Genomic DNA, 60,948 nt, shown 5'->3' with positions numbered 1-60,948 from the left:
TAAATTCCACTGAGTCTATGTTTTCGTTGAAAAGTAAGTTTATAGACATTCCAACACATTTATCACTTCTAGGTGATTCACAAAGCACTTCTTCAACATTATTTAATGATGTGCATGTAGACTCAGCATCACTTGAGAGTTCACAAGGGGATGTGAAATCAGTACCGGGAAGAACGTTTGCAATAAGGTCGGCACACTGCGACGAAGCAACGAATTTTTACAATTCTCGCGAGAGTCACTGCGCGACCTTGCAAAAAAATTGCAAAATTAAATTTGCGTCCGCTGAGATTGTTTGGAATGTTGTGTTTTTCTTCATGCTGCATGGGAATAATAATTCAAATCATTATTATTATTACTGTCGCAGATCTTTGACTGTGATAAATTAACCATTTTAATTTTTTTCTACAACATTTTCCATAATATTTCAAAAGCTCAAGGGGGGGTTTAAACCCGGTAACCCCCCCCTTGCGTACGCCACTGGAACACGGTCATTATCTCAGGTTTTCTTGAGAACCAAAATTGGAAGGAAAAAAATTTGGGGGACACGATTGAGGGGGAGGGCAAAAAGGACCATATTGCCCCCTCGATAATGATTGGGAGGCCGTCCAACACACACACACTGCCCAACTATAAGAGAAAATCGCCGCTGTGAAATAAAGGGAAATTTTCAAGGTGGAAATGGGAAATTTTGTTTGTGGCAACACTACTGGCCCGACTGATTGTGTTTTTTAAGAAGTGTGCAGAGCTTTGCCAGAAAATCATCAAGAGATGTGATGTTGTGACTGTTTTCATTCGGTGTTGTAATAATCACAAGACGTGTTTAGTATATTTGTAGATACGTTGTGTGGAGAATAATTTTTAGTAAGTTTTATAAGTTTGAACATAAACAATTATTAGATATCGAGTCGTGATATGTTCTTTTTACTTGTACGAGAATATTGCGAAGGAACGTATTAATACTTCGTTCATTCACGATCAGTGTACTGTATTTAAAAAGTGCCATTACAGTTGCATATGTAGACACCTGAAATAGTTCAGCGGTTAAAACTTGCAGGTTCGATTTCCATTGTTCGACTTTCTGCTGTTGGTGGTTCAAATTGCAGGTTCATGACACGTTCGAACACCTTTGATTTTTCAGTATATTATTTTATTTTTTGTCGAATGCTTTTTCAGGAATAAATATATATTTTTGGAGCATGTTCCCATGCTTTTACTGAGATTCCCAGCAAGGTCCCATGAGATAACGAATTCAGAAAAATGAAGAAAGTAACTATTTTCACCAGGTGGTGAGAATAGCATTTAGGGCTATTTTCACCAGCAATAGTAATTACCTGGATCATACCATAACATTTTGTCTTTTATCATGGGATCGAGATTGGATTCCGATAATTTAATACATAACACAAAACAAAACTTATATCCATAGGATGTTCCTTTCTTCTGGTTTTTCAATAAAATTACGGAGTGACTATTTTCACCAGGTGTTGAGGCTAGCTTTTGAGCTATTTTCACCAGATTTTAAACTGCATGTGCATGATCTGCAACTTGACCTGACCTGCTACATGGACGTGTGTATACTTTAGTTGTTGATGTGTATGAAGCTTAAGTGGTACTAGTTTACTAGCCTTCGGACAGATTTCTTCATTTCTACAGAAGAAACTACTTACCGTAATAAGTTCCTGTATTATTGTCTAGCATCGGGAAGGTGTTGTGTGTGAAATTCAGGTACGTTTTCCATATCCTGGAAACGGATTTCTTCAAATTTAAAAGTTTGGGGCTCATTTGGGGCAGGTGACTCCGGTCAATTTCTAACATGCCTTTAACAGGGAGTCTATAGAGAAAGCCGGGGGGCCGGAGGGGAGGTGGGGCTGCGTTAGCATTTGGGGGCGGTAGGTCAATTACCCCAGGGGCGGAGCCTGGAATCGGTGGGAAATTTGGGACTCGAAAATAATTTTTTAGTTTAAATTTCCCACCAATTCCGGGATGGATAGCCCCAAAAACCATTCACGGAATGTTCGGCGAAGCAGATAGGTAAGTACGAATGTCAAAAATTGATGAAACTAAGAAGTTATAGGTGTCCGAAGGATAGTAAACTTTTACCGCTTAGCTTGGTTTGCATTTATTTTCACGCAGGATACAAGTACTTCTTTTCTGCGCATCATGGAGTTGAAAAAACACCGGAAGGTGTTCTGATGTGGACTGGTGCTGCTAATATGTCACATGACATAAGTACAAACAGGTATTACTTTCCTAAATGCTTCCGTTGTTAGGTTAGGCAGGTCAGTTTTAGCATTTTTAGCATTAAAATTACTTCGGTAAATACTTTCCAGTAACACTTTCGTATGGCGGAGACTGATTTCTTACTTTTTACAGAAGAAAGTATTTATGCAAATCATTTTCTTTAACGTTGTTGAAATTCGGGAATGTAGTTTTGATCCATTTTAATGCGAATTCATGTGTTTTTCTGCGAAAATCTCTCTCTGACATGCTATTGCTGCCGCCGTCATTTGCTTTCTGCACGAGAGCACAATGCTCCATGTGTTAGATGACCTAAACCCAGTAGTCAGTGTTTCAAACCACGCCGTGTTTTCGCTATAAGATGACGTGTCGAGTATTTTTATTTTTTTTAAAAAATTTTTTAAACAATGCTTGGCTAACCTAACTTTACAGGAAATGGTTTGTGGGACTAACGTCAATGGTTTGCGAGGTATTAGCGAGAGAAAGAGAGAGTTGTATAAAAAGGAGAGAACATTGTCCTAGAGACTTGTAAATATGTAATAATTCAATTTCAGTGTTCCTTTTGAAGTGAGTTATTACATTAATAAGATCAATGTTAAAGTAATATTTACTTAATTTTATTACCTGTAAATAACTGGTCTACAAATTCCTGCCATGGAAACACCTCAGGAAAGAAAGTTTGTACATTCACTCCACTTTAGTATGCTAGACCGTACATTGAATACTATGTCATATAATACAATATATTGACATATTTCAGAATTTTAAATTTAGTGTTCAGTACCATTTACAAGAAATAGTATTCAATGTCCCTAGTGAAGCTAATTCCATTGTTTTGCTTTATATTGGTTCTTATGAAAGTGAGAATTTTATATTGGTACTGTGTGGTGTGAACTAGTGTGTTATATATTATTTGCTGCGATCATTTCCCGAAAGTAAATTAAATTTATCATTTCAGTGAGAAGATGCGCGTGCGGTGTGTTATCTGCAGTGACCTCTTTGTGGACTCTGAGAACATGTCTACCACAGCATGTGGACATGTTTTCCATTGCACTTGTCTAGGGCAGTGGATTGAAAGGTGGGTTCATGTCAAATTGGCTGCTTCACGAGCATTTATAAATGAGAAGAAGGATACTCTCTTTGGTGTAGTAGTATTACTGATTCGTCCTTTAATGCCGAAGCAGATTTTCCCTGTGTATGCACCAATTCAGCAGGAATTTTAAAATTACACAAGGTTTTAAATATAAATTTATATCTGAAACTATATATATATATATAAATGCTAATAATAATAACAACAACTACAACCCATGGTGCAACAGCCCATTTAGGGTCTGGACCTTCCTACCACTTCCGGCCTCACTCCCATCCGATGCTACTCACTCATTCGCCCGAGGTGGGAGATCATCCGGCCTGTTACAGGGTGCTGTGTGGTAAGCACGACAAATCCCCCAGTAGTTGTAGCTTTTCATGACCGGGTTACGCTACTCATTCATAGCTTCTCAATTTCCTCACGATGGTGAGTGGCCACTGGTCCTATGCACAGGCTGAAATCTCGAGAGAAAAGTTGTTAAGCTTTCCCCAGGAGAGATTAACCTGCATGCATCCTGCAGCTGGAGCCTCAAGCATGACAACTTGGACCACATGGCCACTGTGCATTAACAAATTTTAGCTTAACTTTGTTCAGTACAGATGCTCGAAAGAACCCACCCTTCTCCTTTATGAAGTAAAAGAAGAAGAAAGTAAAAAAGTATTTTTTATGAAGTTTGAACTTGGACGGGCCCCATTTAGGCAAACTGGAACATGGAATTCGATAAAGTACCTGCATGTCAAAATATTCTAATATAAAAGCCGTGCTTGTTTTCAACAGGAAATTTTAAATCCCCACACCCCTATTAAATAGCCAGGATCAAATTAAAGTTTATTGATTACTAATGAGGTACCTTAAGGCTCATGTAGTACTCAAACCATGTATCTCTGAACGTTACATGAGTCGCAGTATGTTCCAAAAGTCATAATGCTCCATGTGTGTCACATATGGCATTTAAGATTTTTTTTTAAAAAAATGTAATGTAATTTCATCTCTTGCCTAGTAAACCTGTTGCATTTGTAGAGGAGCTCCCTTGTACAGGAGTGTGGACTACAGTGTTTTACTGTAGCAGTGTAAGAGTTTTGTTGTTGTTATTATTATTAGCATTTATATATGACTAAATGTTCCTTTTTATATATATCTGACGTGACTGTGTAGTTACACTGGCCTACTTTGGTAACCTGATGAATGGATCAGTGGAATCCTGAAACATAGTTTTCGTGAAAATCAATACTCACTAACGTAAGGACCTTTAAGTACGAGGCGTGGCAATTAAATAACGAGACGTGTCATAACTGTGATGTATTGCAAGAAAGTTACAATTGACTGTTATCCCCTTCAATATACCCCTCTCCCCTATCAATACACCACTGCATACGTGTCTTCCATTGTTCAAAGCAATTCTGTAGGTCATCAGATGTCACACTGTTCAACAACTCTGCCGTTTTTCGTTTCACCTCTTCCACGGAGTGAAAATATGTTCCCTTCAATGCACTTTTCACTTTTGGGAAGAGATAAAAGTCACAGGGGTCCAGGTCTGGGGAATGCGCTTGGCGGCTAAAAACTGCTTCACAGAAAGGGCATTATGGGCAGGCGCATTGTCCTGGTGGAGGATCCATGCATCGTTCTTCCACAAATCTGGTCTCTTCTTCCTTATTCTTTCCTTCAGTTTGCTTAGGACTTCTTTGTAGTAGGTCTGATTCACCGTTTGACCCTGAGGCACCCATTCAGTCATGATGATACCCCTGATATCGAAAAAAACGATGAGCATTGCCTTCAGTTTCGACTTGCTCATTCGTGCTTTTTTCATTCTTGGCGATGTGGGAGTCTTCCAGTGCATGGATTGACGCTTGGTCTCGGGATCATATTGGAAAATCCATGTTTCACCACATGTGATGACACGTGTTAGCAATTCTGGGTCTGCTTTGAGTCGTTCCATGATGTCACAGCAAATGGTCTTTCGATTGTCTTTTTGGTCCTGAGAGAGGTTTTTCGGAACAATTTTTGCACACACTTTTGTCATGTTTAAATTCTCATGCAAAATTTGTCTTACTGTCTCTTTGTTAATGTTCATCATGTCTGCGAGCCTCCGAATGCTCAGACGTCTGTCTTTCCGCACAAGTTCATGAATTTTTTGAACATTGTTGTCCTTTCTTGAACTCACAGGGTGGCCGGGACGTTCATCATCTTCAACCTCATCCCTCTCTTCTGAAAATCATTTGTGCCATTCGAACACTCGCGCACGTCGCACGTAACATAGCATTATCACCATACACCTCTTTTAACATTGCACAACATTCCGTCGGTGTTTTTTTTAATTTCACCAGAAATTTGATGTTAATGCTCTGCTCAACTTTATTGTCCACCATGATTCCGGCACTACTACAGAACACTGTCCTCTTCAAGCAAGCCTGCAAAGAAAAGAAAAGCTTTCAGAATCATGAAACAAACAGTGAGTGCGCATGAAGGTTCAATATCAACAACACATCAATAGCTACCTCCCCTCCACTATCCTACGCGACAGGAGGTGCGCAGTCTCATTATTTAATTGCCGCACCTCGTATCTAAATTTTATTGTATACTAACTTATTCAACGTAAGTAAGTCACCTGAGCACTAAATATGAATATATATATGTAATTAGTTTCAAAAATATAAAGTTATACGTATTTAAAACCGTGTGTAATTTTAAAATTCTTGTTGAATTAGTTATGAACTAATGAAATGTGCAAAGTTATGTTTCATTAAAATTACATGTATCTAATTATGTTCATCATGTACACTATGTCGCCAAGAGTCACCAGCCACCCAGTGATGTTCATTCCAAAGATACCAGCTGGGTAACTAATAAGATGTCGGACCCCTCTTCACTCTTATTATAGCATTTAATCTTTGGGGCAGGCTTTCTACTAAGTTCTGCTATATTGCTGTTTTTTTGTTTTTTTTTCCCACTCTTCCTGTAGCCTCGTGAATAGTTCATGGCTGGTTTTTCGCCGAGTGGGTCTGGCATGCAACTGACACTCCAGTTCATCCCAAAGATGTTCTATGGGGTTGCAGTCGGGGCTTTGAGCGAAGCAGCTAAGCTCATCCACCTGATTGTCCTTAAACCACGATGCAATGGACCCTGCTTTACGGACAGAGGTATCATCATGTTGATAAAGAAAAGGGCCCATTCCTAACTGTTGCCACGATGTGAGCAGCATGCTATTGTCTAAAATGTTCTCATAAACACCACCGTTCATGTCACCATTGACCAAAACTAATGGTCCGATCCCAAACCTGGAAAAACAGCCCCAGACCGTGACACTACCACCACGTTCACTTCGGTGTCTGGCGACTTTTGGTTACATAGTGCACGTGTATATAGCAGGGCATAGACATGTGGGAGATGCTCAGTGTTTAATTTATTAACCAATACTAAGAATAGTTTTTGTGTCTCAGTACTACGGTGTATATGTACACTATCTACCCAAAAGTATTTGGGCACCTATCTGAAATGTTTGTCCGTAGTCTGTGCTCTGTCAAAACTTGCTGGTATTAACTGTAATCACCCTCTAAGACATGCTCTCGACTAGGTTGAAACACCCTCTGGAACGTTTCCCCATTTCTCTTGCAAAATCTGTGACAGGTGGGTAAGGAATGTTGACCGCATACCCCGAGACCTCACCTGCCCATCCATCTCATCCAAAAGGTGTTTGATGCAATGAAAATTGAGGCTGTGGGCATTGGCCTAGAAATTCTGGTAGGGGAATTGAGTATTAAATTTGTGGGAACAATATATAGCTTATAAGTATCAGTGTTACATCATAGATTGTCAGAGGATTTCTCTTACAGGATTGAACTTGAAATTTTGAGGCATAGCATGTAGTGATCTGTTGTCATTTTTCTATATAATTTGGAAGCTATGTACTATCAATGGGATTTTACTTTGTCTGGATTGTTTGCTGAGTAAGAAACGGATCAGTAATTTGAGGTCCATGTTACACCTTGCTTGGCACCTAGCAGGTATTAAATAGCACACCTCTCCAATAGTTAAATTTGCTCTAATGTCCGTACTTGTATAAAATGGCATACCAAACACAATTGCTTTATGTATATATTTATTTTCCATAATTTTTACACATTTTATGTCTGATTCACAGATCTAAGTCCTGTCCCCAGTGCCGAAGCACAGTCACAAAGGAAACAACACACAGGATTTACTTACAATGTCTTGGGACAGAATCAGAGAAGGAGAGCAGCCTGGAAGACGTGCTTGAAAATTTGAAATGCCAGGTTGAGATTTTTGAAAGCGACATGAAACGTGTTGAATCAATGAACGAGAAAGTGTGTTCATTAAATGAGGACTTGAGGTAGTTATATTGTTTAATTTGTAGCGTTTCTTTTTTTCTTTTGGTAGGATATGAAGAAGAAGTATTGAGACTTCAATTTCATTTTTGCTCAATTTTTTCCTTTACAAAGTTTCTTGTATCCTTTCAATATTTCTTGTTTTATCTTAAATTGTAATTTTCATTTTTGTTTGGCTAATAGTGTCAGTTATAGTTTGTCATCAGTGGACATGATCGGGCCTGTAAAACTGAATTACAGAATCTTATAGAACAGATAATTTGTTGGAATTATAACTAAAGGTAAGGGAAAGTTCTCCATGCATATAGCACCATGCCACGAAGGCACTTTTACGGAATGTGAGTGTAGGGACGCACATATTCTCCATCTCAGTCATTTTAAAGGTGATGCGATCAGCCCTACGCTCCGACCACCTTTATCCCCCAGAGTTGCCTCCAGGTACACATTGATTTGAGGCTGGGTGAGCCCCAGGGCTGCTTTGTGTGGGGACAAGGCCAGAAAACATTCCTTAGACCACCCACTGTGGGAATCGAACCCAGGTTATCTGCATGGAAGTTAGATGCCCTACCGAATGGACCACAGTGGCTTGAATAAAAACTAAATGGAAAGTATTTCAAATATTTATTCAGTTTTGCATTGAGATTTACATTTTTATGTGAGCATATTTGAAAAATTTATAATACGTATCCTTTTTTTTTTGTATTTGTGTAAACGTTTTTGAATTGACGTGATAATGTATTGCTCCTTTTAGCAATTAGGATATTCACCATAAAAAATCAAAACTTTTACACACTTCAGGTGATACTCTTGATTTCACCTTTGCACTTAGACTTCCTGAAATCACATGTAGTTGGGAACAATGTATTTTGTAAATGATAGTCAATCCCATTGTCAACTTTAGCATCAAGCAGTAAAGTTTGCAACATAAAGTGAATACACTATCATGGACAAATTGTATCATCATCCAACTGAGGGACTAATATGTAGCTTTTATTGTTATTACTCCATCACTTTGAGTGTTACTGATTCGATATACCCAAGACAGTTGCAGCCATGGACGTTCGCAGGATTTCTTCCAGGGAGGGGGCAAGGTAGATATATTTTTTTTCCAAAGGGGGGCCAAAGAAAGCACATTTTCCCAATAAGAGTGTTGTCCCCTCGAAAAAAAAACACCCCTTTAGCTTCAAGTTATCATGTTCCTGCAACATCCTCACAATAATGAACATACATTGACATAACTCTCAAAATTCCAAAATTTCGGGAAAAAAATGGGGCCCCCCCCCTCGTCCCCAAGAAAAATGTACATGACAGTGTCGACATGCACATGGAAATGATCGCTGACATGTAAGGAACACAAAAATATTTGCATTATTATCATATGTCCAATGTAACGTGAGTTGTACCCCCAAAAGGAATGGTCGGCACGCCACTGATTCAAGCTTCAAAATGCAGCGGTACCTTGAAATGAATTTAGCTTAGAGACTATTTGCCCTGGAGATATGAACGATATACCGTTGTACGCAGAATGAATCAGATTCAGAAGATATATAATTTATGCACATTGGGCGTACATATGGAGGGGGAAAGGGGGAAATCCCCTGAAAAATACTTTCTTTTCTTTTAAAAAAAAATAGGGTTTCTCCCCCCCCCAAAAAAAAAGGATATGAAAAGTTCAAAATGCACATAGAAATTATCGCCATGTAAGAAATTATCGCCATGTAAGAAACCGAAAAATATTTGCATCATTGTCATGTGACCAATGTAACGCGAGTTGTACCCCTGAAACAAAAGGCTTGTACGCCACTGTCTCAAGCTTCGAAATTGAGCGAAATGCAGAGTTACATTGAAATGACTATCGCTAAGAAACTAAATTCAGACGATATATAATTTATGCACATGCGGCGTACATATGGAGGGGGAAAGGTCAGAAATCCCCTGAAAAATACTTTTTCTTTAAAAAAAATGGGGTTTCCCCCTGCCCCTCCCCAAAAAAAGGATGTCGAAATGCTCAAAATGCAAAATTTATGCAAATTCGATGTATATATGGAGGGGGAAGGGAGGAAACCCCCCCAAAAACACGTAGATGACAAAAAAGTCCTTGGAAGTCTGTCACTTCACTCAAAAAATATCCTCGCACTTGAGCACAAAATGACACACCTATGCACAACTTGCACGGACGAAAATCTAGAATGCAGTGAAAAATGAGTGCCGATTCTTGCAGCTGCTTGAAATTCTATTTTTAGACAATGCAGGATAACTTGTGTTGCAACTTGTGGAACACTTGTGCTCAAAATCAAAAGTTTCCTTCGGCGTGCCTCGAAATTCCATTCTCACAACACAGAATCAACAACAAGTCTTCCCCCTCCCCCCACCCCCACCACCTGCTTGCGCCCGCATGGAAAACTTTCATTTTGACATCGGATACTGATAAACAAGCTTCCCTCAAATGCAGTTACCAGGCGGGAGTGAAAAGCATTGCTTTAGAACAACTGAATGCGTTTGCTGCCCGGTAGGACCCTGATTGTCTCCCTGGAATGGATTGTATCACCATAGAGCTGAGTTCACAGCGATCTTCTTAAGGTGTAAAGAAAATGAAGGCACTTGCTAAAACTGTAACGTTATATTAATAATAAATATGTACACATAACACGTAATTACACTGTCCTGCACTCCTGCCTCAGTAAACTGTTTATATGAAATTGGAAGCCAATGTTACAATAACACGTCACTAATTCTTCACTGAATGATATCAGCACTGTAATGTTCCTGTGAAACTGAACTACATATCACTGCACTTCACTGATATGCCGAATGAAACGTAGCCACGTTAGGCTTACGTATTTGATGAATATCCGCAACACGGTGACTTTCGGCTGTTGCCGGAGTGACTTCTGCATGAACACTGGCGGAAGTAAGCTTCCGGGCAAAGATGGCGGCAACTAGGCACCGCACCCGATATGAACTGACCAATGGGAGTGTAGGTTTTTTAAAACACTGGATATACACAAAATAAGCAATTGGTTATATAAAAACAAATGCATTAGCAAAATGAGCAAGAGAAAAGTTCTGTTGTTTGCGAATACAAGAATATATAAAAAGATATATCGTGGTTAGTTTCTAGAGATAATTCTCCAACAACAACAAAGCCGGTCTTCCTTTGTCGGCAAAAAATTTCCCTTGAAAAGAGCCACAAAAGAGAAGTCCCTTTTCCCACCTTTTCCCCTCCATTTTAATGAAGAAAAAAAAGTGCAAGAAAGATTTCTGTTAAATACATGTGTTAGGAACAATATATATAAAAAAATCAAAATTCGGGTCAAAAATAGAAAAGTTATAACGTAAAAACTGTGTGGCCGCGGTGGCTCAGTCGGTAACTCGTCTGACTACCATGCTAAAGGTCCCGGGTTCGATCCCCGGCCGGTTCAAATCCGGGAACTTTTCTAACAATGGAAGCGGCCCTGGTGCCCACCCAGCGTCGAATAACATGGGTACCTGGTGGGTAAAGGTGGTCAGGGGCGTGATGCTGATCACATCACCCCCACTCACGACCGGATCAAGAAAGTGTGGGGCTTTACCCCCACACCCCCTATACGCCTTCATGGCATGGTGCTATGCACAGGGGAGCACTTTACCTTTTTTATAACGTAAAAACTACGACCTTGACACAGCGTCTCGATCGAGATGCTTGGGACGGCGATGGTTACAATTGGGTATCTCGACCAAGATGCTTGCGACCCAAAAGGTTAAATCATGATTTTGTACCAAAATTGGACTCTTCTTGAGAGAATCCTAGGCTGCCCCTGGCTACCCTGAATTTTCTTCGCTCACGCTTCGCTACTACAGTGCCTGGTTGATTCAGCATAGTGTATTCATTGGAGCAGCATGCATGCATTGTTGCAGAGTATTTTACTATCCATTCTTACACTCATGTGCAAGAGGTTTTCCAGGAAAAATATCCTGCTTCTACTGTACCTCACAAGCAACTGTTTTATGACTAGTGCGTCGAAGTGTATAGGACAAAACACGAAGTGTTCACTCATCTGTTTTAACTCGGGGTGTGCGGGACAGAATTTTTTGGGTCGGGACGGGATCGGGACAGGAATTTTTTTAAATCCCGATATTCGCAATTTCCCGACAAAGTCGGGAAATTTTCAGGATGGGAAATGTTCAAAATTTTCTGAAGATCTGGAAATCTTAAATTCTACACGTCATTTTCAATTTAAGTGATTGTTTTCGTATTTCTGGTACAAAAACTCTGCAATTTTCGATAAGTTCCAGACATTTACAATGCAGAAAATGTCAAAAGAAAACGACTTTTAAAAATGACCATTCAGTATTTCCCGACTGCTCGGGATCCCGAAAAATGGGGAATTCATTACCCTGTCCCGACGTTCCTGGATCCTGCACACTGTTAGTTTTAACCCCTGCTGCAGTGGGTGATGTGCGTACATGTCTAGAACAATCTCCAACCAAAAGTTTGAGGAAACTTGCGTCCCAAGCGGACTTGTCAATTTCCAGTGCTCATAGGGATGTGTAGAAAACTACCCTAACACCATACATGTTCGTGCTGTTCAAGGATGCGAAACCTTGATATGGATAAACGCTTGAATACTGCAGGTGATTTAAAAAAAAAAAAAAAAAAAAAAAACAACCTTGGGAGTTGGTGTACTGTGATGATATTATGAAATTGATGAATGGACACTCACAAGCATGGATACACATGCCAGGATTCAAACCCGGAACCCCTTGGTGTCATACTGCAATGTGCTAACCACTCCGCCACAATCAACAATATTAGACACCAACAAATGATCCTACATATTGTTAAGAGTTGGTATTTACTGTTGATGATCAATTCTCAGATGTTTTCAAGAAATTAACAATGTTTATAAAATATTTTAATTGCTTTTATTTCGATAAATTTAAATAATGACATAAATTTATTAACCTAGTGATAGCCTACATGATTAGTTTAGTGATTTAATCGGAACACTTAATGGCCAAATTGTAATAATAATAAGAAAGTAGACTTGTAGTAGCCGCATTTACGACTCATGTAAGAAAAGATATCCCTCCTTTCCAGTTGTTAGGAAGGTAAAAGAAACATCATCCTTGCCACCTGCCACTTCTCTCTCTCTCCAGAGCCTACTTTTTTCCTCCTCCTCTTTCTTCTTATGCCCCCCCCCCCAAACGAAGAAAGAGCGAAAGTGAAAAAGAGCTTCTTTTCTTCTGCACAGAGAGAGAGATAAAAAGAGAGAGAGCATCACTCATCCCCCTTATGGAAAAGGAGAAAGATCGGGGAAAGAAAGGAGAGAGTGCAAGAGGGGAAAGAGAAAGAGGGTGAATTTCTTTCGCCCTTCACTTCTGTAACCTTCTCTTTCTCTTTCTCCATTTCTTTCTTTCAACTCTCTCCTGACTGTGAAGAATGGAGGTGGGTCCATTATGTACACCAGGGAAGGCACTTCCATCCCACAGAGAGAGAGAGAGAGATAGAGAGAGAAAGAGAAAGTATGAAAAGAGAGAGAGAGAGAGACGAGAGAGAGAGCCGGAGAAAAAAAGTGAGTTACCAGAGTGAGATCGAGAGATGAGCAAGAAAGAAAGGTCACCACCCTCCTCCCTTTAGGGTGGTAGGGGAAGGAAGCGGGAAGAGAGAGGAGATAACAGGGAAAGGAAGGGTGTGTAGCGGCCCGGAGAGAAAAGAAGAAAAGAGAACATGTTCGTAGGGGCGGTGAGGATCTTTTTGCAGGGTAATGCATCCCCCCCTACGAGTGAAAAGAAAAGAAATGAAGAGAGAGTGATAGAAGGGAGAGAGAAAGAAGGAGAAGGGGACACTGTAGCCCCACAAACCATTCTCTCATAGCCCCACGAACCATTATTTTTCTTTCTCTTCCTCTTCTCACCTGCTTTCTTTCTTTCTTCTATGGTAGAAAAACTTTCTCTCCCCCCCTCTCTCTGGGTCCTCTCTTTCGTTCTCTCTCTGATAGGAATAGGAAGGCGAGGAGGGAAGAGAGAGGAAAGAGAGAGAGAGAGGTTGATGCACCCACCCCCTCTTTCCTCCCCAAGGAGGTCTCCAGTTTCCTCCCATACTCTTGCACACTAGGGTAGAGAGAGAGAGAGAGAGAGAGAGAGAGAGAGAGAGTGAGTGAGTGAGTGAGTGAGTGAGTGAGTGAGTGAGTGAGTGTGTGTGTTTGTGTGTGTGTGTGTGTGAGTGAGTTACCATTTCGTAACAAGCTCCCATCAGCTGTGTTGGAATTGCAGTGTTGCCAGGTGCAGATAAATTTACAGTTAATAGTCAAATTTTGGCCCAAAATTATGATTTTGATTTTTCACATATATGTATGGACAATACTTAGGCACATTTTGCATGCATCTGGTGACAAAATTTCGACATGCTAGTGTTGTCAGTTACTGAGATATGTGCCAAAAATGGCACTTTTTCACTCAACCCATAAAATCACCAGTCATAAATTCATCAAATGCTGTACATAATCATTTTTTGTTGCAAATGACAGATTGACATGGTATCACTCATTAGACATCTAATTATGACTCTCCGATGATTTCTTACATAGTTTTCTCACTCAAAAGTGCATTTCTGGAAAACTTTTAATGCTACCTTCCGCCAGTTATTAATTTATTTAATTTTCTGTATGGAATAAATTGATAATGTTAAGCATTGAAGAATATCTCAATGGATGAGGCTTTATAATGCAAAAAACCTGCTGTAAATATCTCTTACGGTTTTCATGATATAAATTTTCAAAGTTTGGGTTGCGTGACTTTTAAAACACTCTGTATAAGAAGCTGAGCATCACCGTATTCAAATCATCGTTGAATCATGTGAGAAAGTGGGAAATGGGGGAGTTCTGGAGACAAAGAGTAAGAAATTGTTACCGATTGTATGGAATCTTCACAACGTTGATAATGAAATCATTTGCTAACTTACGCTGTACTGCAATTTGAACTTAGAATCTTCAAAATTTCGTACATGCAAACTTAAAAAAAGGCAATATTACAGCAAGAGATTACAGTCGCCAGGCCAAAATTTTTAGTCGCCATGGCGACGTGGCGACTGGGATTTTTTGAGCCCTGGTTATGCCTACACTTTTGTCTGTGATTTTGTGATAGCATCATAGTCCGAGTACTAGTTTCTTGCATTAACTAGTATGTGGAAGTGGAGTGTTTTGAATAGGGATATACAGATTATCTGGATATGTGCATTGTCTGGACAGTTTTATCATTTATCTGTTTTACGGGCTGTTTCCTCATATTCTTTTATTAGTCATTTTCATATTTCACTGTACAGATTTTTTACAAATTCTTTATCAAATCTATTCTCTCCAGATATGCAAATATTCGGATTATCTGGATATCTGAATTATTCAGTCAGATATCCAAATTCTCGTGAATATCGGATGATTTGAAATCCAGATATCCATTTTCCGGACTTTGTGGAAATCCCTAATTTTGAACACCCAGAACTCAAGGTCACACTTGTGGATCACATAGAAATGATTCTGCTGTGTAGTGGCCTCAGGGTGAGTGTGGGCATCTGCAATGCCCAGCATCCAGATTTGCCACAGACATCACAAGAAGATGTGGACCAAATTCAGGGAGACCATCTTAAATAAGAAACGAGAAGTGCCATTGATATGTGGTTTTCGCACAAACGACAAGCATAATGCGGTTCACAAAAGTATCATACGTATTCGGAGTGCCGACAATTATTGGAAAGTCAAATGTCCCGAACGAAGGGACATGTTTTGAAATGGAACTGGCCAGCGTTACGTGATGCAAGTACAAGTAAGGGTGGAGATATGGATTGACATTGTAATAATGTTGAACAAAATAAAGTTCAGACTGCCCCACTTGACCACCAGTACTAGTATGATAGATGCGGGCTCGCTGCCACGTCAGTCCTACTAACATACCACTTAGACATTTCCGAAACAACCGTGGACCATGGTAGTGCAGACAAGTAAGTCGTGCTACAATGGTACACCAGAGAAGATGGTGTTCACGATCGCAGAAAAGGCAGACATGATCCTAGAGTATGGAGAATACAGGAAATATGCCATGCTATTGGGTCGTGTATGCAGAGAGATATCCAGACAGATGTCAACCGTCGCGAAGACTGTTTGACAAGCTATTCACTCAACTGAGGGAAACCGACAGTGTAACGCCTCGTAAACGTTCTCGAAACTAGACGGTGACTGGAGAAGTGGGTGAAGAAGTAGCTGCTGTTGATGTGGATTCACACATTAGCTCCCGTGCTATCGCTAGGGACAGTGGGATAAGTAAATGAAGTGTGCTACATATTCTTCGTCGCCACAAGTTCCACTCATACCATATTAAACTCCACTAAGAACTCCATGGGAATGATTTTCAGAACCGTGTGAATTTTTGTGCATTTGCGTTAAGAAACGACACACCTAATTTATCGTGTATCTTGTTTACTGACGAGGCAACCTTTGCAAATCATGGTCACGTCAACCTTAGGTGCATGCGCTATTGGTGTGTAACAAATCCACATTAGCTTCGACAGGTGGAACACCAATGTCCGTGGAGTGTGAGAGTGTGGTGTGGTATCGTGAGTGATCACTTCATAGGGTCGTTTTTCATAGACTGTACACTGAATGCCGACAAGTATGTCAACTTTTTATCACATGAAACTTCCAGCAATGTTACAGGACATTCCGTTGCAGACTAGGAGAATCATGTGGTATCAACATGATGGGTGCCCAGCTCATAGTGCAAATCGCAAGGATTGTGTGCAGAATATGTTTCCACATCGTTGGATTGGACGAGGAGGACATGTTCTGTGGCCAGCTCGCTCCCCTGACTTGACACCTTTAGATTTATTCCTCTGGGGAACCCTGAAAGAGGTTGTCTACAGGAACATACCGACCACACTGGCAGATATGAAACACCGCATTGGCGCAGCGTGTGCAGGAATTACATGAGACATGATGCAGCGTATGCAATGATCTCTGAGAGTTAGACTGCTAGCCTGTATTGCAGCTGATAACCACCATTTTGAACCTACCCTTTGAAAGAAGCTACTTCGTCATTCATAGCACAAACATGCTTGTCGTGTACAATACCCGTATCATTATTTGTACATTACACATTACCATCTGAAATAAAGGATGCTGACAATGTAGGTATTACTTGTAGATGTCTTATCACCTAGCACTGGTCTCTAAGGTTCCTGTTTCGGAAATGGCCACATGGTATGATAGCAGGACTGCCGTGGCAGCGAGCCCGAATCCGTCATAGCTGGCGGTCAAGTGGGCCAGTCTGAACTTTGTTTTGCTTAACATTATTACAATGTCAATCTGCATCTCCATCCTTATTTGTCCTTGCATCATGTAACGCAGGCCAGTTCCATTTCAAAACATGTCCCTTCATTCTGGACATTTGACTTGTCCCTTCATTCTGGACATTTGACTTGTCCCTTCATTCTGGACATTTGACTTTCCGATAATTGTCGGCACCCCCAATACGTATGATATTTTGTGAACCGCATTATGCTTGTCATTTGTGCGAAAACCACGTATCAATGGCACTTCTCGTTTCTTATTCAAGGTGGTCTCCCTGAATTTGGTCCACATCTTCTTGTGATGTCTGTGGCAAATCTGGATGCTGGGCATCACACTCACCCTGAGGCCACCACTCAGCAGCACCATTTCTATGCGATCTTGACGAGTTTGTGACATGCTGGTTCACCTGGAACAAGGATAACAACCTGCCATTACATTGCTGACAATCCTACTTCGGTCAACACTAACTTTCTTCAGAATGAAGTTATGTAGAAAACAACTGTTTTGTGTTTCTGAGTCAATTCTTGCCTGAAATTGTGGATCTCATGACCACCTTCCCATTTCAAGAACATGAGCTGAATCCAAGATGGCAGACTTCGAGATGGTTACTAGAGACCAGACATGCTCTGTCCACTGTGTCCCTTGACCACATTTGCATCGATGACGTCAGAACTGCCGTTAACCTTCACATTTCAGAACTATTCGCTGTGGTACTTTTAGGTGCCCCACCCAGTATAGTGGAACCCCATTTTTGTTTTGCTGCACTATATTTTAATTCTTTGTGGTTCAAATTCAGCAACATGTTATAAAATTTTCCAAATTTTCCCATAGTATATTTTCTTTAGGGTTGGGACAGATTAATATAGGCATATGAGTATCGTAAAAATTACCGATTATTTTATTGATCCGATATATATTATAAATATCTAGTAATTTAATGCAAAAATCTGCCATTTCGTTATAATTTTTATAGATAATCTTGATGCCCTACCCTTAAAAAAAAGTAAGTTTCTATATATACAGCTTCTGAGGATCCACATAGCACAGTGGTTGGGATTCCATTTTAAAACTCAAGGTCCAGTCCTGATTAGCCATTCTGTGCATAAAGTGGACTTAAAACCACAAATCAATCAATCAATCTAATATACAGCTTCTTTTGCATTGCAGTCACCTCAAAGCACACATTTATTATGGAGGTCAATGAGCCATTCAGGTTCTTGAAGGACTTTTTGGAATTCTATTATGGATCGATAGAATATTAGTTATCAGAATCAGTATGTTTATGTCTGTACTTTATCGGTATTGGCTAAAATTTCATTTCAGCCCATCCCTAATTCTCGTTCATTTTAGGTTTTTCATTTTGAATCCCTAAAACATGTAAAATTGAGGTTCCGGCATATTTATAGTTTGTTTTTAACTATATAAATGTTGTATCTATTGACAGGGATGAAGTGAAGACCTTGAAAACCACAATATCTGAATATGAAGATAAGATGAACATAATGAAGTTTGAGAGCCAGCGTTCCGAGATGGGGAGGCTCCAAGCAGAGATAGCCAGAGCAAAAGCCGTGCTGATACTGACGGAGGCTGAAATGAACCAAATGAAAACGGCCCTCGCCCTGGTGGAGCTGGAGCAGGCGCAGGTGGAAGCGAGGAAGGCTCGCTTGGAGGCAGAGAAGGCCAAGTTGGAGGCCGAGGAAGCACGGTCACACGCCATGCAAGTGTGGGAGGAGGTCGAGACTGCCAGGAAAGAGGCTGACCACTATCGGAAGGAAGTCGAAAGGATTAGGCAGGATCAAGAAAAGGCATCCAGATGGTAAGCTTATTTCTTACATATAGATAACAGCTGCATTAGAGTACTGCATGGAATCACTTTTGCTTAGCTGTACTCATTTGAGTCTCCTACTCTTGAGGGAATACAATGGAATATCATTTTAATTGTGGACACACATACAGGGTGTCTTCCAGTCAAGAATGTCAAGAAATTAACAGGTAGCTCAAGAAAATAAAGAAAAAGTCAATAAGTTATGCTTGTGGTCAAGAATTTTTGCTATTTTTTTTACAGTATAGTGAATTTACATTGTTATATACCAGTACTGGATTGGAAATCTAAAATTGTATTGAGTTGTGGTTAAAAATTTTCCACTCCGTTTCTTAAGAATTACCTTCTTGTATGCTTGATGTATTGTGAAAGTAATGAATAAAGTAACGTGGCCATTCCCCATCCAGGATGAAGTCTGAATCATTAATTTTTCCATGCATTAATAATGAAAGCAATCTAAACCTCTTGTTAAGTACAGCTTCAGTTTTGTTCTTAACCGGCCTTGTGGTAGAGGCTTTTCATTGAATAAAAATATCTATATTCTTAATAAGTAACGGGTGATTAAATAAATGTTATAAAAAAGAGGAGGAAGTCAAGAAAAAGTGAAGAATTTTGGATCTGTTATTTTGGTACACACCTTGATATATGAAAAATACCCATCCTGGCAGTTTCAGCCCACATTCATCTGATTCTTTTCATATGTCATTGCATTAGTAAGATGGAATAAACTACATTTTGACATGGAGATGATGACTATGTTCACCTAAGTGTCAATTTCACTGCATCTTTCACTTCACAATTTATATTTGAGGGCCAACCATCACAAACAAATGACAGTTATGCATGTACTACTGTGCTTCGCGTTTGTGCTGCTCATTTTGCCTGCTTGAGCATTATTTGCTTCATGGAATAAGCAGAGAAGCTCTCAGTTCCATTCTAGCGTTGTTCATTCAAACTATCTGACATTTTGAGTGAAATCCTCTCCCTGCAGCACTCTACTTGGTATAGGCTAAGGCTGTGTGATATTGATTTTTAGATATCGGAAGTTCGATATCGATTGAATATCGAAAATATTGAGTCAATATACTGAATATTGAAAATATTGAGTCAATATACCGAATATCGAAAATATTGAGTTGATTGTCTTCAGTTGATAGGATTCACAATTAAACCTAGAACGCTTCGTTCTTATTTGCCATTTTCTTTCGTTAATTCTAAAAATATTGTACATCAGAATTCAGTAATGGTTCAAATATGTAAAGCTCATAATGTACTAATACAAAATAATGTTAATATTGATTTTGCTATGTCCTACAAGAAATATTTATCTGTCATTAAACAATTTTATTCTTAATTAGTATTTTGTTTAAAAAATTGTAATTCTATATCTCAAGTTATTTTATCAATGCTAAATATAATTTTATAATACAATATAATATAACACAAACTGAAAATAGGCATTAATATCATTTAATTATTTGTATATATGCAATTGGTTTATGTGTTTGTATATGTTAATATTTATGTTTATGTATATGTTAATATATGTTTATGTATATGGATATTATGTACCATAGTTTATTTACTTGTAAGCCCCCGTTGTAAGTGGAGCAATAGCTCTGTTATGGGGAGTATGTATAAATAAATAAATAAATAAATATCGAATACATAGATATCGATGATACTGAAAATACCGGTATCAACGATCCAGACAATACAGATATCGACGATCCAGACAATACCAACACATCTATATCTTTCAATTTGAAGTTGCGTCCCTGCCCTCTTCTGGAGGTGTCCCTGCTCGTAGCGTCGAAACTATACATCAAACAGAAAAATGTAATTAAAAAATATTTTGTGCTGTTTATATGCTGTATATCGAGGCGAGACCAAGAACGAGACAATCATTTACAACTTTAGACTGAGTCTTTGCCAAGTATTGCCTCGTATCATATCAATACCATCACCATACTTGGGCACACAAGGGTAACCAGCAAGTTCTGTAAAGTAGGAAACCTTGGTCTTTTTATTGGTTGTTGCAAGTATTTGCTTTCCATGTTAATCAGATTCAATCTCTCGGCAATCACTTCCCAAGTTCTGTCCCTGCGTGGTGAGCGCATTTTTTTTTTATTTTTTTTTGTTACACGTAATATTTATTTATTTAGTTATTCATTATGCTGCACACAACAGGCATCTGCCCTTTTACAGTGCACAGTAAATTTCTTACATTTGTGGATTTATACAGACAAAAATAATATTTATACATTTACTTGTTATCTTAACATCCTTATAGTTTACTTAACTTGTATGTAAGAACACACCATACATCGATAATTTTGATATCGAATATTGATAGATCGATGTCGATATTTTTACTATATCGATGCTTCGATATTTTAAGATATATCGAAATATCACACGGCCCTAGTTCTAGTGTAGGCAAATATCAATAATCACTGATAACTGTCAAAATGTTTCTGGAATTTGTGGTATTTCTAAGTCCACAAAATTTCAAGTGATGCTGTAGCAGGCTCTCAGAAATTGTGTTAACCTTTACTCTCCCGATGATACCATATGGTATCATGAGAGTAAGGTCGTACTGCCCCGATAATACCACAGGGTATCTTGGTACTGATTACGAAATGAATGTGCTTTTTGGACCTTCATACTCTTATGTTTGGGTGGAAACTCTGACACAGGTCTGGAGCAAGCCTGGGAAATTCACATTGATGACCAACCTCCCCCCTTCCCTCCGCAACATATGCCACATTTCCGAAGAGAGTTTCACATTTTGGCTCATTATTCAACTTGTATGGCACCCAGGAACATGAAACATGATCCATTCTCTTTGGAAACGTCCATTCTTTGAAAAGAATACTAAAGTTCGCGCCTTCTCCCCAAAATGGCAGGAGAAGAGGGGGCAAACTCCAGATTTTTGTGTTTTTTTTTTCCATTGAAATTCGGGGGTCGCACCCCCAAACCCCCCTTTCTCGGTTTGGCATTCTGAATTGTACACTGTTGCATGCTCTGATTTTTTAGCTACTAAACAAAACTTATCCGAAGTATATTGCTCCCATAGTGCCAGAGTTATAACAATTTTCCTCCAAAAAATTCAAATTACCTATTTTTCGTAAAAAAATAATAATCACATTTTGGCTTATTATTCAACTTGTATGGCACCCAAGAACATGAAACATGTTTCATTCTCTTGAGAAATGTCCATTCTTTGAAAAGAATATTAAAGTTCGCACCTTCTCCCCAAAATAGCAGGAGAAGAGGGAGCAAACTCCAGATTTTTATGTTTTCTCCATTGAAATTCGGATGACATGCACTCCCCAAGCCCCCCTTCCTCGATCCGGCATTCTGAATTGTACAGGGTTGCATGCTCTGATGTTTTAGCTGCAAATCAAAACTTATCTGAAGGAGATTGCCCCCATAGTGCCAGAGTTATAACAATTTTCCTCCAAAGAGTGTTCGAATTTAAAATTCCTGCCAAGAAGCCCAGCCGAGAACGGGGGTATTTTCGTAAACCTGTTCGGGAGTTTAAAGGTCAAATTCACACACTTGACATTTATTTTGCGCTGATTTTGTGGAATGTATAGTATTTTAAAGGCAATGTTTTGCATTTTCACATTGCAAATTTAATTGGTTTTTCTGATTAATTTCAAAGGACTGGTGTGTTCATTAACAAAGGTTAGGGCATCTGGGATGAAGATGGTAGTGCATCTCTGCTTTCTTTGTACCTGGATCGCAGTAGTTCCAATATCTCCCATCCGGCAGCACTACTTGGTGTTTTTATGCTTGAATCATCTGCTGTGCTGTTCTGGTTTTTGTCATCTGGTGGTGCTGGAGGGTGGTGATTGGTAGGTTGACTGTGTCTGCTGCCCTGTGCTGCTTAGCATCACTTGGTTTGTGTTCCTTGGGTGGGTGAGAGGGTGTTTTACAGGATGCCCACATTTGTTCTTGCTGTCTGGGATTTTCTGAAGTATGCGTGCTATGTCTGGTGTGCTTGTCAGTTGTCTGAGTTTTAGTGTTGATGCATTTCTTTGATGACATGGAGTGGTTTACGGTATTGAGATGCTGTGATATGCATGATCTTGGTGAGTTTTGTTTTGGCATCCTTTAAGTCTTTCCAATTCAGTCTTGCACAGAATGGATGTCAAGGAATTGATAAGAAGATGGCACTTGTCAATCACCCGTCAGTTATGGTGTTCATCACCTGTCAGCTTAGTGTCTTATCACCAGGGGGTGGAATCATATGCACTAAAGAGGACCAGAATATGCATTAAAAGCAGGCAAAATATGCACTTACAATATGCACTATAAATTAATTAAAAAAGGTGTCCTAAAATTGTCTATTGCAATTTATATATTCTTTAGGACTGCACCAATACCCTCCCACTTCCTGGGTGCATTCCACAGCCCAAATAATTCCAAGATTTTGAAGCAAGTCTTGGCTATAGATCCACATTTCCAGACTAATATAGAGTGGCTACTCAATGGGAATTCCTTGAATTCTGGGAATTCTGCATAAATTATTGGCTCTGGGAATTATGCGTGATTTCTGAGTGAATTTTTCTCCATAGAAGTGAAAAATTGCAACTTTTATTAATACAAATCCCAATGATTTTATACATATTTATTGATGCCCCGAAGTCAAGTTTTTTTACAGTTTAGATTTTATTTTTATTGAAGGAAAAGAAATCTGTGTGGAAAATAAATCAGAATTCTCTCAATCTGTTTACTTTTTTAGTGTCCTTTGTAGAACCATCTATCTGACAGATGGAAGATTTTTGCAAGATAAGATATCTTGAAGTTGATTAGTTAAATTTGAGTTTGAAGTACTTACACACACAATTGACATTTATTTGTATATTAATATATTCTGTAACATTTGTAACTTGTATGTAGATTTTTCAGCGAAAAATGGTTGAGCCTGCATTTTTTGCTGGAAAATCTACGAAGTACATCTGCGTGTGCCTAATTTAAGAAATTTGTAACTTGTGTTCTTGTGTTCGTAGATGTATTTCGAGTCTGAGTACGTGAAATGGCAAATATAAACTCCGCACCTTAAATTAAATATTTTAAATATGTGCACTGTTTAATTGAATTAGAATTTTTGGATATGTTGGAATCACACAGACCCTTTATATTGTTAATGTATTGGTGTGTGTCTGTGTGTGGGTAGTGAGAGGGTGGTATTATGTATAAAGAAAACATTTGTTCGTACCCTTGAATTTTTGGAAAGTTCTCCTTGAAAACTGAGAGTTTTAGATGAATTTTATCATGGTCCTAGAGTAGCCAACCTGATATTTTATTTCTGTCATTTGTACTGTATATTTAATAATAAAACTGTTTTCAAAGCAGAAAATGATGAGTAGTTGCTGGGGCTTATTTTTATTTGATTTTTAGAAGTGTGGAGTGACTTGCCATGTGAGGTGGTGTGTTGTGTGTGTGTGTGTGTTTATCTTGGTGTAAACTTGAAACATTTCTGGGAAACCAGGACGAAACATCGCAGGAAAAATAGAATCCACTAAAAATGTCTGTAGTATAGTTCAAATTTGAGATTATATTTACCATTTTAAAACTGAAATGCCATTTTTATATACTGCTTTTGATCCCGAGATGTACCGAAATCTTGATCTTTCATTTACCGTAAATATGTGACCCTTTTCTATTCATATTTGTTAACTCTAAGCTATGACATCAGATGTTCTTCATATGTTCTAGTAATTAACTTTTACTTCATTTGGCATTCTAGGGAACTCCGCTCCACCTCCGAAAGGAAAGCTAATGTGGTTGCTGAGCAAATAAAGTCGTATCAACAGGAAGTGACTTCTTTAAAGTCCCAGCTCAGCTCTCAAGTGAATCTGTACAAGCAGTTGCAGAAGGATCTGAGGAGAGTTCGCAGCGAGAAAGAATTATTGGACAGAAAAATAAAGTCACTGGAGTCAAATGATCCAAACAGTGTGTCCAACAAACGCCGGCGATGTGCCAGTTTGAAAGTTGTAAGTATTTCTTAAACTGAGAACTTGAATACAGTGGAACCTCGAATTTGATTTTCAGGGAATCAATCTGTAAAAATGTAAAATTCAGGAAAATTTTATACCATTTTGCTGTATGTTAGGACCATCAAGGTTGAATGTATAATGCAGAAAATATAAGATCTGGGAATGTAAAATCGGGGTTCCACTGTGTGTATATATATGGGCTGAGCTAATTCCTTGTATCATTCCAGTTTAAAATAACAAAGACTAATTACCAAGTCATACTAACTCATCACATCACATTCTTAATGACATTAAAGAACTCCCAAACCAGAATTATTCTCATGTAACACCTTAACACTGTAGCGATTCCCTCTGGGGCTTGCACCATGTTGGACGCTTTACCATGGAGCTGAAACTACGGACACAGTCACAATTGTATTTTAATACAGATCCTTTAATGTAGTTAACATAGTATATACAATAATAGTAAGACGTTTGCACACACTGATGAATTACAAAAATGCCTAGGTTAACTGAAATGTCTTCCTTGCTGTCGCAAGCCGACATGCACTGTGCTATTATGAACTCTCTCTCCCAGAATTATGCTTTCTCACAAGATGTTCCCAGTGGGAATGAAATAAAAACAAATGAGGAGTGGAAAGCAAAATTACATACAATCTTAAACAAACACCTTAAAATGTCTTGCGGCATCTGGTAAATTTTTTTATGTGAACTTCTCTCTAGAACCAGAGAATGCAAACAAAGTTTCTGAAATGTTGCAAGACTGACTGAAACTGTTGCAGTTACACTGAATGAATTGTGGATTATGAGTGTCTCTTCTTCAATTTCATGTAAGCACTATTTGATTGAAATCAAGGAAATGCCTGCTTTAAAAATGTCTACTTTTCTTACCCCATGAGTTTGCAAGGAAGATTTTCAAAGAATGGTTTTATCATCATGTAGCATTTACCAGGCAGTTTCATGCCTTTGAAGACAGGTTTGGATGCAGCTTTCACTTTACTCCTGCCTTTAATGTTGACATCTGCTTCCCAAGAGGGTGGTAGAAAGTCTACTTGAAACTTCTTGATTTGGCCTCAAGGAAGGGTAAATGAACTTTTGAAAATGACAAATGTGACGGACGAGTTGTTGTTCTTGGCTCTCTTGTATCCACTCCAAAACAAAGGTATGGGATGGTATCGGGCGAGATTAAATGTATGTATTAGTTGCCTTGGTAACCAAACATATTGAATGTTCATCTCAAAATCTTGTTTCAAATACAGTACTAATGAAGAGTGGTACATTATCAGAAATATAATTTGGTTTTCGTAGCTACATATTTTCTGTGGTAAGCTCAAAACTTTTCAGTCACCCCTCGTAGTTATGGGTGTTTCAGTGTGTTGATTGTTTCATCAGTTTCATCATTAATCCTTATTGTTGCTGTTATCCTATAGAGGTGGGAAAGTGAAGTCAAATAAATAAATACAGTAAGATCTCAATAATGTAGTGGGTAACTGTACGCTTTGATTTTGTTGGTGTTTTTTTTTTGTTTGTTTTTCAAAATGATAAAAAGAGTAGGTTCACTTAAACTAGAATTTTTAAAATTGTTGCTAGTTCAGAGATGTGTTACTTTATATTTAAAATGTTTGATGTTTCCACATTTGCTCTTGTTTGTGACTCCAAGCCTTCGTTATCATAGGTGGTTTTACACAGTGTGTCTGCAAAGTTTGTAGACTGGCTTAATAAAAAGTGTAAATATGTAAGACTTGCCATAAACCGTACTTAGTCTTTGATGTAAGTCCACACACTTACTGGCATGGTTGTACAATTGTTGAATGCCTGTATTGAATTCTTTATTTGAAATTGTGTTTAGGTACCTCGTCACAGCTGCTTCAATTTCCAAAATGGTGTCGAAATCTTGGTCCTTCAGGTGGAATTTCAATTTTGGAAATAAAAAGTAGTCTGAAAGAGCCAAATCGGACAAGTAAGGTGGGTGGTTTAACACAATCACTTGTTTCCATGCCAAAAATTGTTGGACAACAATTGCCTTGTGGCTTGGTTCATTGTCGTGCTGCAGGAAGCAAGCACAGTATTCTTCTAGCTCTGGCTTCACTTGTCGCAGTCTCTTTAGTAAGTGCTTCAAAATGGCTCTATACGCAGCTGCAATCATAAATCATCATTGGTAGTTATCCTCAGTGACTGTGCACGGTCTTCATTCAGTTTTTGTCAAACCTTTTCACCACCACCCACTGGTGGAGGGATCATCTGCCACATCCTCCCGACCATCACGGAATTGACCATGCCAAATGAAAACATTGGCTTGACAAAAGGCTTCATTGCCGTAAGCAGTTTTCAGCATTTCAATGATTTCTGAAGGGATTTCACAGAGTTGTACACAACTTAATCACCGTTCTGTCCTGTTTTCAAATCTGTAATGAGGGTACAGAACACTGCACTAATGTAAAAGCTGTAACTCACTCAATATGGCACCAAAATAGACACGACTTTAACTACATACTCACTAATGTGACACTACGTAATGCATGTACCAAATGCCAGATTGCAGCATTTATCTTGTTACAATGTTGCCAGTAGACACACTGTGTATTTGATGACAGAGGTGATCCTGCATTGTTTACACTTGGCTGTAAATTTTAACCTACCTGCAGTTTTATATGTCGCAATGTTTTATAATAGCAAGTGGAATAGACTTATTATTTCTCAATAAAATTCTCCGACTTCATCAGTTGACATGAAATTAACTGAGATTAGACATATCTGAAACAATATAATGTGTATTCAATATGATTATATTTTAAGGGGGTTAGGCTAAAAAGAAAACTTCAAAAAGTTACAAGCACTGTAAAAGGTACATTTTAATTACAGCCTTCCATTATAATGTAGGATCACCATGACTCCCTTTTGCGGAAATAGCTTCTTCATTTTCACGATCTTCAACTTTGTATCTGCAATATGGATAAATCTTCTTGTGGATAATCTAGGTCAGTTTTGGCCAAGGTTGATTTAAATCTAGATTTTAAATTATTTGATTAAGAAAAACAAACCAAAAAAATACTGATTTAAATCACTTAAAGAAATAATGTATAAATTAATTGACATGAGATCTGAATCACTTTTAGTGAAAGTATAGTAATCTCGTAAACATTCAGTGATGTTTATTAGGCTGTTAGATACTCTGACATCTTCAAAGGAAAATAATGGGAACAAAATATTTGTACTGGTGGGGTGAAGCTCATGCGAAAGGAAAATGTAATGTTTTAAGTGCAAAAACACTAAATTTCTGTTCATTAACTTTTCCAAAGTGGGTTCATACATGCAGTATCGGAAACAGAAAGGAAAGTTGGATCAGAAAACAACACCTTTTATATATAAAAGAAATATATGTATTGTGCCAAAACATACAAGAAAATTCATGGATGTTTTTCTAAAAAATCGCGAACTGTGATTTAAATTTAAAATATCTAATTTTAATTTTAAAAATACAAAAATTATTAATCATAAAATCATTTTTTTATCCACCCTGCTTTTGTTATTGATGGAAGTAATATCAAAATTCTTAACATCACTGTCTCCAAACCAGATTTAGTTCCATTACACGGCGAAAAGCCATCCATTGTGCATGTTTGTCTTGTGAAAACATTGAGGAACAAATACAGTTTAACCTTGGTTTTACATTTTTCAAGGGACCAAGCTGAAAAAACTTAAAATATGGGAGAATGTAAAATACCAAGGATGTAAAGTTTGGGGTTTCACTGTATTAAATCTAAGTCTGAAACAATAAAAGATGTGTAAAGAGTGTCCATGGTAAATAAAAGATTAGGTTAAGAACTGCTGCTCCAATTCATTTAATTACTTGTGTGTGCTCTTGTTTCTAGAGTACATCGTCAGTCATAAACCTGAGGCCTGTTGGCAGATTGAATACCTAATCGAGAAGAAAATGAAAGACTGCTGTGATTCTTAATATAGGATCTTATGACATCTTTATTTGTAATGTACTATGTGCTTACATTCCTCCACAAGGAAAGTTCCTCCAACGTAAAGCAGTGTATGTGTTCATAGAAGACAAATACGGTTCCTTGTTGTATCTTACGTGTTGTGCTGTAATTTCAAGAAACTAGAAGACTGTTAGAATAAGTATTAAGTTATACTAGGTAAAATATCACAAAATGGTTTTGGCCTGTTATGACTTTTTGTTTTGAACTTTGTAAACTATGTTTTATACTTTTCAGAAATGAAATCTTCATGAATTATAAATATATATGAAGATCGTATAATGTTTCATTATTTGTATTTGGGAAACTTGAATTAAATTGTTAAATAATACATATCATTTAAAGTTTTAACTTTGAGGTTGTTAGAAAGTATATACACACATAATTTCCAAGCTCAGAGTTATGTAAGTAGTGATTCTTCGTTTGTTAAAATCCTAAGTTAGGAGAATTGAAGTTAAAATTCATTAACGTAATAAAGCAAATTTTCTACAGTGCTGTAAAAAAATGGTTACAATAACTTTCCCCTCAGTTGTTCATTCACTTGCTCATAGAGTACTACATTTTAAAATAACTCTTGTATTTACTTTGGTCTATTGTGGTGAAGGGGGAGGAGATTCCAAAATTTCACTTTAAAAATTATTTCCCTCTTCTCCCCCCTCCCCCTTCCCAAACTGTACCAACTGGCTCTCTAAAATAATTGTCCTGCAATGTTTTGGTGCATTACTGAACATTTGGAAAGCATCTTTGAATTCCTCCCAACAGTAGAGGAGTACTTACAAAAAGTAAAAATTTCTCCAGCTAATGGTCAATGCATAGCTTACAAGTTGTGCCAACAAGATTTATAGTAAATAATGCTTCTTATTCAATTGATGAAGACTGTTTAAAACAATTGAAGCATATTAGTTTGTTTGTTCTTGCTCAGGTAAGGCTCACATTGAACTGTTCGGTGTAGAAGGCTGATAAGTTTCAAACACATGCTCTTCTTTTTCTACATAATATAATTTATCAGCTTCCATTTGTAATGTTACATTTTGTATGAAACTGTATTATCTGTTTTTGTAATTACAGAAAGAGAGAATAAAAAGAGATCTACTTGTATATCTGTGCAAAAAAATAAAATAAAAAAGAGTCAAAGTGTATAAACATGTGATATTAAACAGTTTCTCATGCCATATGCCTACAATATTATCTTTCTTAGTTTTAAAGAGACACAAACAGTATGATAAAAGAAAAAAATAGTTACAAGTAGGATTGTGTGATGTCTCGAGTGTTAGTACCAGCATCGGAGGGAATTCCTGTCGTCACCCTGGCTTTGGGAAATAAATCCACGATTTTAAGGTTCTCAACATTAGGAAAATTTTGAATGGTCGTGCATTAGAAATGCTGAATTCTCAACGTTTTCTGCACTATAGTTATTGGAAATTTCTTGGGAGAGACATTTTCATTCCAAAAATGCTGAAACAATCACTTGAGAATCTTCAGTGTTGGGGGGATATTATGAATATTTTGCTTCTCAAATGTCAGGGATGTTTCAAAAATGTCTATCTTAATAAAAAAAAATATTCTCCACACCCAACTCACAAGGTTCATACCTTTTTGATGATGACTCCGAAAAACAGAAAAGTTCAGAACTTGTTATATTTTTTGTTTTATCATGGTGTTTATGTTTTGTTAGGTGTGTCAAGTATGTTTAAACTTGTTCTGATAGCACAGCACCAAGTGTATTTTCCAAACTCTTGTTGAGGTATGTTATAATATTAAATCACCTTGATTCGCAATGTCACGGATTTAACTGCTGTAAATATTACAGATCAAAAAAATATAATTTTGACGGAGGTGCAGTAAACAAGTCATAGATGACTTGTCCCATATTTGTCCCTCCAGGTCCTCCCCAACCACGCACTATATTTCAAAGTAATGTCCAAACTGCAGCCTATGCGATGCTCTAAAACTTACCGAGAGTTTAGTTTCTTAATCTCAATCTGTGAATCATCAGCAGAAATTGGAGTGCTCGCTCTCAGCGTAGAAAATTTATAATTATTATTTACACAGTGAGAGCTATACTTATTTTCCTGTAGTTTACGGTTATTACAAGCATAAGAAAACAGTTTTTGTTTGTGACGTTCCAGGAGAACACACGCTTCTTTCATCAGACATTTATTTTCATTTTGACTAAAGAAACTACAGGAAAATAATTCTATAATGCAAGCAATGCGTAAAAAAAAAAAGAAGAGCGGCTATACTTACAGTCCGGCAGAATTAACTTGAGAGAAATAGCCGCTCTGTGAGTGGTGCAACCATTCTCGAATTGGCTAGAGCGGGGGACTTCCCGCTGTAACGGGCCAACGGAAACTCTAATGTTCGGGCATGCGAAATATTACCAACTGTTGAAAGGACGCACGTGCAGAGACTGGTGAACCTTGGGTGTTTTCAAATTATGGATTAAAGGTATAGAATAAACTGTTTATCCATTTATTGTGTAAGATAGAATACTTATAATTTTCTTAGCATGTCCTCTTAATACAGTGATATTTCCGTTACACAGTGTAATTATTTTTCAAATCTCCCATCTCCCGTTGTCAGCTGATTGCCCATGATTTGCGTGAGAGTCAAGCATTCACCGTAGGTTGGTACTCCTGCAGAATCGCCGGCAGCCATTTCTCTCAAGTTAATTCTGCTGGACTGTAGGGCAGAATGGGACAGGAGCCACATGTGGAGGTAAACAGGGCTTTGAAGGAGCAAAAAAAGAAAGAGAAGTTTGTAAAGGGTGAACGTCACCAGACACTGTGAAATGAAAGTATTGGCCCTGAGTTTAATTAATAATATGTATTTTCAGTTTGCAAAGAAATATTTCTAAAAAATTTCTTCCTCAAAACAATTCCTCTTATGTGCTGTATTACCAACTCTGTATTCTGAAAAAAAATGTACTCGCTATATGAATTAGTAACGCATTGTAAATTACTCCAAAAACAGAAATAAGTACCAAATACGCATTTGGAAATCAAAGGACGATCTTGCATTAATAATTCTTCTTTGCTACAGCTAAGAAACAACAGATGTTACTGTAGAGGAAGGAGAGGTACTCGAGTCAAAATTCATAATATTTTGTGAATGCCTTACGGGACCAGAGTTGTTATTTGCAAGCAAATATTAACCCTAGAACACTACGGCACGTAAAATATACGTATGCTTTGCGCTCAAATCCCTCCCCTACCTCCCACTATACACCCACTCACCCCTCCACCTAGCAGTGCCTCGGACATTCTGTAAGACACAAGGCAGCACTGTGGTAAGGAGAGTATTAAAATCAATACTCACTAACGTAAGTACCTTTAAGTATGTACATTTTATTGTACTGGGTGGCTCAAAAAGTCACTTAACACCCCCAGTACAAGGCCACTGCAGCACACAACATGGAAATGGTGATGACCAATCGTTATCAGGCCAAGGGGGAACCACATTGACGCCACCTGCACGGTCGACGGCCATCTTGATGTCCGCCATCTTGAATTCAACTTTAGAATTTTAAATGGGAATTGGGTGATATGATATATCAAAACCATTCATAATGCGCAGCTCTTCGTGTATGTATCCGATTAAAATCGTGTGCAATGGCATGCGAACTTCTCTCCCTAAACATCACTTTGATCTCGATGCATTACTGATGTGCTAAACAAATTTTAAGACATTTTTCTAACACCTCGAAAAGGAGTAAATTGGTACAAGAATTCAGTCATAACCTTTTACTGGTTAAAGGTAAGTCGAAAAACCTTCACTTCTAGCCTGATTTGATATATCATATCAACCCCTTCTCATTTAAAATTCTAAAGTTGAATTCAAGAGGGCGGACATCAAGATGGCCACCGACCGTGCGGGTGGCGTCAATGTGGTTCCCCCTTGGCCTGATAACGAATGGTCATCACCATTTCCATGTTGCACGCTGCAGTGGCCTTAAGTGACTTTTTGAGCCACGCTAACTTATTCAACGTGAGTAAGTCGCATGAGCACTAAATATGATAGTGTTAGTACTAGAGATAAATTTTAATAGTTTGTGTTATCTGAAGGAGAGTATTAGGAATGATATACAAGGGTCGTTCAAGGTTGACCGGGACTTTTATTTCTGCAGAGGAAATAGGTAGCAGAAGAAACACCAAACTATGTCAGTTTTTCAAAGTATTCTCCGTGCGCGCCGAGGCACCGTTGCCATCGTTCTGGCAGCTCCCGAATTCCTTTGGCGTAGAAAGAACTTGGTTGTTGTCGTAGCCACTAGAGGACATTTCTTCCCTCCCAGATGGTCTTTAAGGGGTGCAAACAAATGATAATCACTCGGGGCTAAATCCGGACTGTAGGGGGGATGGGGCAGAACTTCCCAGCGCATGTTGGCCAGAGTTGTTGTTGTCACATTGGCCATGTGAGGGCGGGCATTGTCATGGAGAAGAATGACATTTCCAGACAACATCCCAGGTCTTTTCTTGCGAATGGACTTTCGTACAGCACCACTCAACAATGTGGAGTAATACTGGGCATTAATCGTGCTCCCTTTGTCCAGAAAATCCACATGGATAACGCCCTTCATGTCCCAGAAGACACTTGCCATGATCTTTCCAGCGGACGGCCGCATTTTGCTTTTCTTGGGGGGCGGGGAACCTTTATGCCGCCACTCCATGTTGCGTCTTTTGGTCTCTGGGGTTGAATTGTGCAACCATGTTTCATCACACGTGATGATGGATTGCAACAATTCATCACCTTCTGCTCGAAACCGATTCAGAAGCTGTTCACAGACCGTCCTGCGTGTCCACTTCTGATCGAATGTCAGCTGGCGGGGAACTCGCCTTGCACAGATTTTGTGGAAGCGTAAGTGGTCGTGAATGATTGTCTCAACACTCCCGACACTGATATTCACCTCGGCATCAATATCCCGCACTGTTACTCGCCGGTTCTCAAGAATAATTTGCTCAACACGTGCGATATTCACTGGTGTGACTGCAGTCGGGCGAATGTGTACATGCGCTTCATTTGTCACCAGCTCCCGTCCTTCGCAAAACTGCCCACACCATTCGTACACTCTTGTCCGCGACATCGTTTGTTCACCATACTGTGCTTGCAATCATCTGAAAATCTCAGCTGGTTTCACTTTCTCCTTCACGAGAAATTTATACACACCGCTGCTCCACAGCCACAGACACACTGCTTGCCGCCATGTTCGCTGCAACTGCTGCGCATGCGCGAAATAAGTCATGCCGAGCGCTAGTTACTCTCTGTACGTTAAGTTATCGGTGATTATGATAAGTTCACTTTTTCTTTATTGAACTCCAGCTTACCTCTCCTATCATGAATGTATATAAATACCCATCATGTCAAATGATATATTTGGTAATAGGCGCAACGATGATTCTGAATTGCTGAGGCTGGGTGAGAAGTTCAAGAAACTTACGACCGACGTGCAATCTTGAAAATCGATGCCGAGCTTAAGTCCCTACACTAGAAACATATGAATCTCGCCTCCATCGACAGCCTTCAGATCATACAGCTAAGTGTGGGCAACTTTCAAGCTGATCTGCTTAAGCTGCAGCAATTACAAATCAAGGATGTGGAGGAACAAAAACCCAGTTTCAGGAACAGATCCCCAACATCGAAACCAACTTGAGCGAGCTTCACGGAATCATTCAAAGCAGAGATGCAAGACAAAGCTGCCAGTCCTTATGTATTTGATAGAGTGAAAACAGCCATCACAATTTTGCGAGAGGAACTGGAAGCTTTCCCATCGGTGGACAGCACTATCAAGGTAGAACCTCAAACAGAATTGATTCACGCCGCCCTCCGAAGTCAAAACCAATTTGCAAACCCTCGAGGATACCATCAACAACTTACCCTCGTCGAGCGAATTGAAAGCCATTAGCAAGAGCGTAGCATCAAACTGCAGCTCGAAACCTATGATTATGAAGATTCAGGCAGCAGTGATCAACATCGACACGGCCTTGGAAACCACAATGAAATTGCGAGCATCTCCAAAACCAAGAACCTACTCTGACTAGCATTCACGATGCGATTAGCTCCGTCCAGCAACAGATCAATGCTCTGAAAAATTTAAACATCCAGACCAATCTCTCTCACTTCCATCATATCGTCCATCAGATACAGAACAACCTCGAAACCAGAAATCTACACCGACGCAAAATCAAATGGAAGAACTGCAAGCCCTGGTGACTGCCATATCTGAAGAAGTGGACGCTGCTGCTTCTGATGACGATACATTTTTAAACATGTTGGCTACCCTCGAGAGCACGGTGGCCGCTTTTCCTACCTCGCAGGATCTGAACACGATGAAACTTAGCATGCCTCGAACCCGAAGATATGTAAGCAATTCGAAATGAAATTGCTACTCTCAGCGACACCATAGCTGCCATTCCCACAAATCAAATCATATATCAACTCCAAGAGCTGTTTACAGAATTGAGGTCGGAAGTGAATTATCTGTCCGTTATGACAATAAATATAATACATTGTCATAACTACATTTGAAAATGGTTAGGCTAAGTCCAAAGTTCCACATTTGTGCAATATTTATAATAATTTAGTCATAAGATTGCTCAAAATTTTATTCAAATAATACAATTAAATGTCTGAAATTACTACTTAAACCTATTCCATTAAATATGATGTTTAAAAAAGCCAATTTGTATATCATGACAAAATTATCAAATTGTGAAATATTCTGAATATTGTGAATATTCATATTCATAACAGTTATTTTTGACTGACAAAATGAAAAACAAATATTTTAAATCATATGTGTTCTTTCTGACAAGAAAGATATGATACTTTCAAATTTATAATTAAATTTATTGAAATTATGAACATTTGCATTGACATCAAGGTTTATATACAAAGGTCAACTCTTTAAAATTGTTCAATGTTTAATATGATGTCATACTTGGTATTTTGTACCAACATTCAAAAAATAGTAATTGTAATCATTAGATAAGTATATTGTGATATACATAGTAAAATAGCTGTAACAGAGCAAATATGTACATTTACAACACAAACATTCAAGCTGTTAAGCACTTATGGACAAAAATATAAAACAAAAACAATTGAAGATAACACATACTAAAAAATCTGGCTTGAACTAGTTGCTCTAATACTAGTTGTCTGTGACTTGAAAAGGATCTCAAGATGGATGGCACATAAGTAAAAATGTGACGATTGGTGAAGGTTTGATATCATTAAAAATCTGGATCTTTTGAGAGATTATACTTGATAAGTTAATCTTTAATAGTTTGTTGAAACTATATAGAGACATTTTGTTGATAACAGAAGCTTGAAAATGCTTTTATAATGGAATAATCTGTATAACGAAAAAGGAAAGATTTGGAACTGGTGTAAAGTGCCTAGTTTAATAATTGAGAGCAGAAAATTATTATCTGCTGGCATCAGCATTAACTAGCTAGTAAATGAATATTGCATTATCTAAAATGAAATGTTATGAGAAATAAGACTAAGTGAGTGTAATATTTTCTACATTTTGAATGTGAACAAGCCAAATGTGAAGTTTTGAAAATTGAAGGAAGCCATCTTGTGGACCTGATTGAGGAATCTGACATGTTGAGTGTGCTCAGATGTAGAACTGACGCATACTCAAATATTTAGTGAAAAACTTGCTCTGTCTCACAAGGAGATAATAAAGAAATGTTTTCTACATATAAATAACATTTATATGTTATAAATGTTCTTGTAAATAATTGCATAATTTGATGCTATTGTAATTTTTGTTGTTTCTAGTTTTTTTTTCTTTTTTTTCATTTTTATCAATATAATAATTATAAAGTTATCAGTATATGTAAATTTAAATTTCCTTTTCAACATAGCACCATAGTTACCTATTGTGCCAATACTGAGTTTAAATTATACTGACAAAGTTGTTATACCGTGAAAACCTCGAAGCTTGCTGTCATCGAGAGCATCCAGCAGATAATCATCAACATGAAAAATAAAGTAGGAAGAAAGCACGGCTACACAGCAGTAGCGGCTCGTGCCTAAAATAACAGGTGAAGAAGTACATTTATAGGCAATGAAAAACAAATAGTAAGTGTCAGTGGGCCCCCACAATTTAAAACGTCTTTTTTCTCTTCATCCGTCCATCTGGAAAATGTTGTCGGCAACAAATTACACACTAAGTCATTTACTGGGTTCATTGTACAAACCACAGCTCAACACATGAACACAACACACAATAGGAAACGCGAAACACACACACGGAACAAGATCTCGCGAGAACGCAACGATTTTGCCACAACCACTGGATGCAATGTTTGCTGTCGACGAGAGAACTGCTGCACCTAGATGGCAACACCCGTTCAATTCCAACGCTAGGTGACGTCACCGTTGCCATGACAACCGGCTAAAGTCTTCCGCAACCTGGCGGCGTCTGCTCTTGGTTTGTTTATGCTACGACGAACTCTTCACGTGCGTAGCACCGAGTGGCGTATTATTTGAGTATTATCGTGTGCGTTCTGCTGGGAAATAGTTTAATTTAACAAGCAAATGAAAAATGTCAACATTAATTTGAAAATTAGGTGAAAACATCTGCACTTGTTGCACTTGGCCAGCCGCCACTGCTACACAGGAGTCTACATTATCAAATTTTGGTACCAATCTTCGAGATTTAACTGAACAGTACAAGCAGCTCTATGTGGAGATCAAATTAAAAAAAGAACCTCTGATATCGACGACAACCTCCTAGAGAAGATTCAGCATATGCAGAGCAAACTGGAGGATTTAAAGAATAACATTCAGCATCAGGTTGCGGTTCTGAATTAAAAATTCACCGTGAGTATAGATAGATACTTCCAGCAAATTTGCATGGGCATCCCTATTGATAACCAAGACTGGTGCTCAGGTTGTCGATACATTCAAACACATATTCTTCTGCGAGGCAGAACACCACGATATCTACAGACAGACGGAGGCAAAGAATTCTTCAATTCCATGTTCTAAGCACTTGATGCAGCACCACAACATCAAACATTACTCAACCTACAACAATTTTAAAGCCAGCATCGTGGAGCTTTTCGATCACACTTAAAATAATGTCATGTAGAAGGCAATTACAAATGGGTTTGGCTGTTACCCACTTTGATTAATTCCCACAGCACAATACCCATGAAGTCCTCGGATGTGAAGAAATCTAGCAAGTGGCATTTGATTTCAAGGGTTCTACTGCCATAAATATCAACCCCTTACCCAATAAATTTAAAATAGGAGTTCAAGTCGGAGCAAACATAAACGCATGTTTGAAAAAGTTTCTTCCAAAAATTGGAACACCGAATGTTGTGAAGAGGTTACCACATGTAGAGCAACAGCATCGGTCTCAGAAGAATGACGATCTTTTCCCGGAAATCATCCGCTGCCTCGTCGTGGGTCCCTCAAGGGCTATACTGCACAATCGACCGCCTTCCCTAGTCAGCACCTCGCTTTGGATTTGTCGCTCAGCTCGTAATATTAGCAGGCCTCCCCTATGGCGCAGTGGTAGCGTCGTCGCCTTGTAATCAAGGGGGTCCTGGGTTCGATACCCAGTTGAGGCTCACAGTGGTTCGGATACCACTTTAAACTGTAGGTCCATTTCCAATTAGCCTTACTGTGCACAAAGTGAACTTAAAATACCAACTCAATCAACCGTAATATTAGCAACCATACTACCTTAAAACAAGTCATGAGAAAGGCACGTAAACTATATCAAAAGACAAGATTCCATGCATTGAGGATTATAAACTTAGAACTATACAGAAGGGCCAAAGGGAAATACGAAGACGAATTAAATGAATTTAGACGCAGTCATTGGAGAAGCTATGTCAGAAAAAAATAATTTAAAAATGATAAATGGAGTCTTCCCTATAAAATTGCTGTGGGGAAAATCAAAATTGGTGCTAATTTTTCAACTACAAAAAAAAAACAAAAAACTATGGCTCATTTACCAAAGACTTACAAGACACGGCGGAGCTTTTAATTGATACATTTCTCCCAGATGATAATATAAACAATGACAACGACTTCCATAAAGCCATCACAATTAAAAACAAGGAAGAAACAAACACAAGGCCTTTACTTCCCTTCAGCGAAGAAGAGGTAATACAAGAAATTATGGTTTGATTTGAGTTGCTGTTTTAAGTTCACTTTATGCACAGTAAGGCTAATCGGGACTGGACCTACAGTTTAAAGTGGGATCCGAACCACTTGTGCCTGCACCGGGTATCGAACCCGGGAACCCTCGATTACAAGGCAATGACGCTACCACTGCGCCATGGGGGAGGCCCCAAGAAATTATGGCAGCAAGAAGTAAGAAATCCCCGGTCCCGACAAGATTCCTGCTGGCATTATCAAAATGGCCACCCCGAAACTTGCCACTTCTTTTTTTTTAACCTCCCTCTTCAACCAATGCCTAATAGTCAAGGAATTCCCGAACACTTGGAAAGGGTCGGATCTTATTATCATTAAAAAGGACGACAAGAAAGACGATTGGCAGCCTAAAACATGTCGATCAATTTGCCTTAATAATGTCATGGGGAAAATTTTAGAAAAATTTATAACAAAAAGAAACAACTCTGCCGCTCAATACGGATTCACAAAGGGAAGATGCACCGAAGATGCAATAAACGACTTAATACATGCAATTAGATCTAACAATAGCAAATAAGCAGTGGTGGTTCTGGCTGACATATCGGGGGACCTTCGACAACCTGTGGTGACCCCACCTGTTCCAAACTCTCCGACAAATGGACTGTCCTGTGCCACTGCACTCCATCTAACGAAGCTAGTCTTCCGGACGGTAAAGTTTCTAAAATTACAACAAAAGAGTGCCCGCGGGGATTGGTCCTTGGCCCTCACTTGTGGAACGTCAACTTCGATCCATGCCTAAAACTTATGCAGGGCTTGCAAGAAGTTAACGCGGACAATCTGGTCTTAGTGATTGTGGGAAACTCCAGATCGGACATCGAAAAACGCTCTACAAGTGCCCTCAACATCCTAACTAAACGGTGCAAAAATGCGAAATTGGATTTGTCCGAAAAGAAAACTAAATACATTTTATTAAAAGGGAGGTTAAGTTTTAACCGCAACCTGACAATTAAAATAAAAGCATAGGAAGAGTCAGGGAAACAAAATACCTAGGGGTCACCTTACACGAGGGCTTGTAATTGAAAAGACACATCGAAAATATCACCTCGAAAGGAGAATTAATAATGAATATGGGGCAAACAGTAGCATCTCATAAATATAACATACGTCAACTTGGAAAACCTATCTAGTCTGAATTTACGACTCAATAATTGCATATAGTGCATTCGCGTGGGCGGCATCCTTAGTGTACTCATCATGCGTTAATAAACTAAGATCTTCGCAGAGGAAGGTCCTGTTGAGACTGACCGGGGCATTCAAGACAACATCCACGGAGGCCATGCTCGACATAACAGGATTTCTGCCAGTGGATTACATAATAAAGCTAAGAGCCCTTTCCTATCATTTCAGGAAGGGCAACGAAAGAGAAATAATCGCAATGCTGGGGAATTTCTACCCCACGTTCCAAGTCATAAAAGGAAGAATAAATCGTGACTGGCAGGGGAGTGGGATGCTTCCGAAAAGGGTCGAAGAGCCCACCAGTTCTTGCCCAGCACCCAAGACAAACTGCTGCACAAAAAGAAGGCATTCTCCAGGGGCATGATCCACTTACTCACGGGCCACGGACCCTACGGCACCCACTTACAGAAAACGGCGAGAGGAACAGTGGCGTAGCATGGGCATTTCGGGTGGGAACGCCAAGTCCGAAGGAAGGGTTGGCCCTTTTTTGCTTCACAACTTACTTATGGAATTAGTTGCCACAGGTATTGTTTATTTGCCTGAGGTCAGCTGGGTTTTCAATAAAACATCATTCATGTATGTTATAGCTAGAAAATGAGATGCCTCACTATGCAACAAATGTTTTGAACTCTGGTGTTTTATGCCTTTTTTTTATACCTTTCGGCATATCGCAAGTCATTAAAAAACCTACCTGAATCAGAAGCGCCTCTGAACAACAGTAGACGTCATTGTTGTGGATGATCAAACTACTGATTGATTTGGTGTATTTTACTTCGCTTTTCTACCGCTTTTGGTTAATCGCGAATATGAATATGAGTGATGATATTGACTAAATTGATGAAGGGACACTCACAAAGAACACCCGTGCTCACGCCAGGATTCGAATCAGGGGCCTCTGTCGTCTTGGCGTGCTGTGCAAAACACTCTGACACGGAGGTGGGTGGATGATCCAACTATCGTACACTCAACTGACGTAACAATGCCGATTAGTAATTCAGACCACATCTTGAGAATGCTGATAAACATTTTAAAATAATTTTGTCCAGAAACCATTTGATGTTAAGAGTTTTCAAATGAATGCTAAACATTTGCATTGACACAATATTAAGCAGATAGATACTAACGAAATAATAATAATAATAATAATAAAATAATAGTTTTCCGGGTTAAGTGGTAGAGCAGGCACAGGCTGAACTTGTACCACGAGGACTTCACCAACTTATTTGACAAAAACTGTGTTGATCTTTTAGTTTTTAATGCACATCGCTGTTCGAGCAATAAATGATACAATGCAGTGGCCATTAAGAAGTGGTATATTTAAGTTTGGTAAAGTTACGTCAGTCAATATTGCATATTGTAGCATCACACAGCACGAGCGCGAAAAAAAAAAAACGAGTAGGAATTCTGCTTCTGTCGTCTGCGTCGGAAGGCAGGAAGGGTCACATGAACCTTAAAAGAAAGATCGTCTCAACCTTAAGGAGGGCAATACTATCAGAAAAGAACAAGAAAGCAGGGGCAAGAATCAAGTATTGTAAATATAGATTTGAATTGTTAACACTTCATTTACTTTTGTAAGTTGCTGTGGTCACACATACCTTTGTTTCAAATTCAATCTGATTGGAAGAGTTTTTCCGTACCATTAGAAATGAAGATGGCAGAACTTTCTGAAAAGTAAAAAAGTAAAGAATTTTTTTTTTGTATATTGTATATTTATTTTAATCTGTTGAGTTTATAACCAACTACAACACACATACACTTTCTCCATCTCTGTGCCTGTATGTATGTGTGTTAGACACACTGAAGCAGGGAAGTTGTAGGTCAGAAAATTCCCCCAATTGTACTGACAAAATAGGGCAATATAATTAATTTGTTCCATATTCTAATCATATTTGCACAAAAATGTTTTATTTTTTCAACAATTGAGTCCCCCCTTAAAATTGTGGATGTGTTTATGTATATGTTGGTGTATGTCAGTGAAGGCATCAGAAAAAATGAGTGAGGAGGCAAAGAGGATGGGGGGAGATATTTTATGGTAACAGTTACATCTCATATTCTCCTAGATACCATACACATAAAGCATATTTGCGCTAAAAGAGTATCAATGTTGTATGTGTGTGTGTTCCAAGCTGCAGTTATCATAGTGAGATGTGATTCCTAGTGTGAATGAAGTAAGGATTTTTTCTGTATGTTGCCCTGCATTAGTAGCTCATCGCTCTTAAGATTTGTTAGATTTTAGGCATTTTATATTTTAGATAAAAAGAGGGGCATTTACTCTTACATTCATTGACGAGTGACTACAGTGATGGTGCCAGAAAAAAAATAGGGACGCAAAGGGGGAGATATTTCCTGGGTGGCAGTTACATTTAGTATGCCCCAAAATATCATCCAAAAAAATGCATATTTGGGTTAAAAGAGCATTTATTTACCTATTTTTTCTTGTTTGCTGTGTAACTTCCAGTTTTCTGCAAGTTGTATAACAGGGTGTTGGCTCAGAAAGGAAGTATAGAAGAATGAAGAAGTAGGATGGCATATTTAGCTCACGCACACTTGTCTGATACTCAGCACCTGTGAATCAGATAGAATCTTTACATTCCCCACCAAGGCCAAAGTTGAGAACAGGAAGTTGAGGTGGCTTAGTGTTGGTAAGGCTAGAAGAGCCTTGGCAATGGATATTCTGGAAACATGCTATCTCTCCCTGATATCATCTGGTCCCTAAAATGAGGCCAAGTGACTACAAGGCTGTTTCCCCAAGAATGGACTGCTTGATTGGTTGATTTGGTTTATTGTACTTTGCTTTTTCGGCCACTTTTGACTAATCGCGAATATGAGAGGATAAGTGATTGAAATGCTGAAGGGACACTTATAAAGAACACCCACACCATTGTAGCACACTGTGCTAGCCACAGAGGCCGGCCCAAACTATGGACTGATGACTAAAATTACTAGAAGGATAATTGCTAAGATGGGCCACTCTTTGATCCAGATAAAATTCAAATATAATTCCACTGGCGAAGCCTCAAGAGAGGACCGGAGGCTGAGCCTACCCTAATATATTTGTCTGTTGCGGATTATTTTATTACTTATAATTTCGTTAAACGATGCTTAATGCAAGAAAGCTGAAATGTTATGTCTTGCGATAATTACCACAAATTTCCATCCCTGCCTGGTATTCTACAGGGTGTCCCAGAAATAGGTGCCATAACTTCAGGAGCCTTACATGTTAACAATGAAAAAAGTTTATATGAACATAGGTCCGGAAATGTTTGGTTTCCGAGTTATAGGCGTCATAACATGTGCTCACTGGAATTTGTCTATCTTCCAATCGTTCCTGATTGGTGTACATGGTCTCAACAAGGCCCACTCAGGATGTACCACTCATCAAATAGCTGGTTGTGTTACAGGAAACCACCTGTGGAAGATAGACAAATTCCAGTGAGCATACGTTATTGCAGCCCTTAAGTCGGAAACCAAACATTTCCTGACCTATGTTCATATAAACTTTTTTCATTGTTTACATGTAAGGCACACTCCTGAAGTTATGTCACCTATTTCTGGGACACCCTGTATATTCGCATGCAGTGAAGAACCTCTTATAGGGCCTCAGCTGGTCCCATATAACATCCTGTGTGATCCATGAGGGAAAGTATAATCTCAGGGGCATGCATGCCTGTAATGGACAAGATGAGGCTGGCCTCACTAGGTAACGCCATCCGAGGAGTACTGATCGTGTACAAGCATGTGACGTCACAGTGGAGGCACGAAGCTTGTTCAAGCAGCCTACCGCTAACACTTCTATGAGAGATTCAGAGAGGGAAAGTATTTTACAGTGGCGTCTCGTGGCCTCAAATTTGGCCGGGGCTTATTTTTTAAAGAATTTAAAATATAATGACAATTCACATGAATTACAAAAAATAGGTATTTTTCTTCTTCTAGACTACAAAACTGGACTTATTTTTTTAAAAAAAAAGTATTTAAAAGGTAATAACAATTCATATGAATTACAAAAAAACAGGTATTTATCTTCCTCTAAACTACAAAATTGGACTTATTTTTTTTTAAAGACTTTAAAATGTAATGCATTCACATGAATTACAAAAGAAACAGGTATTGCTGTGAAACGTACCTTTCTACGAACGTTGGTTCTCATTTAAACAAGAACTGTGCTCTCCTGTTTTTCTGCTCAGCAAATTTTGTAATTATTTTTTCATTCAAGCCCTCTATGTTTGCAATGTATTCTTTCTCTATTCTAAGCACTGCCAAGGCATTGAGTCCGTATTGTCCCATACCATTTCTTAAGCAGCTTTTAATACGCTTCAATGTGCTGAAACATCGTTCAGATTCAGCTGTTGCCACTGGAGTTGTTAAAACTATGTTTGTCATTTTTACTGTTTCTGAAAAGGTATCCTCTAAATCATTTTCAATGAAAAACGAATGCAATGTACTGATAGAGTTTATGTTTTTAAACTCTTCACTACAATAAAGAACACGAAGTTCACTCTTTAGTTTTCCCTCTTCTATGAAGGGATAATATTTGGCACAATTCTTACACGAATCATCGAGAAAATCAGACTTCCTCCAGTCATTGAATTTTGCAGGGTCAACTAAATTGAAACACTCCAAATGTTCAGTTGCCCCAAATCTCTCTTCGGCTTGATGAATAATTATATCGCAGCACTCAATAGCGCATGCTATTTTGTTAACACTGCTTTTTGTTTTCTTCGAGATGTTACACAGAACAGAACTATCATCTGAAGAGTTAGCCAGTTCATTCCTAATATCACTGATGTCAGCAACAAATTTGCGAAGATGTTCCTTTACGTGTACCATTGTTGTAATTTTCTTCTGCAAAATATTGTAAAATATTTCGACGAAGGGCATTATCCTGTTAAAGACACCCAAGAAAAAATGAATTCCTCGTCTTCAAGGAAATGTATTAGTCCAGTTGCTTCCTTAATTGACACATAATCCCATGAGCCATCTTGCTGAATAATTTCCAAACACTCTATCAGGTCTTCCTTGCACTGAAAAACAGATGACACTACCCTACTCTGGAAATTCCATCTTGTTTGGCATGTTCGCGGTAACCGTCGATGACATACCTCCTGCAGTAAATCTGTTCTCTTACTAGATGAAGAGGAGAACGAAGAAAATGCAGATAAATTGGCAAAGAAAATTCTGATAGCTGTGATGGTAGAGCATACTTGTTGCATTATGAGATTGAGTTGGTGTGCATAACAATGCACAAAATAAGCACACGGATAAACATCTCTTACAAATTTCTGGACTCCAAGCCGTACCCCTCGGAATGCAGATCCACCATCATACGTTTGAGAAACTAATTTATCTTATAGTTTGTACTGCTCTAATGCATCTAATATACATTGGGATATCCCTGATGCAGATCTGTCAGTCAGCTGCACGAAACCATGAACAATCATGGTGTTGCCAACAAGAAATCCACTTTGTTCATAGCGAATAAAAGCCACCACAACGCTACACTACAACACGCGGGATCGAACGAACGCGACGCCACGGAACTAGCCCCGAATCAACACCCAAACCCATTGCACTCCCCCTTCGCTCTCTCTGCTAGCACGTGGCCTTCACTGTAGCGTGTAGCGTAGACCACGCCACCCCTGTGAAGTTGGCCCGACCCATTCGCGTTGCCCACTTCAAAACTAGTCAGGACGTTAGTTCTTCGTTAGTTCTCGATAGTTCTCATAAAATTTTCGTTAGTTCCGAAAATACATAGAAACTATTAAGGAAATAAATGGGTCGGGCCAACTTCACACTTTTTCGACCCATATTCAAATTCGAACCGAAAACCATCCAGATCGATTGATTTTCGTTAGTTCCCGTTAGTTCTCATAAAATTTTCGTTAGTTCTCAAAATTTATCCAATTTATTCGCCGAACAAAAAATCGAGGTAATTTGCAGTTTTCCAGTTTTCACACGGAAATTTTATTAAAAAATGGTCCGTATTGGTAGAATGTAGAGAGTATGAGTCAATTTTGTTGAAACTTTAGTCATTTTATCAAATTTATCCAATTTATTCACTGAATAAATGCTTAGACGAAATGTGTTGTCCTGAACGGCCAAATTTCGTTGCCCACCTCAAACCTAGTCAGGACGTTAGTTCTTCGTTAGTCCTCGATAGTTCTCGTAAAATTTTCGTTAGTTCTCAAAATTTATCCAATTTATTCACCGATTAGAAAATGGAAGCAATTTGAAATTTCCCTATTTTGACACGGAATTTTTCTCAAAAAATGGTCCGTATTGGTAGAACATAGAGAGTATGGGTCAATTTTGTTGAAACTTTAGTCATTTTATCAAATTTATCCAATTTATTCCCTGAATAAATGCTTAGACGAAATGTGTTGTCCTGAACGGCCAAATTTCGTTGCCCACCTCAAACCTAGTCAGGACGTTAGTTCCTCGGCAGTTCTCGATAGTTCTCATAAAATTTTCGTTAGTTCCGAAAATACATAGAAACTATTAAGGAAATAAATGGGTCGGGCCAACTTCACACTTTTTCGACCCATATTCAAATTCGAACCGAAAACCATCCAGATCGATTGACTTTCGTTAGTTCCCGTTAGTTCTCATAAAATTTTCGTTAGTTCTCAAAATTTATCCAATTTATTCGCCGAACAAAAAATCGAGGTAATTTACAGTTTTCCAGTTTTCACACGGAAATTTTATTAAAAAATGGTTCGTATTGGTAGAATGTAGAGAGTATGAGTCAATTTTGTTGAAACTTTAGTCATTTTATCAAATTTATTCAATTTATTCACTGATCGGAACTAACGAAAATTTTATGAGAACTATCGAGAACTAACGAAGAACTAACGTCCTGACTAGTTTTGAAGTGGGCAACGCGAATGGGTCGGGCCAACTTCACAGGGGTTTCATTGCAGGTTATGAGCACAAGGGTTGAGTGTGGGAACCTGAAGGAACCGCGACATCTTTGTCATTCATCTACCGCCAGAAAAGGGACAAACAGTAGAATTTTGTCTCTTGCAATTTGAAAAGCCTATGTCCATGCTGAACCATAAAGTAATTAACCCAGAAAGTCCTAGCTACCTGCAGTGCGTTTTGGCGCGGCCGATAACCAGAGCCAGATGAAGAGAAGATTTTGCGGGAGGGGGTGACCTGGCTTAGGCCCTCTGGTGTGCATGAAGGGAAATTGTGTTTTCAAAAGGTCCCCGACTTCCCAGAAAGGGACGGTCCATAAAATCACTGCATTTCCTACCAATGCATCCGTTTGTGTTCAACCAAAGTGTATGTCACCGTAGGATCTGAGCGCTTCAAGTTCTGTCTTTTGTCAACATGGTGCCAATCAGAGTTTCTTTCTGCCAAGGTCGTTGCACCTATGAATCGGCTCTTCAGCTTGAGTGGCAAAAGACATGTTGTACGGAGTAAAGTTGCACAGGAAAAATTAGCTTCTTAAATACGATGAAACCTGTAAAACATCCAAAGATATTTATTCGTCTGTGGTCCCTCTGACAAAACATCAATATTCTCAAAATTCTTCGAACGGACTGTGTAAAACATTGCAATACTCCAAAAACTGAACCTGCTGTGCAACACAAGGAAAATGCCTCATTTAGCAATCAATGTGCCTTTGTTAAGTTGGTAAGTTCAGTATGACACTACATTTTAAATAATGCTGATGGAATAAATCAATAAAGTTTGTTAAATGACAACGACTCCTTACCACAAGAATATAATTATTCTTTACGGATATCCCCTATAACGGTTGGGGGTTCGACGTGCTGATCCCACGTCACCCCATTACTGGTTAAAGATCTCCACACCTCTAGGTAGGATTGTGGGAGGGAGACTGGCAGTCGGGAGATAGACAGAATCAGAGCGCAATACACGCTAAATAAGTATAATGGTGGCAGGATGCCTCATATCTCCAGGTATTATTCGCACCAAATATCTATTCTCTACTATTGAAACAGTCTAAAACACGCAACGTGTTAAAAGTAATTATCTTCACAAACTGTACGATTTCTCGAGTCGTATATTTTTCTCGATATAGTGAAGACCGATATTGAGAATCCTCCTTAACAAACGATGCCTCCCCGATTGCGCAGTGATAGCGTTGTTGCCTTGTAATCGAGGGGTCCTGGGTTCGATACATGGGTGGAGGTACACAGTGGTCCGGATCTTACTTTAAACTGTAGGTCCATTCCCGATTAGCCTTACTGTGCATAAAGTGGACTTAAAAACACCAACTCAACTCAACTTCTTAACAAACTTTTCGAAGAATCGAAAATTTAAACAAGAACAAGTAAATACATTTTTGTAATTTTGAAGTAAATTATTATTTTGCTGCCAAAAAATAAGTTGGGAAAACCTTCGCTGCTTCATTTCTCGTGAAATTCTAGCCTGATTTGATATTTCACATCACCCACTTTCCTTTGAAATGTTTGCGTTGAATTCAATATGGCGGTCAACAATATGCCGGACCTGCACTTGACACACACAGCTAGAGATCTCCCTGTGCCTAACATATTTCTTTCATGACCAGGATAAATCCTTTACATTTTGTAGGGGGTGTTAAGGGACTTTTGACTCGTCATAGTTCATGTAATGAGGCTTTTATCAGTCACATAGATAGACATATTATTTTGTATCTTCTGATCCCATGGCAGTCCCAGAATGATTCTTTGATATGTTTTAGAGTATGGCATGAGAGACCAAATATATTTTTTCACGATTTTTGGTGATGACATGTTTTGAGATATTCAAGGTCAAAAGTCAAGGTCACGTGACAAAATTATATTTTTATCGAAAGGTGGGCTTGCTATATATCACTGGAAAGCTTGTTCAATTCCCTGTACAATAAGCTTTATTTGAGCTTTCTAGGCGAAATAGTGACGGAGTTACAGCACATTTAGTATAGCTAAGCGGGCTCAAAAAGGGCAATTTCTGCTAACTTTGACCTTGAATAATTTAACAATTACAAGACGCACGAGACTAAAAATTTTCATAGTTACTAAGTTCCATGCATAGTTTCAACTCCCCAAATTTCATGAAAATCGGAGATGGTCAGGTTGGAAATTGCACATATCTGTGTTGATTTCGCATGGAATGACTCACCTGTAACTAGCTGAAACGAGTCTGCTTTTGAAAATGAAAAAGTGTATATCTACTTACATATAATTTCCGGAAATAATTAGAAGTCTTTCCCATCCTTCGCAGCAATAGAGCCATAATAATTACTTATGTATTCAATCTCAAGCAGTTTGGTTTCAGTAAACTAATTTTATTGCGTGAACACTTTTCAACTCAACAAACTCAATCAAATTTTATTGGACTTACAGCTTTACATGTGGCTGTTTATGCCCAGCATACATTTTAAATACATAAAAGATACATTTTTAATATAAATTTTACACACAAATTTCAAATGTGCTCTTAAATACCTTTTTTTTTGTATAACTACATTCACTCATTCATTAACAAAATAAATTACAATTTTATACCAGCTTGTCTCATAAAAGCAAGTATATAATATACCCAATTCGAATATCTGGTGCATACAACATTGAAGTCAAATTAATGGGAAAAGGAACATTAATTTTTGATAATGTTGTGTATAAAGTATGAATTGGACATTCCAAAATAATATAATGAGCATCACCCCTTAAAATACCACAGTCACAATTTGGAGATTTTAAAATGTGTATTTTAAATACATGATATGTTCTCACTGAATTATTATATCACAATTGTTCAATGTAAAATATCAAACTCGAGGTATCTCCATACAGGTGAGTTCAGGTTAACTAGAGTCATATTTTCATTTCTAAGGGGGAGGTGTGGCCATCCTTGCCCCCCCCCCCTTCAAGACGTCCATGTCCCTTTTACATTATTGTACTTTCACCTAGAAATTTATTGAAGATGAATCTTATCGTCGTTATTAAAGGATTAAGTATTTTCAAGCGGATTAAAGTTCAAACCAATTACCGGGGAAGGGGGTGCAGTGGTACAGTGGGATCTATGAGTATTACCAAGCAAATTGTCCATCACCAAGTTTACTCTCTTCATTTTACGCAATGAGAGCTTCAAGGATTCGAACAAAACGCCAAATAAGCTGCTGGCAACCTCTGCATCAGTATAAGTAAAAATGATTTACTTAAAAACTAACAGGATTCAACAGAGAAATTAATGAAAGTAGTCATGGACAATTTGCCGAGCAATACTTATGGATCCCACTGTACAACCATGGGAGCAATGGGCATTGTCTCTCCCCAACCTTGGATGGAAATCAATTCAAGGGGGGTGGGGCAAACATTGAGGTAAAAGAAAGCTAAATTAGACTAGTTGAATCTAAGATTGATTGATTAATTGATTTGCTTTATTTTACTTCGCCTTTTGTGCCACTTTTGGCTAATTTGCGAGGATGGGGATGAGTGATGATATGATGAAATTGATGAATGGACACTCACAAATATTCATTCCCAGGCTGGGATTCGAACCCGGAACCCCTGACGTCGTAGCGAGATGAGCTAACCATTCTGCCACGGGACTGGCTCGAATCTAAGAGTAGCAGGACAAATGGATACTTAAGATGGAATTAGTTTTCACGTCTTTCTTGCATTATTTCTTCCAGACAGCCAAGAGCACCTGCAGAGGGGCAATTGCTCCCCTCGGTATCAAATTTTATACAAATAAAAATACAATTCGTAAAATTTTCTTGCTCGCTTCGCTCGCAATTTTGTTGTTTTCTAAAATGCATTGTAAATTATCAGAGAGAGAAGTTATAACTACTAAGTTCCTCAGATTCTTGCTGCTAAACAGTTTTAGCTTAAATGCATGAACACAATTGTTTGGAGGAAAAGGAGCACCGAGCACGGCACATTTCGGAGACAATTTATTTATGCGTTATGGTGCCTCTATATTGCTGCATTATATATACTATTGTACAGGGTGTAACATAAATATATGTCAATACTTGGGGAACATATTCCTCACATGGAGACGATGAAATAATGTTGTATGAACATGGGTCCGGAAATGCGTCATTGACGCGTTAGAGAGCATTTTCGAAAACGCTGCACACTGTGTATGAGGCAAAAGCGGTGTAGTGTGGAATGTCGAAAAAGCTGTCACATGCTGCATACCCTACATCTGAACTGGCAGGAAACATGGTGGGAGAAATTGGTGTTGACCCAGGTGAAATTTGGGGGGGGGGGGAGGGTTCGAGAAACACATCGTAGTCAAGAAACGCTTTATTGACACATTACAGTTCGTATGCTACTGCATCACAGAACACGCAGTCCAAATGTAATGTAGTAGACGTTCTGGTGAATCCCCCGGATGAACATATGGCAGAGGGGAAGGTATACTGGCGAACTTTGAAAAAAGGTCTCCCTCTTCTTAGTTAGATTGGAAGCAACAAACAAAAACCAATATTGAATTGGAAACACTCCAGCGTCAATGCCGAAACTCTATGCAAGATAAGGAAGAGCTGCACAGCTGTCAGTGGTAAACACCACACAGAAGAGCAATGTTAACCATGAGTCATCAAGGAATTAGCACAGCGTTTCTTTCTGTGGTCATTCGGCCTCGGAAGAAATATTTGTTGTCCATTTTGAGCTCTCAAGAAATCAGGTTCTGAGCTGGCGATTTATTTCCTTCGTGAATGAAAATAGGTTGTTCATTTTTTTGTTTCTTTTCTCCCTTTTGTCATTAGCTCTAAAACAAATATAAAAACAAAACGAGCAAAGAAGGTCGTTTCTTTCGGCAAGTGACAGGCATATGTGGTAATTTTGCTATTTTTACGACCATATTATATCCCTTTTGTTTACTTTCAACGATAAGGACGAATGTTGGAGTGACCAGAAAAAATGAACTAACACAATAAGCTCTTAAATATTACCCACGCTTCGAAAATAGATTCCGGCCCCAGTGGCAGAGTAGTTACCATATCACGCTACGACGCCAAGCGTCCCGCATTCGAATCCTGGCCTGGGCATGGATTTGTGAGTGTCCATTCATCAATTTCATCATATCGTCACTCATCCCCATATTTGATTGAGTTTGATTGATTGAGTTTGTGTTTGAAGTCCACTTTATGCACAGTAAGGCTAATCGGGACTGGACCTACAGTTTAAACTGGGATCCGAACCACTATGTGCCATCGGGGAGGCCTCCCTCATATTTGCAACTTAGCCAAAAGTGGCACAAGAAGCGAAGTAAATAAAGCAAATCAATCAATTAATCAATCGAACATAGGGTCTCCGGTTTCATAGAGCAGTATGCAAAGCACTCGGTCATGAAGACCCTCAAAATTGAAATAATAAGTGGAACAAAAAAGCTGATATCAGAGTATTTTAAGAGTTTAGGCAAATTAACAGTTCACGTCAACCTACAACAATTTCACCTCTATTGTGTGATATATGGTTCTGCCCTAATATAATTGAACGTGCTCTTGCGATAATATTTACACATTTCCGTCTTGCAACACACAACCTCGACTCGGCGCGATATGTGGATTTCCTTGCCCCTTTTCTGTATTCTTTTCTATTTAGGATATATTACGTTGCCTTTTTGCCTCTTGGTTAATCCGTGGCGATGAGAATGATTGACCAATTGATAACATGGATGTTATGGGGCAAACATGCCTTAATCATGGTTCAAACTTAAGACCTCTGTCTTCAAAGCACGTTACAATCTGCCACGTGTGTCTTTTCATCTCCAGTCACCATTAATTTCAAGAGCTAGAAAACGACGTTACTCAAACAAATTGTATAAATAATTTCCATGACCATAAATATTTGTTGCACTTGTTGAGAGAAATCCATACCCTCGTAATGTTATAAGTAAACGTCGACCTAGTTGATGTCCCAGGAACCTTTCCTTGCACGAAAATCACACTGTGTCCACAGGATTTACAACTGAATGCTTACTAAAGTAATAGAAATGTGCATCCCCATCACCATTTCCATTAATCGTTCCCTCTTCGGATATTTTGAGGTCAGCTAATTCGAGCATACGACCCTAAGACAGCTACACACTGCCAAAAAAAAACTGCAGTGTCAACAAAGTAATTACTGTATATTTATATATTTTATTCTTGGTAATGGAATATTTTTCCCTTCAACTTCTTATTTATGTTGGATTTGGTTTATTTTACTTGGCTTTTCTGCCACTTTTGGCTAAACGCCACGATGAGGATGAGCGATGAAATGATGAAATTGATGAAGGGACAGTCAGAATGAACACCCAACGAACACAATGCCAAGGCGGTGTTTAAACAAGCTGTGTTAACCTCTCTACCACGGAGGCGGGAATCCTTTTTAGTTAGGATAAATTGTTCCTTGACAACGAACTAAGAACAGTTAATATGCGTCACGTCAGAGTTATAATATTTTAAATTTCTAACAATCAATTGGGATTTACTCTTAACAATTTTTTTGCCTACATAAAAACTTCCACACAGTTAAGATCGTTTACGCTAAGGACAACAGCGTTAGCACACTATGATGACGGGAAATAATAATTCACACACTATAGTGATGCATTACATCGGCGAAACATTAATTTTCGTTCAGGAAGAAATATTGAAAAACACAGGGACACAATGACCAATTGATTTATTTATTTTACTTCGTTTTTCTTCCACTTTTAAGTAATCACATAGATAAGGATGAAAGGTGTGTTAAGACGAAATTTGTGAAAGGCAATCACAAACGTAGGACACGGCCCAAACTTCACAGATCATTATACTGGCCTTGTGTCTAGACGCCAGATCGTCCTTAGTCTGCAAAATATACGCCATTGTCACAATGACGTAAGCATTCGTAGAATAAATTTGTATATCATTCTCCCCCCCTCCCCCCAAGAAACGTGAGCTAAACTATTACTCATTCTGTGATATGTTCATTACTTCTCAGGAACCACTCGCGGCCTTCAACTAGTTTATCCTGAAAAAACAACAACTTTGGGTTAGGATGTTAACAGATACTTCAGGGACAATATCCAAAGAATACTGTCGCATACGCAGAATGCAAAACATTTCTATTTTCTCATTTCTACTACAACCCTGGCGAAGAGAAAAGGTGGCTGGAGCGTGGTGCTGATCGTATCACCTCCAAAATGGCCGAGCTCGATAATATGCGGTGCCCTACTACCACAACCCCTAAATGTGCCTTCATGGCACGTTGCTATACGCACCTAACCTTTACTAATACTAACTACTCATGCCAGGAATGTTGGTATTTTTTATACTTTTCTATTTGCCCATTGCTAACCTGGTTCATTCCCAGCCATAAGAGCAATTAGTCGATGCAATAAAAATACGCCAAACTTAAAAAGAAACGGGTGTCGGCGTGCGCGCGCGCACGCACACACAAATACACAGAGAGGGGGTTAGGAACACAAAAATCTTCCACAAACTGACAAGACTCCAACAGAAAACTTTCCGGAAACAAGTTTACGTGCGCATAGGGTAGTGATGGCCTTGTGTGCAACTGCCTTCCCCCACTTTTTTATCCAATACAGGAGTAATGAAGTATTTCCAACTACCTTCCAATCTAACTAAGAGTAGGGAGGCCTTTTTTTAAAGTTCGCCAGTGTACAACGTGTCAGTTCGGTGGTTTACCACAAGTGGCGTCCTGTGCGCACAAGAAGATGCCATGCCCGAGCGGGATTCGAACCCAGGACCCTTGGCGTCGCAGAGCGATGTGCTAACCACTCGGCCACAGGGTCCGACTTCAACCTGCAGAAGTCTTAGCATGAAACTGTGGTAGAAGATCAACATTGTTTTGGAAAATGTTAGTATTTTGTCCCTTTATATCTGCATCAAAAGGATCCGGGAATTAACCATTTTTCTCCAGATAGTACCATAGAATGAACAAGAATTTTTTTTTTTATTGGCCTTTAGAATGTATACACACATACATATTCATACATATATACATACACATATACACATACAGCACATATACATATCTAAAGGGGGAAACCTCCCGAAGTAGCCCGCCTCCACCCGCGTACTTTCGAGGGTATGCTTTCAATGTCCTGGTACCTTTAAATAAACCAGGACGTCAGTTTCCTGAATTTAAACGGTTCCCCCGCCTTTTTATCCTACTTCTTCTCATCTTTATTTTCATACATAAAATACAATTACAAAAAAATAAAATAAAACACATGGAGATTCTATACATAGCTACATTTAATAATTTTTTGTTTGTATTATTTTAATAGACCGTTCTGGTGACCGGAACAAGTCTTAAAGATTTCTTGTAAATTTACTGTGCATTTGTATGATTGGTAGTTAATTAAATTTGTTAATAGTAATTGGTAGTTAATTAAATTTGTTAATAGTAGTTATGGATTAGTTTATGTTAGTTTATTGGTTAGTTTTAGTTATCGTATAGATAGTACTATAGGAAATGCTATGTACAGGAGGGACAACCATTCTGGTATCCAGAACTGTTTTAAGCTTGAGGGGAGAGTATGATGGGGTGAGAGTTTAGATTGGGGTGAATGATTGCTTGGATTAGTCTGCACGGACGCAAGTTCCCTGTCTGGTTTCCAGATCAGGCTTTATTGTAGTGTGTGGGGAGAATTTGCTATTTGGAAGTTAAATGCACTGAAATTAATTTAGTGGATGTCGATTCCTAATATACACTTACTGTAAGAGGTTTTGTAGTTCCTTATTTATCGCGCCGTTGTTTCATTTATGTGTTGAGGACACACGCCCGATAAGATACCGGCGTCAGCACTCCGTGTCAACTTGGTTATGCGACATGAAGTACCATAGAATATTTAGGTTATAGAAGTGGAAGCTACATTTAAACCTCGCTGCGCTTGGAAATTGCAGTTCCGTCGGTGGTTAAGAGATGGCGCGGCCGTCTTCTTTTGCTGCTTGCAGTAAATAAGGGGGGGGGGGAGATTCATTGACCCACTGGAGTTTCCTTCACCACAGAAAGGACGGGGGTGGGTTGTGAAACAGGTTTTCTGAAAACGAGGGGGGAATATATTTCGTTTTCTGATTTCACGCAGTTCGTGAATTTACGGAGTGAGGACTTTGCCAGGCAGCTACATACCCTACCAGGGTGCGAAATTATTGAAGATTGACGTTGAAAGTTTTAGCTTTGAACTGTAGAATTCGCAGTTTTAGTGAAAATTACAATGACGAATCAAGCTAAAAATATTCCAATTTTTTGTTGTTGTTTTGTTTTCACTAAATGACGAATAGATTCAATGAAATCCTTAGTTCATTTATTGTTCATTAAAATTCTTTCTACGGTGTTCTTTCTCATGTGAACTACCTTCTCACACAGCATTTATTGTTATATCAAAATATAGTTTAGCTCGAATATTTTTTTCAATGATTCGCAAGTAACGCAAAATTGGCTACTTTCAACTTTGTTTTTCTCAAAATCAATATTTTGCACATTCGCCGGTTCGTGATGCAGGGGAGTTGACACATTCGCCAGTTCGTGAAAACATCGACGATATGTAACATCTTCTTGCTTTCTGTTCTCGACATTCATAAAATTTTCGGCTGTCTCTTTATGGTATTTAAGTGTTTGAGTGTGTGTCGAACCCAGTAGGCTTAAACAATTTTTTTTTTTTAAGACATGAAATTCTCATATACACGAAATTTGGCCCTGGCACAAATAAATCATCACTCAAAATTTTGATTTTCAGTTGATCTGTACAGCTTATTTCTTTTTTAATAAACCGCTCCAATACCCGTTACTGCTGAAATATTCACTTTAGAGAAAGATAGACCTTCGATCTCATCGGCCATCGACCCGAACTAGCACTATACCGCGTTTGTTAGTACCTGTCCCCGTTTCCCGCGCTAGCGATCGCTCGACAGTTTCGGTGCCAATGAGAAACGAGGAAAAACTCGTCTGCTGGTAAGCGAGGGGCGAATGGAAGCCAGAAGAGAGCGCTTACGTAGACGCTGTTGCGACGTTGCGTATTTTAATTGGCTGCCTGGCTTTGGCTTTCCCCAGCACGGAGAAAAGCCAGCGACCAGCTAGCGCGGGAACCGGGACAGGTTGTAACAAACGCGGTATACACAGGCTCCGGAAGTTCCGCTGTCGTCAATGTCTTCAGCTTTGGACCCGAACTGGATCTAGCAGTAGACTTCGTTACTATACGGTATTTAGTCCTTTCATTTTCGAATCACTAGATCTTATGAAGCAACCAATGGACACTGACTGATTCCTAATCGACTGTACGAATTGCCACACTTACCTCTGAAGTCTTATTAACCAATTCTGTTGTACAGATCAACCGCGAAATTGAAGCCGTGTATTTATATCCTCATTAGTAGTGTGATTTGTGATATTATAAACCCGAGAAATGATGAGCCCCCCTCAGGCAGATTTGCCTACACTTAAAACTAGCTCAACATGCCCATATGAGCTTTTTGCTCAAGTGTGGTACTCTGTCTAATCCAAGATTTTTGTAAAAATGCCCTCGGGATTTTCCCGTGAAATGATGAGCCCCCTCAGATTGATTTGGCTACACTTACAAAAGCCACATCTGTGAGATTGTTGTCCATAAGCTTGTTAAAAATATGCCTTTTTTGATATTGTATGATATCTTAAGTATAGTGACTGCTATAGTGCCCTAGCATGTATAGATTTCAAAATATTAACAATTTTGTTAATATTGCACTTTTCAGAAAATTCTATTTATAAAAATTAGGCATTTACAGCTTAAATATTGCATATATCAGGAAAATTATAGAGACAAAAAATGTAGAGAATCATGCCTAGAATATGCCTACAAAAGTTTAAGTCTCCAGCACTGATAGTTTTTGAAAAAATCACAAATTCAAAAAATTATCGATTTTTTAACAAAACTTCTAAACAGCCTCTAGATTTCAAATATGCAACCCCCATGCTCCTATTTTGAAAAATAGGCAAGTTATTCAAGATCTAGAGAACGGCAAGATATTTTGAAAAATTTATAGAGATCAAAAAGTTGCATCTCGGCATGCCCATGAGAAATCACCAAGCCCCATGTCTCTAGCATTCATGGTTCCAGAGATAATCAAAATTCAAAAAATTATCGATTTTTTCAAAATTTGAGTATGTTGCTCTGGGGGGCATGCAGAGTCACCCCCATAAATATAATTGTCCTAGGATCAAAACTAGTGAAAAATTCAGAAATAAAATTATCGATTTTTCTAAAATTTCAGTATGTTGCTCTGGGGGCCATGCAGAGTCACCCCCATAAATATAATTATCCTAGGATCAAAATTAGTGACAGAATGTAGAAACAAAAATTATAATAAGGCTTGGATACAGCTACCAGCCACTATATTTTTATTTTGAACACAGCACTTAAAACTAAGCCAAGATGCTCACCCACCCACACCCACCCACACCCACCCACATCCATACATATTTACTTCCGGTCCACTTCTATTGCATAATGTTGTACAATATTATGCAATAAATTATTAGGCATGTGTTGTTTTCTGATTAATTGGTTATGACATAATGTGATGATGTGGTGTTTTCTGATTGGTTTAAATAAGCAAGGTTTCTATTGGCTCTATAAATCTATATAAGCCAGAGCACAGTGCTGTTTGTTACCATTGCTGGATCGGCAGTGGAACCCACAAGTGGGGGGCTGAATCTGAACAGGCTCTACCAGATTGTAGGAGACTTAAAGCATACAGTCTGGTGGAATAACCCAAGTAAGATCATAGGAACAATATACACTGATGCAATAAAAGCCAATTTTTGGCAGGGGGGCCAAAGTGGTTCCTAAATACAAAATAATTAATATCTCAAGAACTAATTGACATAGAGCTATGCAGTTTTTTTTGTCTGCACTGAACCCAACTGATATTTTTTATTAAGCATAGAATTTTGATTTGAATCCCAAGAAATTTTATATAATAAACCAACAACAAAAATACCAAAACCAAAAATATTAACACACATACACACACAAATCACACTGCTGAACCCAATTGATATTTTTTATTAAGTATAAAGTTTTGATTTGGACCCCAGGAAATCTTATATAATAAACAACAAAAATTCCAAATCAAAAATATTGTAATCAATGCAATAAAAATATATCCAGCCCCAATTGGGCCAGGCACCAAAGGAATTGTGATCCAGACAAATGCAGAACTCCCACTAAAATATGCCCTAAATGCCATAGAAAATATAGCATAGAATATTTCTTATATAAACATAAAGGTACTTGCTCTGCACAGTCATCAACATTGCCCCCACAACCATCTACATCTGGTCTGAAAAGGAAGCATGAAGCACCTGTTAATGCTAGAGCAGCAAAGCAGCCACGCCATGCACCACCTATCCATAGCAGTTTTAATGGCCAATTTAGGGATCACCGTTTTGTATCAGAGCCAAAATGTGATATTAAGAATTTTTTGAACAGTATAAATCCAGATGTGCAGGCAATTCTAAATGCACAAAATGGCTCTTATAAGCTGTCCCTCAAATTGTTTACACAATATAAGAAACCAAACAGCACAAAATTTACACAGCCCCACATAACAGAAACTGTACCGGTATATTCAAATACAAATTTAGACAAAATAATAAGCAGTTTGATAGATCAATTGAATATTAAACATTCTGAATTTGCTGGAAAAGAGTCAGGATGGAGCCTATGCGGATCTCCACACAAGCTCTATGTTAATATTTCTGAATTCAGCCCATTACAAGGATCTACATATCTGCCATTACCTGCCAATATTAAAAACAAAAGAGCCGTGGTTAACATAGAAAATAATGATGAAAAATGCTTTTTGTGGTGTATTTTAGCTGCTTTGTATCCAGTTTCAAGGCATCCTGAGAGAATAACTTATTATAAACAACATGAGAACGATTTTGATGAAGCAATGGAGGGCATAGAATATCCAATATCTGTTCAGAATATTGATAAATTTGAAAAAAAAGGCCCGGGATATCAATGGTAAACAATTATCTATTAATGTATTTATTTGTTCTACTGGCCATGGCAATTGCTTGATAGCACCTCTCAGAATCAGTACATTTGATGATGATTCTGCTGTTCCGATTGATCTGCTCTTAATTGAAGGGGATGATACATACCATTATACTCTGATACATAATCTTGAAGCTTTAGTCAGAAAACAACTAGACAAATCCAATACAATATTCAAGTTGTGTAGAAGATGTTTAATTGTATTTGATGGTAGAAAAATGGTGAATGGTGTTTGTGAACAGAATGTAGAAATTGCTAAAAACAAATTAATTGAGCATCTGAAATACTGTGGCAACCATAAACCTGTTCATATGGTGATGCCTAATCCAAGTGAAAAAGCCAATTTTAAAAAATTTGAAGCCTTGTTGGAACACCCAGCTTATATAGTCTGTGATTTTGAATCAAATCTCAAACCCCTTGCATTCTGCAGTCCAGATCCTGATGAATCTTCAATTACATCATATCAATTACATGAACCTTCTAGTTTTTATTATGTGGTTGTACAGGATGGGGTTGTTAGTAAAGAATATTTATACATGGGAGCAGATTCCATCAAAGAATTTGCACATAGAATAGAAAATGACATAGCATCTAATGTCTTATTAAAATCAAAACCCATGTTGCCTTTAACAGAGAAACAGAATGAAGATTTCAACAATGCAGAAAAATGCCCGGTATGTGATTCTGAATTTTCAGATATAAATATCAAGGTACATCACCATTCCCATACAGATGGTAAATTCTTAATGGCCCTGTGTAATAGCTGTAATATTAAGATCCAGACACCAAAATTTGTC

General features: G+C 38.5%; 1 protein-coding gene across 1 annotated transcript; it reads left to right on the top strand.

Moving 5' to 3' along the window:
- The first annotated feature begins 703 nt into the window (after window positions 1-703).
- On the top strand, window positions 704-30,277 carry LOC145979543 (uncharacterized). Its single transcript, XM_083112513.1, has 6 exons — window positions 704-861; window positions 3,197-3,316; window positions 7,470-7,679; window positions 18,439-18,810; window positions 24,578-24,824; window positions 28,700-30,277. The coding sequence occupies exons 2-6, from the start codon at window positions 3,204-3,206 to the stop codon at window positions 28,748-28,750; spliced, it is 993 nt and encodes a 330-aa protein (XP_082968639.1). The 5' UTR covers window positions 704-861; window positions 3,197-3,203; the 3' UTR covers window positions 28,751-30,277.
- The last annotated feature ends 30,671 nt before the right edge of the window (window positions 30,278-60,948 follow it).

This window comes from Lepisma saccharinum, chromosome 26, assembly GCF_977018435.1.
Source record: "Lepisma saccharinum chromosome 26, izLepSacc3.1, whole genome shotgun sequence".
NCBI classification, from domain to species: domain Eukaryota; kingdom Metazoa; phylum Arthropoda; class Insecta; order Zygentoma; family Lepismatidae; genus Lepisma; species Lepisma saccharinum.
Note: the sequence above shows the minus strand (reverse complement) of the source record. Positions and strands in the feature narration are given on the sequence as shown.

Coding starts and splice junctions, on each gene's coding strand:
- LOC145979543 (XM_083112513.1), top strand. CDS start 3,204: ATGCGCGTGCGGTGTGTTATCTGCAGTGACCTCTTTGTGGACTCTGAG. Junction 18,811..24,577: donor CAAGAAAAGGCATCCAGATG/GTAAGCTTATTT, acceptor TTGGCATTCTAG/GGAACTCCGCTCCACCTCCG. Junction 24,825..28,699: donor GATGTGCCAGTTTGAAAGTT/GTAAGTATTTCT, acceptor TCTTGTTTCTAG/AGTACATCGTCAGTCATAAA.